Source organism: Chenopodium quinoa, unplaced genomic scaffold, assembly GCF_001683475.1.
Source record: "Chenopodium quinoa cultivar QQ74 unplaced genomic scaffold, ASM168347v1, whole genome shotgun sequence".
Taxonomy (NCBI): Eukaryota; Viridiplantae; Streptophyta; class Magnoliopsida; order Caryophyllales; family Amaranthaceae; genus Chenopodium; species Chenopodium quinoa.
In genome coordinates, this window is record NW_018744878.1 from 2,921,785 (window position 1) to 2,974,687 (window position 52,903).

General features: G+C 34.5%; 5 protein-coding genes and 1 pseudogene across 5 annotated transcripts; 3 read left to right on the plus strand and 3 right to left on the minus strand.

The window, feature by feature from the left end:
• Positions 1-621: 621 nt before the first annotated feature.
• LOC110705535 (amino acid permease 8-like) lies at positions 622-4,515 on the minus strand. The gene is made up of 7 exons (XM_021883425.1): positions 4,169-4,515; positions 3,523-3,756; positions 3,332-3,425; positions 2,994-3,211; positions 2,771-2,910; positions 2,432-2,659; positions 622-2,109 (listed from the first exon to the last, which is right to left on the minus strand). Exons 1-7 carry the CDS (start codon positions 4,257-4,259, stop codon positions 1,684-1,686), a joined length of 1,431 nt encoding a protein of 476 aa, XP_021739117.1. The 5' UTR covers positions 4,260-4,515; the 3' UTR covers positions 622-1,683.
• Positions 4,516-7,007: 2,492 nt separating this feature from the next.
• On the minus strand, positions 7,008-11,825 carry LOC110705536 (phosphatidylinositol N-acetylglucosaminyltransferase subunit A-like). Its single transcript, XM_021883426.1, has 9 exons — positions 11,450-11,825; positions 10,850-10,977; positions 9,901-10,473; positions 9,564-9,718; positions 8,501-8,591; positions 8,180-8,296; positions 7,979-8,082; positions 7,450-7,540; positions 7,008-7,369 (listed from the first exon to the last, which is right to left on the minus strand). The coding sequence occupies exons 1-9, from the start codon at positions 11,451-11,453 to the stop codon at positions 7,301-7,303; spliced, it is 1,332 nt and encodes a 443-aa protein (XP_021739118.1). The 5' UTR covers positions 11,454-11,825; the 3' UTR covers positions 7,008-7,300.
• Positions 11,826-13,059: 1,234 nt separating this feature from the next.
• On the minus strand, positions 13,060-15,243 carry LOC110705537 (annotated as a pseudogene).
• A 10,175-nt stretch (positions 15,244-25,418) lies between these two features.
• LOC110705539 lies at positions 25,419-34,503 on the plus strand. The gene is made up of 10 exons (XM_021883429.1): positions 25,419-25,744; positions 29,272-29,327; positions 29,410-29,487; positions 29,646-29,758; positions 29,845-29,910; positions 31,334-31,435; positions 31,536-32,097; positions 32,999-33,204; positions 33,555-33,718; positions 33,873-34,503. Exons 1-10 carry the CDS (start codon positions 25,617-25,619, stop codon positions 34,006-34,008), a joined length of 1,611 nt encoding a protein of 536 aa, XP_021739121.1. The 5' UTR covers positions 25,419-25,616; the 3' UTR covers positions 34,009-34,503.
• Positions 34,504-36,056: 1,553 nt separating this feature from the next.
• On the plus strand, positions 36,057-42,046 carry LOC110705538 (NADP-dependent malic enzyme). Its single transcript, XM_021883428.1, has 19 exons — positions 36,057-36,241; positions 36,542-36,735; positions 37,418-37,538; positions 37,630-37,704; positions 38,104-38,255; positions 38,374-38,479; positions 38,602-38,667; positions 38,824-38,991; positions 39,081-39,164; positions 39,248-39,346; positions 39,660-39,707; positions 39,828-39,881; positions 40,001-40,099; positions 40,198-40,287; positions 40,581-40,658; positions 40,771-40,845; positions 40,927-41,017; positions 41,485-41,613; positions 41,700-42,046. The coding sequence occupies exons 1-19, from the start codon at positions 36,206-36,208 to the stop codon at positions 41,786-41,788; spliced, it is 1,854 nt and encodes a 617-aa protein (XP_021739120.1). The 5' UTR covers positions 36,057-36,205; the 3' UTR covers positions 41,789-42,046.
• A 2,503-nt stretch (positions 42,047-44,549) lies between these two features.
• Positions 44,550-50,209, plus strand: LOC110705540 (receptor protein kinase TMK1-like). Its single transcript, XM_021883430.1, has 3 exons — positions 44,550-44,918; positions 45,413-47,737; positions 49,183-50,209. The coding sequence occupies exons 2-3, from the start codon at positions 45,433-45,435 to the stop codon at positions 49,707-49,709; spliced, it is 2,832 nt and encodes a 943-aa protein (XP_021739122.1). The 5' UTR covers positions 44,550-44,918; positions 45,413-45,432; the 3' UTR covers positions 49,710-50,209.
• Positions 50,210-52,903: the final 2,694 nt, after the last annotated feature.

Below are 52,903 nucleotides of genomic sequence, written 5' to 3' on the forward strand. Positions count from 1 at the left end.
CAGCAACAACTAAAGAATTAACTGTGATAAGTTAGGGTATAGTCTTAAGAGAAGACTACGACCTTAACTTCTTGTTAACCTTTCTTTCAAAATAAATATTAAAATTAAAAATTAAGGGTTTGTTTGACACCGTTTTTTATTTTCAGTAATTTTTTAAAAAAAAAAAACAAAAAACAAAAAACAAAAAAAAGTAAACAAGAAAAAGTATTGTCAGCTTTCAAAATTATCTTGATTTTAATAAGTTTGGGTTATTTTGACTTTTACCACCTGCAAAAAAAACGAAAAATTTGCTTTACCACCTCCATAAAAAAAGGTTTTATATTACCATCACATAAAAAAAAAAAAAATTGGTTTTTACCATCAATTACCGCCAACTAACGGAATCCATCCATAAATCTGTTAGTGGAGCCTACCATGTCCACGTGTCACCAAACCCAATATTATGGTGATACATGGACATAATAGACCCCACTAACAGATTTTTGGACGGAATTCGTCAGTTGGCGGTGATTGATGGTAAAAGTCAACTTTTTTTTTTATGTGGTGGTAAAATAAAACTTTTTTTTATAGAGGTAGTAAAAGAAAATAAGTGGTTTTTTGGATATGGTAAAAATCAAATTTTTTATAAATTTGACTAATTTTTTATTCATTATATGATATATATCGTATGATTTTAAAAACCAAAGCGATACCAAACGAATCCTAAAGTTATTTTTTTTTTTAAAAAAAAAAACCTAAAGAATTGATTCAACTATAAACTGTGTTGCAAAATAAGAAAGTATTACTATCCAGAATTTCAAAATTTTATTACTCCCTCCGTCCCTAAATTACATTCCTGTTTCTAGCATTTATTCCTCACATAATAGAGCAAAACATGAATGTAATTTAGGGACGGAGGGAGTACGTAAATAACAATTAGATAACTATAGGGAAAGCTCATTTCTTTTTAAGTAGCATTATCTCATTTACAAACCCTCATCTTTAGTCAACACCTAAAAAGAAATACCAAAAAAAAAAAAAATAATAAAATAAAATAAAAAAAGGACTCCTACATTTTGAACTAATAAATCTAACTTTTAATAGTTCTAAAGATTAACTAAACACGTTTTATTAATCTTAATCCATTTGTGTCAAAAAAATCTTAATCCATCACTCTATCCTTAACGGGCCTGGGAGTGTGAGGTGGACTTGGATGAAGCCCAATGAGCATAGCATAGAGGGCCAACAGTCCTGGACTATGATAATAACTGCATGACAACAATCTGAGCCCAAACAAATAGGTTGTTGCATCATAGAATAACTTGAACTGTTGAACACCTCCCCTAAGCAAAATTAGAATTTGTTATATATACCTAGCTTACACCCAACTAACTTAAGGTTAGTTTTTGTTCTTCATTTGATGATAAAATAACAAACAATCATCAAATTGAAAACAAATACTCATGGGTGTATGGTACACTCGGATGTATATAACAACCTCTCGAGTAAAATTGGTTACGTCATATTAGATTTTTTTTTATTATTATTTTAAGTAAGAAATAAAATATTAGGAAGCCCGGATAATTTCATATTGTCATGTTGTTAGGTTTGATTTAGTACCAATAATTAGATGGTAGAGGCGTATATATTAGATACAAGACTTGTTATAACTTCGAAAAAAACCAAGTTTTATTACTTGGTATTTTATACTTTATATTGAAAAGGCTTGGACGTACGAAGACCTTGGCTAACCCCCTGGATAGACCCAGCAGCAGCAGCCAAGGAAACAAGCAAGCAGAGAAAATTAAGAAGTTGTAGCATACACCACTTCATTGACCGTCTTTTGATCTTTCTTTGAGCAATGTGCATCTCCACTGGGAAATATACAGTCAGTGGCCAAAATCCGATTGACCCGAGCAGCGAGAGGAAGTCGTTGAAGAAGGGAATTGCCATTGCTAATGTGGTTGCTAACACCACAAACATGGTCCTTGCAGTTAGCCTAAGTAAGTTTAGGCTTAACACTGTTTTGTTGCCAATTTTGATGGGGTACTCTGAGTTGACAAATATTGAGTTGGGCCATTTCTTCTGGGCCGATGACTCGATCAATAAGAATACAGGCTGAGTAAATATCTGGCCCATCATAGAAAATTTCAAGTTAAATACATATGTACCCATAAATTTTAATTCATAAATAAAACTCAAACTAGGTTGACATGTTAGAGGTTCCGGTTCGATAAGACTTTTCTCCTTACCTTTAAATAAAATAAAACCTAACGACTAAAGTTCTACTTCATAATGCAATTGCACCACATATATGGTGCACCCGAGAATATCAATTCCCAATTAAATACACATATTAGGAGAGTACCTAAAATACTATATGCAACTATGCAAGTGAGTTATATATCACTTATAACCGTGATTAATTGTTCAAAAAATTGTTGTTTTATACCTGATATGCGCCAGCTAAATGAATAACGATGAAGATGTTGGCCAAGTCTACTAGCCAAAAAGGCTCGTAAAACCCGAATCCAGTTAACATGTTACCAGGTGCATCATTCCCAAATGCAGCATAGCCTAAGGTACCACACAACATGTAAAATGTTGTGGTTGTGAACACTGATATTGCATTGGCCTTCTTCATCACCTTATTCTCTGGTGGTTCCGATTTGAGCGTATCCTAAGGTCATGTCACAGACTTTAGTAACTCATTGTTATATATTTTTGTACATAATCAGAAAAATGGACATAAGTTTTCATTGAAACATAGGTTAGATGCACAAAAAATCACCTGTATTTCAACAAGGACTGCAGAGAAACTGTATGTAAACGCGATATCTCCAAGGGCTCTACATGTCCTCCATACTTTATCAGCAACTGTTACATCTATTCCTACCTCCACTCCAGTTAAAGTTGTCCTCCCTCCTTTGCCTACCCAATCAAATTAATGTAATCAGTCACTGAATTTTCAATTAGCTATTAGCTTATCGCGCTATTACAGGTAGATTAATTACCTGAGATGATCCTGGCAAGAGCAAGTCCAATGCCTATTGAGGAATACCCAAAAGACATAATCGCGGCAACAGTTGACAAATATGTGAGCTTATGAAAGTTAGGAATTTGTGACAAAAATATCTCAAATGTTCCCAAACCAATCATATAAGGATTATTGCTGAACTTGCAAGAAGCAGAATGGCCTTTGCTGTGGAAACAGTTAGACTTGTGCACTGCCCTGTAAATTAAAATTTTCGACAATGAACATAAATTAGCTAGCTTGATGCAACTACATACACTTTTAACGTGCATTCAATTGATTCAAAAACTAAGATTGAACTCGAATAGATGGACTTACACCATGCTTATTGATGCAGTAATTGTGTAACCAATTACCATTCCACTTAAATTGGCATACTGCACTATCCCACAAGCAATGCAGTTTACTCTGCCTAAAATTGATCAAAAACTTAAGGTCATTCAGGGAAAAAAAAATCAGATGAACTAAGGTCATACGCGCTATATATAACCCATGTAGATTCATGGTACCTAAATTGGCGCGAACCTCTTCCATATATGAATGATTTCTTTTTCCAGTGACAGAATCAGGGAATCTGTAACAATCTGCTAGGAGATTTGAAGTATAGTACGTGATAAACGAAAACGTTACTAGTGTTACGAGTCCCCCTGCCCATCCAAGCTGTGCCGTGCCCCATGCTAGTGAAAGAACTCCAGATCCTATGATTGCTGTTATAATGTGTGCACTTGCTGTCCATATAGTCCCTGCAAAATTATCAAATAGCTATATCAAAATGTTGGTTTTTATTAACCTAGGTCGCCCTAAGTAATTACTAGGAAACGAACACATTTTACATGAGTAAGACTTTGTTTTAGGAAATTTTACTTCTAAAGTTCAACCAAACGATTAACTATTAGAACATGTGACTGACTATTTTATTCCATATTTTTTACAAAGTACTTCATTTAAAATTTCCACGGAATTACAATTAATTGGTCGTGTATCAGTTGCCTATATAAAATATGTAATTTTTTTTTCTTTCTTTTTCAAGTTTTTGATCACTCCCAAACCCATTACAACAACGACGACGATAACAATGACGACAATGCCTGATACAAGAAGGGCCTAAATTCCCAATCAAATAATAAATAGGGAAAAGAAAAAAAAAAGTATTACCAGTTCTTTTGGGATTGCCATCATCATCAAATAGTTGATCTTCATCACCATCAGAAAACTTGTAATCAACAACATCTTCTGTACCTCTCATTTTATATTTCTTCCCTAAACTCTTAAAACAATATAATTAGGTAAGTCCAATTATATATTTGGTGCTACATACAAGTATATAGTTCAATAAAATCGTATTTAAGAATATATAAGTATTGTGGATGTTATGCATTGATGATTGAACTATCATGTACTATGCCTGTTTCGCCCGTGGGGTGGGACCATATATAGCTCTTGCACTCATGCTTAAGTAAATACCAAGTAACTTGGTAAGGTACGATTTCTCAATTAGTCATGATGTAGTCTACAAATTAGGATAATAACGATTGACTATATATGCCCCGAGTTGTTGCTGTGATCAATGTATGTGGCGTGTTACAAACTTACAACATTGTTACGATCGTTTTTTATAAGTAGTTTCAATTTGACGTGGAAATATATATATACTCGTATTTATACAAGGTTAAAAGAGGAATTGTCGTTACTTTATATATTAAGTACGTATTGGGGCTTAAAAATCGTATAAAGTTTCTATGTGTTGCATGTTAATTTGGGTTTATACATTAATACATATTACAATCGATATAAATTAAATTCAATATTATTACATAACTATATAGAATTGGAAAATCAAGCAAGTAAAGTTGTTAAAAAACTTAAAATGGTGAGAAACTTAACATGCATGTAATTTTAAGACTACAAGTTTGGGTCATGCTATGAGACATTATAAATCTAAGAAAATTTAATTTATGCATTTTGTAAAACAATAAGATCATATTAATCAATCATTGTATACATCAATTTTGTAGAGGCAAGTGTGAAATGACTACCTAGTACAGGACCTACCCCTTCCAAATCGTTGTCTTTAAGATAACCAAAAACAGTTAATTTTCATAATTTAAGCACAAATTTGGTGGTAGACTAGTAGTCTTGTCTTGTTCAAGAGATTAATTATTTCAAACTTTGAAGGGTCTGTTCAATGTCCCCTTTTCTTTCCTTCTCTTTTCAATCACTTTATCTTTTGCTTTTAGATTTGTTTTCGCTAATAATTTGAATGACTTTAATCCCACTTTTGTAAATTAAGCATTCACATTACTTTTGATTGTCTCATCTCTTTCCTATTACAGAAAAGTGAACAATTTTTTCTACTCGTGTTTAGGGCTGGCAATTCCTAACCCGATCCGAACCCGACCTGAAGTTACTGAGAGAAACCCGAACCCGACCTGACCCGAACCCGAACAACCCGAATTCGACCCGATTTGACCAAAATGTCATATATCTTTATAATATTAAGTTTTAAACTATTTTTGATAATTTTAAGCACAACCCGAAATTGACCTGAAATCTGACCGAACCCGACCCGCTGACCCGAATTGCCACCCCTACTCGTGTGTTCAAGAAGTTGCAAAAGACAATGATACATATGTATGATATACGATATTAAATTTTAATTACAAAGTCCCCTCAAAAAGACTTAATTCGTATTATTCAGGGTAACTTGAACATAATCCGCACAAGAGAACATTTTTTTTATCAAGCATGAAATAATAATATGAATTAAATAATACTCAAGTAAAAATAAAACACAAAAACTAAAGAGATTGACTAAAACTTTCAAATAGTGAAGATCAAAATTTTATTATGCAAATAACAAAGATCATTTCTTTGTAAGTAGCCTTACCAAACATACCCTCATCCTTAGTCAATACCTAAAAAAGAAACACCAAGAAAAACCTTACTCAAAAAGGATTCAGACTTTTTAAACCAAATACAAACTAATTATCAAAGATTAATAACTAAACATGATTAGTTAATCTTAATCCATCACTCCATCCTTAACGGGCCCGGGAGCGTGAGGTGGGCTTGGAGGTTTTGGGCTTGGATTGTTCTCTTCAGCATCACAATAGCCCTTAAGAATATCACCCTCCTCAGCAGTGAAGCCCAATGAGCCTAGCATAGTAGGCCAACAATCTTGGACTATGATAATGATTGCATGACAACAACCAAATATGTTTTTCCATCATAGAAAAACTGGAACACCTCCCCTGAGCAAGACTGGAGCTTGAACAAGGACTCCCAACAGCTCGTCGAATGGCCTGCCAAGCTTAGTCGAGCCACTAACGTGCTCGACTCAGTAGGACTAAGATCAACAAGCATAGGACGTGCTTTAGTCCTTGTTCAAGAGCATATTGTTAGCACTACCACTATTGTGGTGAGGATTCTTAGAGACTGTGCCATGGTATGTGTTTGTACACGCGCGCTTGTGTGTGTGTGTGTGTGTGTGTGTGTGTGAGTTAAGATAGAGAGAGGTGTGAAGAATTATGGAGTGCAAGGGGTTGGTATTTATAGGGTGTTTTAAGGTAGCTTAGTCAGTTAAGAATTACAGTTACGTTAACATGGAAGAGGAAGTGAAAGGGTGTTGATTAATTTGCAATGAAGTCATATTTGCATATAAATGTATGTAGTTAACCATTAGTAGATGGAATTATTTTTGTGAAATGAAACGTTTAGTTTGATTAAATGCAACTGAACTCTCTTAAACCAGAGTAATTGCATGTCAATAACTCAATATTGTACTACCTTGGCTAATTTGATTTGATACAAATATGTAATTTGTTTAAACTTTAAAAATCAAGTTTATACTTCCTAGATTATAGCTAAAGATTTTTTTATCAAATACATATACTAGGAAAAAAAAAAGTACAACAATATAAACACCTGAAGAATTATAAATCTTTAGCTATAATCTACGAAGTATAAATCCTTGTAACTTGACAAAATGAAACACTGGTTTTTGGTAAAATCGTCAGTTAAATTAGTTACATTGAGCCTAAGGACATACAAAGTATAGAGTATTAGCCACAAAACTGTTACAGAAAGTAAAAGAAAAATTAGGATGTCCAGTACTAGTAGAAAGTTAGAAACTACCAAGTACAAACGCCTACAGGTGGACTTCTTTGCATTGTGCTGTATTTGACATTTGCTGCAGATTGACAGAGGTGAGCTTTCAGCGATGAGCTAGTGATGAATTATGTACAGATTACACATCTAATGTCATTCCATGTTTCTATTCTGAGTAGATTATTCTGATATATCTTCCAGCTGATGAGATAATTGAACATCTGGAGCCTCCTCAATCTCCTCGTCAGGCTAAGCAAAGTGTAGTGATATTAAAAGACTGATGTCAAAACAACCAAAATTCAAACACGACATTGGAGGTGAGTAACTACCTGCCATAGTTTCAACAGACACCAAAACAGATAATTGATAATCATAACCAAGCAGAAAAGCTTGCCTGCCCATGCACCACAAGCCAGGTACCTGTTTAATTTTAAATCAATCAGAAGAAAAAGAAACAATTTTCTTTGACTTTATCTTGCAATCTGGCAAAAGGACTATAAAGATAGCAGACTGAAATGATCCAAAATAAAAAAGAGAGATACATCGTAACATCAACATCAATTGGGCTCAGGATAATGCATTTGCAACATCTGATCATTTCTTTAGTCAAGCATAGAGGACTATGGCAATATTACAGATGCAATCACAACAGACTTTGATCTCCAAATTAAGAAGATGCAGCACTCTTTCATCTAGGTTCCCACCATGCAAATGATGATTTTCTGCTCTCTTTTGTTTAAAATAGACTGAATTAACAGCACAGAATTCAAACATGAAAAAGATACTGAGCAAACCAGTCATTAATGTCTTTCAATGGTTTAGTTTACATGCTACCTTTGAAGCATGCGTAAGCATTACCTTGAAAGCCGTTCAAGAAGATTCTGATCAGCACACTTCAGAGCCCGCTCATAGACTCTCTCTGTTCTCTTGGCAACATCATGCCAGCTATATAGCCCTTTCATCTAGCAGCAGCAGGAAATAATTACATCAGCCGAGAGAAAAGAAGGAACCGGGGGAGGAGGGGGGAACTTATATAATTGTATAAATTATTATACTCACTCGAAGGTGCATAACTTGCGGATCAATGTTAGGGAGCATGGTTATCGCCTTTCCAACAGCTTGCACCATAACTCTAGGGTCTGGTTCTGCAAGTACGATCATGTCATCTGGCAAAACCTAATAAGTAAAATGTGGAAATTTGCACGGGTAATGAAACATTAATCATACATCCATACCAAGTATTTAGACCACACATATATATCTCTTCAAAGTAAAAATAAATAAATAAATTGATTTACAGACAAAGGCTGGTTAAAAGGGGGGGATGATAAACATGAGGGGAGATGCAGACTGATGCATAAAAAAACTCATAAAACTTGCCTCAGGGACACCTCCTACACGTGTGCTGACTGTTAATAATCCACAACTAGCTGCTTCCAATATAGCTATGCAAAATGCTTCGGTTAATGAGCTGTCCAGAAATTCAAAGCAGAGAAATAAGATGGTGGAAAACACTAAAACAACCATGGATGTTAGAACATCAATAAGATCAAAACAACTGCAGAAGAGTAAAGAAAACAGGAAGCTTCAAAACTTAAGCATTAGTTCTCACTTGCTTCATTTACATATATGGGAACTAAAAGATACTAAATCTATTAAGTTCTATGATAAAGGGCTTCAAGATTTTTCATAAGGCTCTAGCCTTCACTATGGGTAAGCCTTAACTTTACCAGCACAAAAAGGGTCAGCACAAACCACATTACTGCAAACAAATCAAATGAAATAAACAAGGTTCCTTGATTGACTTTTACTCTGGTAAATCAGTAAAACGCATTACTTAGAAACAAGGTGTTGGCTAAAAAGGGAATTTTCAACCAATCTTGCAAAATTAATCAAATACTTAAAGTTATTAGGGACATCTAAGTCCAACCACTTCTGAAATTCTCCAATCGAATTAGAAGAATAACTCAAATTTTAAGCACTTAACTATTTACTTCCACAATATGTAGATTACCAAATAAAATACTTGTTTGAGCCTCAGAAACCCATGAAGAGTAAGCGGATTATTTCCTCAGCAAACAACTCATCAAGTGTAGCTAAGGTAGACGAGTTTAATCAACTATAGTCCAAAGCTTGATCTGTTGGAAGAAAGACAACTGCCATCTATCTACTCATGATTCTCATATTAAACTCAAATGTAAATTTTTAACCCATTTGAACGCCAGTCTCCATTTGTTAAATGAAATCAAGCAACAATTGAAATGTTTGATTAACCCAAATATAAGAAAACCAGCTGTTAGGAAAAATCCTGAAAATAAGAGGCCATCAAGAAATTTAACACTTCCTCGAATTCTAAGTAGAGTCTAGAGTACAAAAGCAAGTAAATCCTCCAAATAAAGTGGAATTTTTCTCACCCTCTTATTCTAAAGGAGACAAAAGTTACCTGTTTAAGAAAATATGTCCAGAGATTAACACAGATCGAACTTGAGAATGTGGAACGGCACCCAACATTTCAACCCTATCCTGAAGAGAATGTTTTTCTCGCATCTCTTCTAGCCGTACTCTTTTTGGGCCATCACCTCCAACAATGAAACGAACCTGACATGATCAGTTCATAACAATTGTTAATAGTAAAAATCAAAGATGTAAACCAAATGAATTATGTAACTAATATCTATGCATGAAATTATTCCAAACAAAGTGATTGAGATAAGTTCTGACCTAGGAGGACAAACACTAATACTAATTCCAAACATATAAAAAAATTTCATATTACTAACATTGGGATGTAGACGACAAACTTCAGGAATGACTTCAACAAGCAAATCTGCACCTTTTCGGTATACCAATCTACTTATCACAACAATGACAATTTGGTCTCTTGAAAGTCGTTCGGGTGCAGGCTTAAACATAGCAGTGTCAACAGCATTTGGTACCACATATACCTTTTCAGCAGGAATACCTGACCTTAGCACTGTATTTTCCTTGCTTGTATGGGAGACACAAATTGCTTTAGTTGCATCTGCCAAGGTAAATTGTAGGACTTTGTTCATGTGTATACTACCGACATCAGCAAATCCATACAAGGAGTGATCAGTAAAAACAACTTTGTATCCCATAGTGCGTGCATGCATTAGAGCTTCATGGCAGAAAGTTGAAAAGGCTTGATGTCCATGGACCAGTGAAATCTTCTCTCGGACAAAAATAGTTCTCATAATAGGAAGTGTACCAGAGAACGTGGGCAATACACTCTGCATGAATAAAGGCTTCCATGGAACATAATAAACCTTCAAACCATTCGTCATATATCTCACCCCAGAGCGATTTCCATATGAATGAGTCAAAACTACAACCTACACATTTTCCAAAATCCAATAAAAATGTTTAGTCACACGCTAAAGAAATCCCATTACAATCCTATCAACCAACTAAGCCAACTTGAACCTTCAATAGTTTCCCATCCAAAAGAAATATCAAATCAAGAGTTCCACCATTTTGCATAAAACTTGGGCCAACATGTAAGAAAACATCCACCAATCAGGAGAAAAACACAGTAAAAATTTGATAATCTCTACTCTATAGTTACTACCGATACTGCCTACTAACAATCCTGTATAAAGTAAGCAAAACGAAGTAACTAACACGATATCCAAGAATTTCACTACTTTCATATGACTACTCTACCAGCATAACTGATAAGAAAACCACAAACAATAATGTTTCGCTTACCTTGTGACCAAGCTTAAGCAAACACTGAGATAGATAATAAATGTGACTTTCAACTCCCCCAAAATTTGGGTAGAAAAAATCAGACACCATCAATATCCTATGCTTACTTTTTTCCTCCATTGAACAATCTGCAATGCAAGCAAACAAGATATGAAATAATACACAACTTTCTTGAGTATCAGAGAAAGAGCCCAACTACAGGAATGTGTAAAGCAGTATAATCGACTTCGAAAACCGAAAATTCCAATATAATGAACACTACTCAGATGCTATAAAGTTACAGCAAAAACTAAAATTAGCTAAGAACTGATAATAAGAGTGTGTAAATTGGTAATATATGAAAACCCAGAAATCCATAAGAATGAGATTCTATCAAGCTGCAACAGATACTGCAATTAGCTAAAAACTAAGACTACATCTGATTTTCTCTTCCATCAACATTAAAAATCCACATTCAATTAATCACCCAATTCAAACTAAATGCTGAAAATTGAGCTTTTAGAAAGAAATTTTAATACTTGCTTCAAAATATGTAAAATTCTGATCAAATTTAGAATAAATTTAAGAGCCCTAATTAGAAAACAACTTGATCAAACTTACCCATTTGATGGTGAATCAAATTTAGAATAAATTGAGATTTTTTTTTTTTTTCTAAAGCTAAAAAAATCCTCCTCAATTCTCACACGAAAAATTCCTAATGTAAGAGCCTTAAAATGCTTGGCAAGATCCCTTCCAAAAAAAAAAAAAAAAAAAAAAAAGCTTGGCAAGATTATCGAAACTTGTATTTTTCTCCTTTAATATTACTCATAATAAGTAAAAAAGGAAAAAAAAAAAAAAAAAAAAAAAACTAATGCAAAGGGATTGGAAAAAAAAAATCCACTTTAAGTTTTTAGAGTAAACACAAAACATTAAGCCAATATGAAATATTGGTGCCCTAAAAGTGAACATACTCCTTTTGGTTTTTCTTAATACTCGTACATCAATTTAACCGGTATATGATTTTAGAATGGTGAGTTGAATGGAATAAAATACTACGTATTATGTAAGTGCGGTTTGTTGAAAAATTAAAAATTAACTGGTTGAAAAGAAATTGAGAGAAAATAAGTAAGGGATGTAAGAAGAGAGAAATAATAATTACAAAAATTAAGTGTGTGATACCATATAATGAGAGGTTATAATAAAATACCGAGCTGGGATGAGAATGTCTAACTAGGTGGTATATAACCTCCCTTTTTTTTTTGTTCTTGAAGAATTTGAGGGTGTAAGATTAAGTAAGAAAAAGTATGTAAAAGGCGAGTTTGTAAGGAAAAAGTGAAAAAAGTAATACATGGAGTATGGAAAGGTGTAGTTATATGGGGTTAAATGGATAAGATGGTAAAAGAAATATGTCACAAATAGAATAAAACAAAGTGAGCAGAATATTAGAGAACGACCTACAATAGATAGTGGTAGAAGTCGTAGAACAAAAAAGAACAAGGGATTAAATTAATACAAGCATGCAAATGCTAATCTTTTTTTTTTTTTTTTTTTTTTTTTTTTTTTTTTTGACATTGCAAATGCTAATCTTAATATATGCAAGAAGAACAATAAGAATACTTAATGAAACAATTTTAACTAGTGATTAAAATTGGGCAATGTCTTGGATAGTGGACACTTTTTAAAAAATTTAACTACTCATATTGATTATCGCGGGCAATGCCTTAAATTCTTATATTCGAAGTATACAAATACATATTGGCACCATATCATAATAAATGATAATTGCATGATATTTAAGATAAAATTTTCTAAAAAAAACATAGGAAAAATACCTATAATCTCGATTTTGATTTTTTTTTTTTTTTTGGTTAATTTAATATTTATAACAATTCATATCATTAAATTCAAAAATTCCCAAAAGGAACACACACTACTAGTACTAAGGTATGTAAATATCAAACAACGCAACAAACTATAATTTTGGATTTAGGGTTGAGATCCATGATCAATGGTATGGAGGTTTATTATTTTCCATATACTTGTTCATGTAGAGTAGATTATATTCGTTCTCCAGGACCATCCTTCTTATGAGAACTATTTTCGCCCGGGAGAAGATTTCATCAGTCTATGCAATAGACATCATCAACTCTCTGCTATGAAGGCGATGAAGCTCTAATGCATGAGCATAATATGGGATACAAAGTATACTTTCTCAAAGTGGCAAATATCTATTTCCCAACAAAAGTGAACAAGTCTTCAACAAAATACACAAAAGTGCAAATTTTCAACACTGCTATGCACATTCCGTGCTACATGCAGCATAAGATGAGTAGCAAGAGACGTGCTAACCGCATTACAAACTATCACTCAAAGTACATTCGATCACATACATGCACTTTGAACGTTCACACTATACTTATAAGTTCTAACAAAGGAATGAATGACCCCTTATGTAACACTCAATCAGCTGAAAACAAATCTGCATTCATCTTCTGCTGTATTGGTGTATATATAATTGCGCTGCTAAGTCATAGGAGACAACAAACATATCATGTATATACAACTTCTACAACTATATTTAGCACAACATTATTACTGAATACTATGTATGTAATAACATGTGTATCTCAACAACAGATGCGAGGTGCGTGCGTTCCTAAGTCCCTCCAGCTGAGCTCAACAGCTGAAAATAAGTCTCAAGTTTCTTTCTCAACATCACATGTTCTTGCTTTATCATCTGAAAAGTCTTGACACACCTACAAACGCATTGAATCCATTAAATCATTGCAGTTGAGATTAACTCAACTTTACAGGAAAAGAATTAGTAAATGTAGTGTGATTGGGATTTTATTGTACCCTTCTGCTATTCCTGCTGCACAATATTTCCTGAACTGTGAGCATTCGAGTACTACTTTCTTAGCTCCAATACTGCAAAATTTGCAAATATGAATTATATTCACTTTTTCGTTTATTGATTTCTCCTAACAAGTACATCAGTCAATAAGCAGGAAAATACTTGGAAAATAAAATATGGCTCAGCTAAACGCCTAAACATGATCTTCAATTCTGCTATGTATATTTCAATACAGACCTCCATTTCATATATAAAATAAGTCAATTCTAAGCTGAGTCATAAGTTCAACTAAACAATTCATACCTTGAGCTACTGCCCTTAAACTGGTGCATGTAGTTGTCCAGCTTCTCAAAATCAAATGGATATTTCGCACTGTATGAATTTATCAATCAATATGCTGTACAAAGACTGAAGCCAGTATTAGATCGTTGGTCAGGTAAGAGTATACTCACAGTGCTTGGTCGATATTTTGGATCAGTCTAACTGAATCAATGTAATATGAGGTTACAATCTCCTCAACAAAATCAGGGTTGGCATCATCCTGTAATTCCTCTAGTTGAATAAATTACTCATCAAGATATCCCTGCAACATTTGCATCAAACTTTCAAACTACTAATCAAGAATTCATGACTGGTAGTGGCAAAGCTGCATGCATCTGGCCGCCTCAGACGATATGACCCTACCAAGTCCCAACAATGTGACCAACAAAGGAAGTGAAATTTAAACTGCAGATCAAACCAAAATATTTCTAATAGATTTTGAACAACTTTCGAGTTTGAGGTGTCTCACCCACAAATTATCTACACACTACCCTAGCTTCCTCTTAAAGTAGTCAATCATTCACATGTCAAGTGCATTCATCTTAAATTTCGTTAATAAATTAACTTTCATACACTTGCACAATGAAGAAATTCCTTGAGAAATATAAACTCAAGTTATTACTTAAATACAGCTTGTCTCCATAGTGTGTATAAACTCTGCCATCTTTCTAATTAATGAGTTTCAATGATTTAACATTACCCTCAAGTTCAGATATTACACTATAATTTCCAATTTTTCAAAAAATCAGAATGCAGAAACAGCGATGACTCCATAGTGATCCAAGCAATGATGTCCAGCCCTTCAAGTAGGGGATCTCTTGATCCATCATTTCTTTTAAAAGACAGATGTTTGTGAAAAGAACCAATAGCTATAAGTATCAGATGCATATAAGAATAGAATTATAGAAACACTAAACCTGCTCAAATAGAGACCGCCTAAATTGCACAATTTGCTCTTGCAAAGACCGAGTATCCATTCTAGATATATATAGTTGAACACAGGTCTCAACGGACATGCCTTATAAGCTAATTGATACTAGGCACGGATTGTCTAAACACATCAAAGAGCTAAGAGTATTTATAATAGTTATGATTCTTCAGCATGCAGTCAGAGATGCAAGATTTTGCTTTCTGGCTGAGAATATGAATAGACAGCAGTCAATATCCTTATCCTAATGAACAACCAAGCAGATTCTTTTGTACCCACGTTACAATAGCCTTGAAATTGGAATCTTCTTTTGCACTTCTATCATTTCCTTACACCTATAGATGGATAAGTACATTCAAGTAGAGGAGAAATAAAAAAAAAGAGGAATTAAAAGCAAGATTTGAAAGACTTGGGTGAATGTTAGGACAATTCTTTCACATTAAAAGAAGAGGGAACTTATCAAACGTGGATACAGGGCTGCCTTATTCTCTCATGAGATATTTTTCAGTAAAAATCATCTTAGGAAGGGTTTAGACACCATCATTATGCTATAAAATCTATTGGACACAATTAGGCATTTCCTTTTCTATGTCACAACTGAGAAATGTGATGTAAGCAGAGTAAAGACTTCAAGTGATTTCCGTCCAACAGCCTAACAGGCGGTTAGAGCTAGACTAGAGAAGCACAGCAAATGACAACTCCAAAACTGAAAAATTAAAGTGATCATACAAATTAGAGGAACAAAAATGAGAAAACCAGTTAGTGTTTAATCATAGAAGGGCTGGCTCAAGTTTGATCCTTTGTGTCTAACCTATGTGGCTATGTATAGAAGTCCATAATACTTAGAAACTAAAACAGCCTTACTTTAACATTCTCATTAAACATAACAAATCTCTGTCGTTTCATTGATGGGGTTTCATAAACTTGAGACTGAATACATATGTACAGTAAAATCATTATGCACACCATATTAAACCCAGGAGAATCCAAGCAGACAATGAATGTTAATACAAAGACAAATGAAAAGGTGGAAGAACCAATAAAAAAAAAGTGCAACATTATACTAAGTTTATAAAGGGATAGTGAACAAGAACAGCCAATTTTAACAATCCAAAGGGGAAATGGGGAATGGATGATAGTCATTGTAAAGCAAAGTAATATTAGAAAGTAAAATCATTATAATGTTCTGAGGATGCTTCTGTATTCTGCTTTGTATTTTACGAAATGCTTATTTACATTAATTCTAAAAAATTCTAAGATTGAAGTATATGGTTACAAATTAGAAGTTCTTATCTTATTCCACTAGGAACCAGGAAAAGAAAATGCACCCAACTCCGACTGAAATGTTACTATCAAAGAATAAGATCCAATACAAACAGTGGCTTGCCATTTTGATGTTGGTAATGGTAAGTAGTATCACAGCTTTTGATCATATCTAAAGGCCATCCCCTCTGTTCAGCAGGACCTAAAAGGCTAAAATACCTCCACATGGATTCCAAATGTTCTAAGATAAGTTTCATTAAGCTCATTTATAAAGTGCCCACAAATAGAAATCATGGAAAACTAACCAACGTGCTAAGGCTGGTCTTTCTAACTCATGACATGATTGTAGTTGTTCATTTAACTACATGTATTCATTGTAATCCAAGCTCACAACATGAGTGTACAGTTCAGATATATAATTATACGTGCTTCAATACCATCATCTCCAATAGAATGTCTAACTGGTTATTGGCCCGGATGATGTCCCGGGTTCTTATAATATAACATTACAATCGTCAATAAGTATTTGATTTAAATGGATTGGAAATATAGTAATTTGATACTACTACTACTACTACTACTACTACAACAACAACAACATTGCATGAACCAAACTCTAAAGAAATTTCTGCTCGCATATGGTTAATTAAAAAATAAACTATAAAAAATAACATGAAATACATGCAAGTAACATAAAATAAAGTGTTAGTGGGTATAAGTTAATTATCGCTAATTAATAAAGTGTTTATTATTTGGGTGATTGAAGAGACACGGTAATAATATACAGAGTAGCTTAGAAGGTATTTTATTTATGTACTTGTTTTAAATGAAAGGTTTTACAAACACATTGTCAACACTCATGTGGCGCCTAGTCATGATGAGGGAGGGATGACACGTGGCAATACCATGTTATCCCTTTGAGTTTTAATAATAATATAGATTTCCTGATATTTGATGAAATTGGACTGCCAAGAGAAAGGGAAAAAAACCCTAATGTTATGAATCTTTTAGTAGCATAGGTTTTTGTTTTTGTTTTTTTTATTACTTTTTTTTTACAAAAGAATTCCACTACATTAAGAAAATGATGAAATGACATAATGAGTCTCTTCTCTAAGTAAACAATAATTGCCCTATTTGGCAACGAGAATTTTGCTCTTAGCTATTTGTATGAGTTTTTTTTTTTATTAGTTGCTTACTTGCTTGTACTAGTTGTTTGTGTAAAAGTTTTGGTAAATAGCTGTTAGATGATAGATTTTTAGTGTGTAAATTTTATTTTATTTTTTGACAAAATTGTGTAAAATTACAAATAAGGATAATTTTAGCTTGAATTCTCGAGCAAACTATGCAGTAAAATAAATCAAATTTATGAAAGAAGAGTCATTTCCCCTCAACTACCACAAACCTCTCTCATAAAAAATCATTAGCGTAATCAAAATTAGCTTTTTGGACCCAAAACTCTCTTAACCAAACACTCATATTAGAGACTTGAGTTGGTCAAACCTTACTTTAGCCTCAAACCTCTCTTTTTTCCCCAAACCTCTCCGAACAAAACAACCCTGATATTAAGCATTCTATGCCTTAAATTTATTCCTAAAGCACATATCAAACATGATGATCATTGATCATAGCATTAAGGTAAAAGTGCAGTTTAAAAATTAAAATCATATAAACAGTGATTAAAAAACCATAGCATCATCCAACAAACCCAGGTAACACCATATTTATCTCTTTAATTCTCCAAATATTATATAAGTAAATACTTTATTCAAAATTATTCTTCCTTCCCTTTTTCCCTTCTAATGCCTCCTTAGCCAGAAAGCGATGTAGAAATAAAAAAAGGACATCCAGTTTATACTGCCATATTCCTCCCTGCTTTTGTTGAGAAGTTTCTCAAGCAACTTCCTCATTAATCATTGCACTAAAGATTAATCTCCATTAGAAATTACATGAGAGATTTTCTCCCATTCTAAAATAAAGGAGACTAAGAAAACTGAAAAAAAATCATGATCTTTTTGGTGGGATTATGCAAATTATATAAGCCTTATATATCCCGAAATAGATTGGAAAAAGATTAGTCATTGCTACAATCAAACTTTTGCTAGAATCAAACTTTCAGAATTTTTTTATAACTTTCACCTAGCACAGAGTTCACAACATTATTCATACTCATCAATCATAATTGATAGATATACACAAAATGTAGACATCATAATAGACATCCACATCATTTTCAAATGGCTCATCACCACACAAGTGTTATTCATTAGAAAAAAAAATTGCTAACTTGTCATCAAAATACGTATGGTACTAAAACATAGATTGAAAAGGAACCAAAATATCAGAGACAATTTTTTTACAAAGCTAATGAAAACCTAAATAAATCTTCAGCAATGATTAGAGCATACCTTAAATGAGCATGCTGGTCCATCATAAATCATTCTCTGGTAAGCTCACTGAGTATCTCAAATAAGACTCGTGTCGAGCGAAGAAGTCTCCATCTCACTTCATTTTTTATAAAAGGAAACTATTTGTTCCTTCATTGCTGTGATATCTGCAAATGGGTGTGGACCAGATCAATAAACAAAAGCAATTGGTTGGCGACCTGAATCTACTAATCATTTATTCTTAACTTTCTTTTTCCACCATTTCCAATTTCTGAGACATGCCACACAAGATATTCTAGCTTTCTTTCATAGTCTCTGGACTTTGATGTTGATAAGAATTCTATCTCAAGACACGATAAAATCGTACAATGAGGTCCATCCCTAAAAATGCCGTGGAGAAGATGTTGCAATACAGCCAACTTGACAGTTTTCATGAAAAAGGAATGCATTCTACTTGACATAAAAAAAGATTACTCGACTTATGACTGAATTCAGATTCAGAAAGAGGAAATACTCTATTTTGTAAGCACAATGATTTGAGATAAGCACACAGATGAAATTTGTATGTTTTAGACTAGCATCATTACAATGCATTCTACTTGAGATAAAAAGATTACTCAACTTATGACTAAACGCTGATTAAGAAAGAGGAAATACTCTATTTTGTAAGCACAATGATGAAATTTGTGTGTTTTAGAATAGCATCATTACAGTTTTCGACATCCAATTTGTTTCATAAAATTCTTACTAGAAATTTTATGTAACAGCATCCATCGTTCAATAATATTATTCATGCAGAGAATTTGCCAAAAAAGCAAAAAAGCCACTGTGAAAGAGCCAATTACGATGAAGCACTATATAACTATATAGCTAAACCCGAGCTAACTATCTTTGCAACTGTAAAAACTAAAAAGTAGCTGTTGCTTTAACATCTCTAATTCCCTAGATTCTTCTTTATAACCAAAATTTTTAAATTACAAGTCTTTTTTCCATAGGATTTATAATGATTCATTTTGAGAAGTTTGTTACCGAGCTAAAGAGGCATAGCAATTACAGTTAATGATATTTAAATACTGTGAAAATACTAAAGAGGCTAAACCAATGATTAAGCATACATGACTAGGTAAAGAGCATAAACAATCTAAATCTAAGTCCAGAATGATTTGTGCCTGACATAATGCATTAACTTTAGTTCAAAAAGGGGGGGAATATAGAAAATGGAAACCCAAATAGCAACCCAGAGAATGAAAGAGAAAGAAAAAGAGACATAGCAAGAAATGGCTAGTACTGAACATAATTCCTTGAACAAAGGAGCGCACACGTGTCTAAAAGGGAGAGGTTAATATAAGCATTTGCTACGCCTTGTTGATAACTTCCCCACCTCATGAATATGCTCTTGTAGCTACAATACAAAATCTTGTGGGCGACGAGGAATCGATCAAAGGCTAGATATAAAGTTGCTTTTTACTCCAACTTGCAAATGTCTCTCACAGCATCAAGCTAGTGACTCAGTAGTCATCATATCTATATCAGACACAAAACTTAGTCTGATTGCTTCATCACACAACATGGAGATAAAGCAATAGCCAAAGCAAATACCTGATTCACAGGACAGTATGGCATTTAGCTAGCTAATTGTAGGTGACATTAACAATTAGCAGTTTGATAAAAAAAAAATAATAATAATTTAATTTGCAAATGACAGTACTTAATTTGCTCTCAACATGATAGAATGTAGTCATGATACGTATTAACAACTGTATGCAAAAGATGCTTTAAGTAGACCAAAACTCTAATTAAGAACATTATTTACTAAGCAAGAATAGAGCATCATAACTGAGTCAAATCTCAAACTGATTAAAGTTCACCAAGATAGTAAATGCTAGGCAAAATTAGTAAACAAGGACTATATATATGTGTGACAACATGATATGCAATCAAAAAAACATATTCCGATGCCATATTTTCCTACCAGCAGATTCCAATAATTAACAAAATAAGTGAAAAGAACAATCACTGCAGAACAATCTAGAAATATCTTTCAGTAGCCATTGAAAGACCTCCACAACTATAGCACAGAATATAGAATCTAAAAGATATAATGCATACCACAGTATGCTTAATTGCACCAAAACGACAACTAAAGGTAAATTAATTACAGTCTGTCAAATGGAAAAGGAAAGAAAACTTTGTTTTGCAAAGACTAGTCTTAACATTAAAACCATGATACTGAATGAAAAGTTAACTTCTGGTATCATTACAAGAAAGTTTTTGAATTATACCCCTCATCAACCTTTGTGCCCCAAAATTCTTCTTTCGTAGGCACTTTTAAAGGATGATAAATGCATGTTAACCAATCAATTAAATACATAATAAAATTACAAATTTATGTACGTAAACGTAACTCCATATGTCTTTGTCTACTCTTATCTAATATGTGACCACTATGGACCAGGAAACCTATGCGAATGAGGAGTTAATGGAGATGAACTTATGTAGACTTAAGGGGATTATATACATTAACTTAATAAATACTATGTATTACTTTCTCGACTTGTTAGCTTCTTCTGAGTACACAGAAGAGTAGATAACTCGGTAAGCTAGTACCATAGAATGGAATTAAAAAAACATAGCCAAGCAAACTTCAACTCTCATCCTCATATTGATTTCAAGACTGAACAGAATTTCCACCTAACCTATATGTTACACAGTCTGCTAATTCTTCCCCCGACCCACCCTGGAACTACGATTCCAAAAGTAGTATTTGGTACAGTGAGCAGTTTTGGACTATTTTGGTAACACAAAATAATATTATCTAACCTCTCCAGGAAAAAATTCTAAATGGCAAAACGATAGATATCTGAGATCTAAGACTATAACATTTTTACCCTCACTTAATAAAGCATCAAAATGAAACAGTTAACCCAATTCAACCAGATAGCATTGTGTTGTCCTGATTTCTTTACCCTCCTTTTCTCTTTTCTCTATCCTTAAATTGTCCAGCAGACACCATATAAACCTCAGTTCACTAAAGAACTACCCTTGGTAAAAGGAACAAAATCCAGATTGAAAGTGGTATGATTGAGCAAGAAATGGAACAGCCAAATTTCCATGCAAGAACCTCCTTCGATCACAAACAGTCATCCAAAGTCTATAAATTCCATGAAATAAAAATTTACTAAAATCTGAGCTAAAGTCCGCTCCTCCCACCAAGAAGTAACCCAAGTACTTGCTAGAGGCATAACAAAAGAAGGATAAAGTGAAATACATGCTTAATACAAGATTTCTGACACCAAGTTCATGCTGTTTATCCCCTTACATGTTCTTCACTTTATTACAAACTTGCCAAACATATAATTTAAGGAATGAAAACAGTGTAGCAGCTCTCAGGTAACTGCTACCATTGGTGTCTGCTCATCTAAACTGGTAATAAGTCAGCAGCAGAAGTGTTCTGCACTTGATAAAGGATTACTCCTAATTTAAGGGTAACTACTAAAGAATATCCTGGCAACTTCACTTTTTCAAATAAAAAGGGGGAAAAAAAAATCTAAAAAACATGCATTCTCCCAATTGCTTGTAACAGCTGGTTCTCAATTGTTCTAGCCAAAATTGTTGTATTTAACTGAAAAGTCGATTTCTACTAACGAGTTCAAGCCTCAAACTCTATATACATTCATGATCCTTAAACAATGGTGAGTAATTAAAGTTGCAAGCTTGCAATACATTGATCAATATATCTCCCGAAATAAAAGTAGTGTCCTATCAACCAATTATCATCTAATATGAGTCCTTATGTTTTGTTATATCCACTATTAATCCCAAAGTCTATAAGTAAAGATTAATTTATCATATTATCATTTACACAGCATCGTCCTATTCACAGTACGAAAAACATATAGGGGCTAGAACAAATTTTTACATGTACTATATTAGACTTTTCCTTCCAATTATTCCCTTCTTCATTAATCACTTGGTCATCCAAGAAACATTCATTCACCTCTCCCTTTACTTCCCTACATTACTTCATTCTACTCTATACATAGACACATACTATAAAGGACAATTTGATTAATTAGAAGCCGAATGATTTTGATCGTACATCTTTCCTACAATGTGCAGTACCATGGTCCCCTAAGATCCTCTTTATATACCGTAATACTACTCCCTTCGTCGCACTAAGGGTGCCCCATTATTCTTTATTGTTGCTTCATTGAGTTTGCCCCATCTAATCTTGGTATGTTTACTCCACAATCCACATTTCATATCCATACACAGCTAGGAAATGAACAGCACAAGAACCCTTCACACCAAACTTCAACCAAGCCTTGAAAATAAAACTCTCCCATGCAGGCTATGTTACCTACACCCTTTCATTTTACCTCAAATACCCATGTCAAATGTCACCCTACTCGGACATGGGAGTGACACTTGAACACTCCACTTTTAGTTCAAAATCATGAAATTATCAATTATTTCACAAAATAATCGAATAGTCGAGTCGGACATTTGGACACGTACCCGTGTCTATGTAACTAGCCTGTAGGATAATCCTAGTGGACGGAGTGAGTAAAAAAAAAAAAAACAATAGATAACTCTACATTGTAAATCCTTCACCATAACTTCAAATCCCACATAGATTTATTAGGATAGAAGGAGATAAATTCTTGGTTCATGCAGCCGACCTTATCTTTAGATTAATGCTTTGATTATTGTTAATTTTTTAAGGTTGAATCCACGTCTTGTACAACCCCTTTAAACATATAAACCTAAATCAAAGTCCGTGACTCACGACATTGGGTGTCAAATAGTATTTTACGAGTACTAATTAAGTTAGCCGACATCCAAAAATATACCAGTATAATGTGTCACAAATTTGTAACAAAATTACAAAATCAAATTAAGAAAATTCACAGCAAAATATATGTTCACTATAAAGCGCATCAATTAAAAAACCAATATTGCACCCATCATCAACAAAATTAATCAGAAAATGAAAACCAGTAATTCAAGAAGTTTTCTGCATCATTTTATAACAATCTATTAATAAAATTATTAAGTGAGTTTGAAAAAATAAATGAAAATACCTTATGGGGTTGTTGATTTCTGAACAATTTGATGAAGAAAGAGCAAAACTTGACCAGAATCTCTGGGTAATTGGTGGTGTGATGGGGTTTTATAGAGTGCCCTTGTTCTAAATACTATGGTATCTTCATCATTCGATCGTACCAATTTTTGGGTGTAACCAATTACACTTCCATTATATGAGGATCGTACAAATTTGATAACAATGCACGAATTTCAGAGGTGGCAAATGTCCATGACTCATGATGACGGAAAGTACATGGAAGTATAAGCCATCAGCATACCACCTGTCCCACTTACTTGGAGAGTGTTGAGTTAGACCCGATAAAATTGACTTAATTTACACCAGATGTAAAATGGTTTCACATAAAGTTGCAAAGACAAGCGTTACGACTTGTCCCAATTACTCGTATAGGGAGGGTATTGAATTAGAACCGATAAAATTGACTTGATTTACACCATAGTAAAATGATTTTGTCGGATGATAAAGTTGGATATACAAGCATGATGACTTCTCCCAGTTACTCGTATTAGTCGTATAGGGAGGGTATTGAGTTAGACTCGATAAAATTGACTTAATTTACATGAAAAGTTAAATGCTATTGTCTTGTTTATAGGTTTTGAATAATAAGCACAGGACATATAGACTTAAATTTGGGTAAAAGGTCATAAACTCACCTTATTTTTCCGTTTTCACTTATCTAACAAAATCTCAATTCATTTTAGTTGTTAATTAAATTTGTATAATCATTATTATAATATATATATATGTATTGTATGTTATCTGAATTTATTTCACTCAAAATAAGAAGTGAGCCAAACATGACCTAAAGTTCTAAACTTTTTTTTACTGTATTTTTAATTTTCTTACAAAGCCACCATAAGGTCCACAACTACTCTATATGTCCTCATCAAATCTTCTAATACTCCAATGGTAAGTCTTGAAACATTAGTAAACCCTCAAAAGCACAAGAGAATACTTCATAGAATTTAAATAAAGTCGGGAAAACATCTAAGTTTTTAGATAAATAAATCAATTTGTTTTGAGCAAATTATGTTCTTTATTAATAAATTATATGAACTCGAGAAAAAAAAATAAAAAATTAGATGAGTAGATAGTGCAAATACAGGACTTGAATTTCTCTAAATTAAAGCTTAATTTTTTATTTTTTTTTTTTTTTTTTTTTTTTTTGTCATTCAATATATCTTGATCTTTTTAAAATAAAACAAGAAATGTGATATGATTTTAGTGGTAAGACATTTAGTGTGGAATGAAGACTACAATTATATGTGCTCTTATGGAGTTAAGGTAGCATGCTCCACATTGTGAATTCATCACCCATGGTGCAGAAAAATTCACAACATAGATTAAACTCTATGTAGAATGGATCTCTTGAAAAAGTAAAACAATGTGAATCTCAACCATCTCTAGATTTGTTCTCCTATTTATCTAATAAAATCCTTAAATCAAATCAAGTCTAGCACAAAAAGGAAAAAAAATTTCTCAAAGATGGGTTAATACACCCAACTCGGTAACTTACGGAGGTTCATACAACCTAGCTCCCTCGGCATATATCTCTCGTATTATACACTATCTTTTGACGCACAAAGCTTAATATATGAAGACAAATGCACTTATGCACATCATAAACAGTGCTCACCCGAGTACATAGTGAACCCGCCACTAGTGCCCCACCTCAAGTATTTAGTTGTTACACCAAAAGTAGCAAAAGGAGGGAGAGGTATTGAACCCTTATTAGATCAAATAAATTACCGAGTACATTTGTCGAAAGCAAAATAAAGGTGAACGACGTATCTGGAAAATTACAAAATCTGGGTTTCTTCAGGATTTTATCATTTCTTCAATAAATAAATAAAGAAATACTCTTACAACATAAATAACTCTTCCTCACTCCCAAATTAATCACAAATTCAAGCTCTAAAACCCTAATTTCAATGGACGAAAACAGCATTTTGGAGAGAGAAAGGTACCAAATTGAGCAAATCCGGGAGCTCGATGATGAAGAATTGCAGATTGAAGAAGTCGAAGGTTTACCCGAGGACTCCGATGATGATCATGCTATGTAATTTTTCGATTTTCAATTTGATAAATTTTTTCGCTGCTACTCAATTTGATTTCTTTATTTGTTTTGTTTTAATGTTTAAATTGGTGTTTTGCCCTTGATTTTGATCATTTCACCTTTGTTTAATTGCTGATTTTTGTGGCTTTTAGGGTTTCTATATGGTTTTTGTGCTCAATTAGTTTAGTTGTCGAATGTCTGGAAAACTAGCTAAACTTATAGGGATTTATGAATGCCAGTTAGCTGAATAATCCACATTTCAATAGGACATGACAATGCTGAGCAGTATATGTTTGTCGAGTTATTGGTGAAACCTGTTTGCGTAATAATGTTAAAACTCTTAACAGATTAATGAAAGTAGTTACTAGTTAGTATGCAACTTAAGGAGAATGAAACTGGGTTTTTAGTTTTCAATGAGTGTGGACATGGAACTGATGAATGATGTAATATGGTATATTGTGTTTAGTTGTATCGTGAAACTCGCCTAAAATATTCTAGTTAAGAGAATATATGTTATAAAGGAGAGTAGTGAATTTAATAAGCTAGAGAAGTAGAGAGTGAGGATTTGGGGGATGAGGAGCTTAATTAGGGAGTGGGTCAAACTTAAGAGCAAATTGGTGGAATTGATGAATAATAACGGTTAAGTTTGAGAGAATATTTTGTTTAGTGGGATGAGGATGTGACATTGTTTATGAGTTCCTCTTTAAAATAATCTATGGTAGAAAGCTGTGAAATGATATCAATTTGTAAGTGAGGATGATAAGGTCGCTAAAGATAATCATGTTTTTTTCTGATGTGATTCCCACTTTCAATAAGACCTTTTCTTATAGAGGATATTTGATTCTCTTATGTTCAAAGGTTTGGGATGACACCCTATCTTTTAAAAACAAATATACAATTTAATGAAGATGATCAGGACTGGATTTGGAAACACGTTGGTTAAGAAGGTGGTGTTTTCTTTTGTAGCCACTAGCTATGAAATATTTGGTGACAATTACAAACTATTCTCTTATATTGGTTTCCTAGAATATATGAGAAATAGATGGTTATTACGATTAGATATGCATTTCAGAACCCATTTTTTGTAAGGTAGGTCACTCTTGAGGTAAAGCCGTTAATGAATCAGTCCGTTTAATTTCTTTGCCGCACTATTAGGAAAGTTCCCCCTCAATACTATTCCCTTTGTAGTGAAGCTCTATTTTCCTAATTTTTTAGTGTGGCAGAGGCCAGAGGATGCTAAGGGATGAGGTAGAATAGTGCCCATTTTATTTTAGATCTCAATAAAGTCTAAGCTAGTAAATTGGAAACATTTAAACAAGATTTTGAAGACATTAGGGATTGGGCTCAAGTTTCTCTATTTTGCAGTGGGAAACCTAGAAGTAGTTTGCTATGAAAAGGTGATCCTCTGTGTTTTACTATTTTACCTTGGTTGTGGTTTGCTTGATACAATCATCTCCGTTGTGGAGGAGCATTGTAGCATCGTGGTAATAGATAGACTATGAGGAGCTCAAGGTTATTCATTTAGACAAGCGCTTACTTCTTAGGCAACTGTCATGAACAAATGATAATTATCTTTGAGATTGTTTATTGTCTATGATTTGTTAAACACAATGGTCTACACCCAAGCTAGTGATCACACTATGTAATGGAGCCTATGCTGTAAAATGGCAGGTCACATATAAGGATAGGGACTAGGATCATTGCTTGGTTTGAGAAGATCAAAGTGACTGATGCTGAAAGGTTAATGTCAAAGTGAAAGCGTTAGCAAGCAATCCAAGCATAGCTGCATCCCAACAAAGACCACCCTTTGACAAATTGGATCTTAGTTGAAATATGATTGTTTCTTACATCCTTGCTTGTTTTGTTCCATACTCTATTGAGTAAGTAAACTACCTTTAGGTCTAGTAAATAGAGGCATCAGTCGATCTTGAACCACCCATGAGATAGGCATGCCTGTGCCTAAAGGTGAAAAAGAAAGATAAGTTTTTGATTTATCAGGAAATTGATGGTTCTCTTGCCAATGAAGAGTTCCTCAGAATTGGAGTCTCCAGTGTCTCTCAAATGTTGAGATTTTTTACTCGACTAGTACGGAAGGGAAAGGATGATGCAAGTGACTGCACCTATAAATTTTCCCCATAATTAACTCAGAATCCTAAAGCTTCTGAATGTGTTTTAACCTACTAATATACCTTATAAAGATCCAGACTATATAATCAGCTAGCCTAGTATCAAGAAAAAAAAAAAAAAAAAAAAAGACTAGCACTTTGTAGGTCAACGTTTACATCACACTTTCATATTCGGTAGTTTCCCTTACCTATTTGGTTTTCTGATTTTACATCTTCTTATTATGTACTTAGGGAACCCATTAGGTGCAAATATGTTTTGAAATTTTCAAAATTTGATGTTTAAAAAGTGAAATCACCATTACTTACTGCCACCACTAGTGGGTGGGAGTATAGGCGGATCTAGTGAGAGGTTTGGGTGACACTCTCCCCACCGTTTTTAATAATTTGTTACTTATAAAAAAAATAATAGAAGATAAAATGAGGCATTCATTAAATTGGGAATTAGTTAGTGCCCCACCAATTTAATGATCCTAGATCCCCCTCATAATGATCCTAGATCCGCCTCATGTAAGATCATCTAAAATGTGGGCCATTTGCAACCTTCTATACTTTAAAAATCCAACTCAACTCCTGGGTTTATTTGACTCGCGAGCTGGCCTTAAGTATTCCAATTGATTCTGGTCTAAGTCAATTCCCAAATTGCGTGAGAGGCACCCTAAGCAAGCGTTATCTCCATATCTTTGGTTCAAGTGGCAAAATCCTAGATCTTTCAACTCAAAGAGAAATATGCTAAATTAAGAACCTTATAATTGAGCCTTTGTTTGGTTGGGATTTGCAAACTGAGTGGAGTGCTTTTTTGCTGTCAAATATGGTGAGTTTCTCCTTCACCCACCTTTTCTTTTATGCTGCAGTTTTGATGTGGCTTGATGGTTGTTTATACAGTCTTCCGAAAGCCCTGTTCTTTCTTATATCCTTCCCTTCCTTCTCTTTCTTTCCCTTGGGGCAGATGTGGTATGCTGGCCTTGCTTTGTGAGGGAGTTGAAAAAATATCAAGCAGTTGCACTTACAAAGAGTGACCGTTGATATCTATTACTGTTTGATGCAATTTATTTTCCCATACTTCTATGCAGACTGAAATCTTTATTCTTCTACACCTGAGGTTGCGTGAAAATAACAGTACTTGCAAATTCATATACTAGTATTTTATTATTTGGCCTTGATGTGTGTTGGTATGCTGGCCTTGCTGCGTGAGAGGGAATTATTGATGGCTGAAAGTCAGAAATGATGACTATCATAGTCCATCCAGTATGAAAAATCAGAAAAGGATTCAATATGTTCTGTACTTGCGTAGCTTATAAAGCTACGAAATATGACTTCTTTTATTTTTAATTCTTAGCCTCTTAAGTCTCTAACTCCTTGTTTTGAATGTTCTTTCTCTTACTCCAGTGTTTATGCTCATGGCAGGTTGGGTGAATTTACATTTGACACTTGTCTGGCGTCATTGCATACCTATTTGGGCGGTAGGCATAAGTAGCATTTACACCCTTATATAAGTTCTTGTTTATGTGAAATAAAATTGTCTGATTGTGCATACTGTTGCAGAGGTGGAAGACACTCATCACAGGACAGCTTTTGTTGATACTGGCGCCATTTTGACTCTCCCTCTTTTTTATCTTGAAGGTTTTTGTATCAATTATTCTTTAATTAAGTCCCAATTTGGCAATATATCTCAATTGAAGTCTTGCTTAATCTTTCTAAATCTCTTAATGTTTTATTTTGATTTTTGATACAAGGTGAATTGATTTCCCCCCCCCCCCTCTTAAACATATGTTGTCCAGGTGTAGTACTGTTCCCAGAGGCAACTCTTCCTTTAAGAATCATACAGCCGAATTTTATAGTAGCTGTAGAAAGAGCAATGGGTCAGATTGACTCCCCTTATACCATAGGTGTGGTACGTAAACTACTTGCCATGCATCTTTGTCAGGAATTTTATCCTTAATTTAAGATTTTTTGAGCAATTTATGCTATATTGCTCAGGTTCGTGTTTTTAGAGACCTTGATTTTGGAAGGTTAAGGTTTTCAGCTGTTGGGACTACTGCAGAGGTATTATTTCTAATTTTACAGAGCTGCTTATATCATGAATATTGTCATGACTGAATAGCTGAATAAGATATTAGTCTTTAATTTACATATGAAACTGACTACAATTATGCTCACTGATTTTTTAACGAATGTGCAGATTTACGTTTTTAGCACTTCATTTATTAGTTTAAGCTTCTTCTTCTTCATTGCGAAATAGATGCGTTACTACTTATTCAAAGGTTTCAAACTAGTGCTCCCCTTCCTTTATTCTTGGCTTTACTACCCCATGTGTTTACACATAACAAACTTTGTGAAAATGCTTCTTCTTGTTTTGCTCCTAAATAATGGGGCACTTTTGATTTCAGATTATTTTGAAGATATATACTTAAAAATACTATCTTTTGCCATTTAAATTTATTGCATCTTCACCAAATCACCATTCCATGGTTGTATTTTTATTGAAGTTCTTATACATGTATAAATGTAATATTAAAGGTAATATGGGAAATTGAGAATGTTCAAAATTTAATTCACGCAATCTTGAAGCGGCCTTTAATATTGAAATGAACTAAATTGAAATTGTGGCCTTTATTATCCTTGTTTTATAAAGGATTTTTCTCCTTCTACCCTCTTTTACCCCACTTGTTTGACTCATTAAATCCATACTCACTTGCAATCACATATTCTCCTTGTTTCCTTGGCAAGTGTTGCTATAGGAAGTGGGAAAATTATGAAACGGAGGGAGTAATTGGCTAGTTAAATCCTCTAAGATAACTTAAATTGTGTGCTGGTGTCTGATCAGTGATGAGAAAACTTATAATAATATGGATGTGGATTGTTTCATATTTAGTTTGGGAAATTTCATATTGAATCATTTTAGTGTTAAAAATAACTAAATTTGTGTTGGAATTAAACACTTTTCCTTTAGTATGTTATATATTGACATTCACTTCAAGTTAGCCAAGGAGAAAGTTGTCATATGGTTCATAATATTTCAACAATAATCAGAACAAAAAGTTTGTAAGCCTGAACCTGAATGCAGTTATTTGCTGTTAAACTTTTCCCAAATTGTGATAAACTTGAGCTGATCTGTATGTGGGTGATAGTTTCTTTATCTATTTAGCTCAAGTTCTTACAACTAGTATCTATTTCTTATTTTACTATGTCAAAAGATTATATGTGTGAGTAGACTGTTATTTTTTGAGTTTATTCTCACTTGCAAAATATACCTACATGCTATAACCCTTGTGGCTCCATTACACTCCTATGAGAGGTTTTGGCCAGACATGTGATATGGCTAGATATGTGACAGTGGTCATCAGTTGGAGAAGCCATGCTCAGTATAAAAATAAATAAAAATAAAATAGGGTACATCTAGTACCCTATGTGTAGCCTACATTGATCATAAATTACTTAATTCTAAATCCTGTTACCACTGATTCAGATTCGACAATATCGTCGTTTGGAGGATGGATCCGTCAACGTAGTTACTCGTGGAAAGCAGCGTTTCCATGTTAGACGCCATTGGATCGATACTGATGGAGCTGTAAGAACAAATCTAATGTTGTATTACTATAATGCCACTACTGTCATGCTATTAAACTCGCTTTGAGGGGTTAATTTGACAAATAAATTTGTGTCTTTAGCCTTGTGGAGAGATTGAGGTCATTGAAGAAGACTTGCCTTTGAGGACCCCACGTGATGCATTTGGAACCTTACCGCCATTGAGGAACCTTAGTAGCCCGAGCTTTTCTGATGCTACAAAATCTCATAATCAGGCTAAGAGACATAGAGATGCAGTTGAAAGCAATTGCTCTGATGCAGAGTCGGAGGAAAGTTATCTGAATGAGCTTTCAATTTCAGAGATGAGATTGCATCAAAATGCTGTTGAGTCGTGTTGTGCATATGATACGATTGACGAGTCAACAAGCAGTGATGATGATAAATATGTTTGTGAATCAGAGCTTCACTCTGGACAATCTAAATCAAGTGATGGTTCATCACAATCAAAGTGTCGAAGGAGAATAGATGCTACCTCAGGAGTTTCAAACAAAGGTGAAATTAACCAATCACCTCAGAAAGGAGTTGCATGGGGGAAGAGAGGAATGTCTGCCAATTTGAATCAGTTCCGTGCAGTTCCCAGAGCATTTTTGCCATACTGGGTTTACCAGATGTACGACTCTTTCACTCTTGCTCAAAAGGCAGCAGGTACTCTCTCTCTCTCTCTCTCAAAAACCTGATGCCTGTAAAGGCTGTAATCTGCAAAAAGTTCCTGTAAATTACTGTCTTTGTCCATATATTTGGTGGCACTCCCTCTCCTTCAATTAAAATCTCAAAAATCCTGATATCTGTAATCTACAAAAAGTTTCTGCACATTTCTGTCCTAGATCAGATATTTGGTGAATGAATAGCCTTGGCTGTGCGTTGATATTGTTTCATAGTGAAAGATGGTTATGTAATGCATTTTACTGTAGTTCTTCAGTGTATCTCTTGTTGACACTGTGAGGGCTGTCATGCTCTGCAGGTATAGCAAAGTATATACGAAAATTTGTTTTTCTAGCTGTTGTAATTTGTGAAAGCTTTTTTACAACTGCAAGTCTTATTATAAGATTGTGGGTGATGAATTTTGTGTATTGAGCTTCAATTTCTATAACTATAAGGTGGTATTGGAATGTGTGGAAATTTAGGGAGAACTAGTACCCAATATAAATAAAGCTTAAAGTAGCAAGGGAATGAATTTCCATTCCCAATTTTATTTTCCTGAAGGTCTGATCCTTGTGCTGGCATTCTCAATATGATTACCCAATGTCAAATGGTTCCTCACTCATGTGAAATATTTTCTATGATACTGTGGCAGACTTTTAGGCTGAGTCAACTACAAGTTTCATTCCCACTAAAGTAAAAGGTTCATAAATGCATCCTTGTGTAATAGTGCTAGCTTCTATGACTTAACACTGCTCTTATGGAAGTATAATGAGGGCCATTCGTTCTGAAATTTTAGTTTTGACTTTTGAGACTTAGCGTTTTGATGTGAAGGTGAGGAAATCTAGTAGGTTATGTTGAAGGTGCATTGCAGTTTCTTACAAGGGTGCTTCCGTTTGTTTTGCAGATATGTGGAAGCAGGTTGTTGGAGCGCCTAGTATGGATGGGTTTGTTAGAAAGCCTGATATCTTGTCATTTTACATTGCCAGTAAAATTCCTATATCCGAGTCTACAAGACAGGAGCTGCTAGAAATTAATGGAGTCTCCTATAGATTACGTCGAGAAATTGAACTTCTTGAAGGTTTTGATCGTGTAAGGTGTAAAAACTGTCAGGTATTATTGAATTACTAAAATTTCCAGCCTTTTTTTTTCTTGTCAACCTTTTTCGTCTTTTAGTTGAAGGAAAAAGGAAGGACTGAGGGTAGGGAGCTGTGTCCTTAGGCCTTAGCTAATAGTTTGTTATGAGACTGGCACTGGGTACCTAAAGTTCTTGATTCAGATAATAAGAACCTCCACCGTCATTATCGATTTTACCCATTACTACAGAAACTAAAATGCAGCTATACCATGCACGTTGCTTTTGATGTTTCTTACTTATTGTGCTAAAAGATGTATTTGTCATGATGAGTAAATTGCGTAATATCTTGACTAATATGATTCTGGCTCTTCTTGCCTTGTTACAGACTGTAATTGCCAGGCGAAGTGATATGCTGGTGATGTCTAATGAAGGCCCTCTTGGTGCATATGTTAACCCGAATGGCTTTGTGCATGAGATAATGACTCTTTACAAAGCCAATGGTTTGGCGCTGATTGGCCGACCAAGAGAAGAATACAGCTGGTTTCCAGGGTATGCTATTCATTGTTAGTACTTCTGCCAAATTATATGTTTCGGTTTGTATGCTATTATGCTTGAGAGGTACCATAGGAGTGAAGTGGAAGTAATATCCTTTAGCATTAATTATACTACGTATATAAGCTCTTTGTTCATGTATGTTTTACAGATATAAATGGACCATTGCCAACTGTGCTACATGTGAGAGTCACATGGGTTGGCTCTTTACTGCCACAAACAAGAAGTTGAAGCCAAAAACTTTCTGGGGAGTTCGGAGTTCTCAGGTTGCAGATGACATGCGATAAGAGTGTAATTGCTTCTTGAATCTGTTATATGTACTTGTACTTGTATTTGCTCCCATGCCATAGTCTTGTTTGGGAGAATAGGTGTCTATTCGAACAAATGAGACTAAGCTATCGATAGATTTTCCTGTGTAGGACAGGCATCTAGAAGTACATATGAGATTGTATAGACTACAGTCTATAGAGTAGCTCTTTCTTGTAGCTTTGTTTGCTGTGTATGTTGCTTGTAAGAACTCAAACGATATATCATGTGCACAAGTTGGTTTCATTAATGCTGAATGAACTACAGCAAAGAAACCTTGGAGGACGGTGTGATGACTTTTGGAGAAGCTGTCCTAGAATCAGAGATTATTAGGGATTGCTGAAGTGTTTTTTTTCGCCTGTATGGATGGTCATAAAGATGAGTAAAACCGGATCTTTATATAGCTTTCGTATAACCAGAAATATTTACTGGGTAATTGAATAAAATTCAATACCAGAATTCTTTTTGCAGATTAAGAGTACTTGAATAGTTGCAATCTTTTTGTAAGTTTGTCTTCGCTTTCTTTCAATCATTTATGGCTTTAAATATTTAAGTTGCTATTTTGAAAAGATATGCTGAGACACATTGTATGATCTTGAAAGCTCGAAGGAAGTACTTGTATAACTTTAGTCTGACTCTTTTTTGTGCGAATGATGGGATGCAAGTAATTGGCAATGTGGCTAATCAACTCCTCGACTTTCGATCGTACTGTAATTGTTTAACAGGCTGCTGCAGCGTGCAAGAGAAATCAAGGGCAGTAATAGCGGAAAACAAGCATCGTCCTTGGCTCCTTGCTGCCTTGCTGGTAGTACGGTGCGATCCACGGGCGGCTCGAGGGAATTGAGTTCCTCGTGCCTTTCGTATTCAATATCTTTTCATGTCCTCGTTTTCATTCACAAGATTAGTTTATTACTCGTAATGTATTTTGATGTAATAAAAAAATATTCCATCATTCAGATTTTTTTTTTCATTATACTTTTGGAAATTTTGCTTCAAAATTACCCTTAATTATGATGTCTAGACTCTAGCCCATCATGTTGCTAGATGGGATACTAGAGGTTTTAATAAATTTGTTTCCCTTGGTCCTTTTCCCCAAAGCTTGATTACTGTAGTCTGTAGCGGAAATTAACCTCCTTTAATAATTTTCGCAGTTTGGTTTCTAAAAAAAAAATAATAAATAAAATAGTACTCCATAGTACAATTTTTGTTAACAAAACTTCTTAATGTCTCGATTAGTACTCCCTACTCCATATTTAATTAACTCTATTAATTGTCTAAAATGTTGATAAACATCTATTCATTAAATTCCTTCAATATCGATTAGTACTCCCTACTCGTATTTAATTTGTTTATTTATTTATTTTTAAGAACACTCCGTATTTAATTAACTATATTAATTGTCTAAAATGTTGATCAACCCCTAGGGTTTTAACCCCAACCTCACCCGTTAACAACACCTTGCATTAATTTACACTAATCAATGTAATAGGAAGTTTTTTTTTTTTTTTACGGAAATCGTTAGGAAGTATTTGCAAGAAAATGGAATGACATCAGGATATAATTTAATAGTATATAGACGAGTAAATGTATTAGTCATGTATTATATCCAAATGCAAGGTTGTTATATTCCCATATCTTTTAAAATTATTGACATATATTTATGATAGTCAGATTGAATATACAAAAGTATAGTCGCAAACATAAGATAAACTCATTTCATAAAAATTATATCACATCAATCTAACAAATGCATATCATCAAAGTGGGTCAAATGAATTGGTAAATCTAGATTTAATTAACTAGTAAAGTCCAATTCAACATACAAAATTAATTTAAGTAACATTAGCGCTATGATTCTAACATTTATATTGTAATTTGATTCTTTTCTCATTTGAGTAATATTTTTACAAATATAGCATCTAAATTTAGACATAATGTATGAACATATTTGAATTCCACAAATTCTACATTTGTAGACTTCTAGTATGAGCATACCATTTTATAATTAAAAGTGCAGTCCAGTCATGGTTCACCAACAACATACGCGTATTTCTCACAAAAACTTTTCTCTCTCTTTTGACCTTCCAATAAAAGAAAGTTGACTTTACTCAGTAAACACCTTCCTCTTGCATCACCCAAATCAAATTCCTCTACTAATTACCCAAAAATACTGTAATAATGATGTCACTCAATAGAAACAGACCACATTTCTTGGTAATTCTCATTTACTTTTACAATTATTTAATCAAATTTATTAAGCCACGTTTTAGCTTTATCTTTATTCCAAATCTTAGTCCTAAGACAAATCAAACCCTTTTTTTTTTTTTTTTTTTTTTTTTTTTTTTTTTTTTTTGTAAAATAAAAAATTCTAATTCTACCCTTGTTCACATTTCTAAATTTGCTTATAAAAATAACCCACGTTTTCTGCAGCAAAAGGAACCATTTGTATCTTTCTGGGTTTCATTGATTTTCTGGGTTTGTTAGTTTTTGTGCCATTTTTTGTTTTTGTTGCAGAGATTATTGGTCAATTTGAAGGTCAAAGGAGAGAGAGAGAAAAAGGTTATTAGAGGAATTATGAGTACTGGTAATGCACTGGATGAGATGACTCAAGGATCCAACGGTGTTGGTGGGGGTGTTAAGGATGTGTATGGTGAGGATTCTGCCACCGAGGCTCAACATATCACTCCTTGGACAGTATCTGTTGCCAGGTGATTGTTACATTTATGTTATGTTACATAGACGGGTTTTGATCTCGGGTCTTGAGTACTGTTGATTTTATTGTTTCTAGTAATTTTGTCATGGTACTATGGTAGTAAATGTTGCTAGGTGATTGTTACATTTATTGTCCTTTCTTGTTTGTTTTATTGTATGTTATGTAGATGGGTTTTGATCTCGGGTTTTGAGTATTGTTGATGTTTTTGTTTCTAGCTATGTAGTCATGGTTGTATTTTGATCTTTTACGTATTGGTTTAAATGCATCATAATATGGGTTTTCTTTCTTGTAAAATGGTTAAACTCGAAGTAACTACTGAAAAAAAATATGTGTACTAGTATATGAAATGGGTTTTTTGCATTGTTGTGTTCATGTTATGTCTGATTGTAAGATCAAAAAAGGAAATTATGGATTAGTCATAATATATTATGAAGAATTTTCTTGATTATAAAGAAATAGAGGTTGAGGAATTATTTCCTGAATTTAAAGATTTATGGATTAACTAGTTCTTGGAGGTTCTTTAAGTCAAGACTTCTGCATTATACCTGTATTAGATTGAATAATGTAATAGGAATTTTCCTAAGGCATGTGTTGGAACTCTTTGGATGTTTTCGATTGCGAAAAAGCCGAAAAGATTAGTCATGATCATATATATTAATCAAGTACTGTTATTGCAGTGGGTATACATTGCTGAGGGATCCCCACCACAACAAAGGGCTTGCTTTTACAGAGAAAGAAAGAGATGCTCACTACTTGCGTGGTTTATTACCACCTGCATGCCTGTCTCAGGAGCTTCAGGTTAAATCACTGAACCTTGTTTGGATGTCAAATTTGTTTAAGCTTTTTTTCGCTTTAGAGTAGTTCTTAATCGCGCTTTTTTGAACATCAGGCGAAGAAGTTTTTGGCAACCCTTAGACAGTATGAAGCTCCTTTGCAGAAATACATTGCTATGATGGATCTTCAGGTATATCTATGTTTGACAATTACAAAATTTGTTACTGTTTGCCGCTATTTTGTCAGTTCAGGTTATTTTTACACGTACTGCTTCTACTTAAGATTAGTATAAGCCAATAATCTGATGTGAATTTGAGAATTATATGTGTACTTTCTGGAGCTGGGGAGCTACAATTGTAATGATCATGGCTTACAGGACAGTATATGTTGTACCATTTGGAGTTTTGAACTACTGACAGACCTCACAGCCACTAATTTCATAAATCATAAGTGATTAAATTTGATGAAAATCATATAATATACTATAATAATTTCAAAAGTTATATTGAATAGGCATCAGTTGGCAAAATGCTATAGTGAGATGTACGTGTTGCATGATACTGATCTGCAGATGCTGTATTTTTTACAGGAGAGGAATGAGAAATTGTTTTATAAGCTTCTTATTGACCATGTTGAAGAATTGTTACCACTTGTGTACACTCCAACTGTTGGCGAGGCTTGCCAAAAGTATGGAAGTATCTTTAGACGCCCTCAAGGTCTTTTCATCAGTTTGAAGGATAAGTATGTTTTCTGGAACATTCTCGTCAATTTCCTTTATTGCTTTTTTGGATAGAAAATGAATGCTCGGTTTGTATCCATGTTTTCAGAAGTTGGAATTTGATGTCCTTTTGTGTTTCAGGGGAAAAATTCTTGAGATTTTGAAGAACTGGCCTGAAAAGAATATTCAAGTTCTCGTGGTTACAGATGGTGAGCGTATCCTTGGACTAGGAGACCTTGGTTGCCAGGTATGGAGCATGTTTAGTCTGCTTCCTTGTTAAGTCTCTGACATTCCTTTTTAACTTCCCTCCACTCTACCTTGATTTCTCTGTTAGACTCATGATTGATAAGACAAACTTTCTTTGTTTAGGGAATGGGCATACCTGTTGGAAAACTTTCCTTGTACACAGCACTTGGTGGAGTTCGCCCTTCAGCAGTAAGCAATTGAAAAGTTCTTGTATTGTAATCACTTTATGTTTTCTTAATGTGAAGCATGTAATCTGCATTGACTATTAGTTCATCTGGATACATAAAGGCATACTATTATGTCCAAGATCTAACTATATGTTTTTGTTATCTTCTTCCTTTGCAGTGCTTGCCTATAACCCTTGATGTTGGCACAAATAATGAGAAGCTATTGAACGACGAATTTTACATTGGTCTGAAGCAAAATAGGGCTACAGGGAAGGAATATGCTGAGTTTGTTCAGGAATTTATGTCTGCAGTTAAGCAGAACTATGGCGAGAAAATCCTCGTACAGGTCAGTCACAAGTTGTGAGCCTCAAAGTACAATAAACATTTTTTTCCCAAGAAAACTAAACCTCTATTGTTATTATGACATTCATGCAGTTTGAAGATTTTGCCAACCATAATGCCTTTGAACTGCTGGAGAAATACCGCAAAACTCACCTTGTCTTCAATGACGACATACAGGTGATGAAAGTTCTTGTGCCTTAACATCGTGTAATATCTTTTAGAAGTTTCAACTAATGTAAAACCCCTTGTTTTGGGTGCAGGGTACTGCCTCTGTGGTTCTCGCTGGGCTCATTGCCTCTTTGAAGCCACTGGGAGGAAACTTGGCTGACCATACATTCTTATTTTTGGGCGCTGGAGAAGTGAGCATTTAACAATCTTACTATGAGTAATTTATTATGTGTAGTAATATTTGTTTTCTTAAAAGTGCTTCCCTGCAAAAAAAACAGAATAAAAGCTTGATTCAATATCAGTATACTTTCCTGTATTATGTCACTTCTACAAATTACTTCCAATTATGCTGGTTGTGCTACTGCTGCTCTCTTGGCTTTTACACCCTCCCCTCCACCCCTTGGGTCAACTGGATTCATGTTCATCCCCTTCTGATTTGGGATAGTTCCTTAACTTATTATGTCTGTTCTGCTATCTAACACGTGAAACTTTTGTTATCTGAAGGCTGGAACAGGTATTGCTGAGCTTATAGCTCGTGAGATGTCAAACAAGGTATCAAACTGGTCCTAGTTTGTTCATTGTTTTTTCTGGAAATTCATTACAACTATGCTCTCTTCTTTACTCCCCTTCTTATATTACGTCTTACTATTTTTCTCCGTTGTCTTTGCACAGACAAATGCTCCTGTTGAAGAAATGAGAAAGAAGATATGGCTTGTAGACTCCAAGGTATTATCCACTGATCCTGATGCTTATTAAAATTTTACATAGAAGGCCGTTTCCTTATCATTCTTGCTTGACTTTTATTATCTCTTACTTACAATATTTATATATTATTTTGATGACAGGGACTTGTTGTTAGCTCTAGGAAGGAGTCGCTTCAATCTTTCAAACTGCCTTGGGCACATGAGGCTAAACCTGTTACAACTCTTTTAGAAGCAGTACAGGTGAACGAGAATGGGCTACTAATAAGGCAGTACATTATTAAGAGATTTTCTTCTGACTAAAGTTATATACTTACTTCTGTATCCTTTTTTTTTCTCAGGTAATCAAGCCCACTGTGTTGATAGGTACTTCTGGAAAGGGAAAGACATTTACTAAGGAGGTGGTTGAAGCCATGTCATCTATCAATTCGGTACAATCTCTTACTTTCATTTATGTTCCTGTTTCTTTTTTGTAGAGGTGACAAGCAACTTTAGACATTTTTGGTTTGGGGCCATATTTGTCCAATCATTCACTTAGTTTGGCTTTGGGTCAGATCATTTTCGGGTTTATAGTGGCATGAATTTTTGAGTCGGGTCAGGTTGAGACGGGTAAATTTCAGTCAGATCAAATTTGGGTCATGTAATTTCAAGTAATCTGGGACGGCGTGGTTTTGCTAGGACTAGTTGTAAGCTTAACATGGTGTGTTCATGTGGTTGTCTGCAGAAACCTCTCATCCTTGCTCTATCAAATCCTACATCACAATCAGAATGTACTGCTGAGGAGGCCTACACATGGAGCAAGGTAAATTACCGTTTTTGTTTGCCTATATAATTCTCAGTTCTCACCTTTAATTCTTTCTTTTCTACAAGACGAAACTGACATAAATTTGGCTTTGTTCTTTAAAATGATATAGGGCCAAGCAATATTTGCCAGTGGAAGCCCATTTGATCCAGTCGAATATGAAGGACATACTTTTGTTCCTGGCCAGGTCTAACCTGCATCCACTGCCCTTTTTTTAGGGACCCTCTCTATCTAGATTGATAGTTAACCTTTAATTGTCATGTTGCAGGCAAATAATGCTTACATATTCCCTGGTTTTGGTTTGGGTCTGATAATGTGCGGTGCAATTCGTGTTCATGATGACATGCTTTTGGCTGCCTGTAAGTGCCCCACTGACACTGTAAAAGTTTAAACTACAAATTTTTATTTCTTAATTTGTGATTGAGCCAAAGTCATATAGCCTCTGCAATTCTTCTTACAACTATTCTTCTAGAGCTGATCATGGACTGTTCCATGGTCCAAAAAATCAGGCCGGGCTGCATTTTGGCCAGGAAAGTACTGCTGAAAATTGATAAAATTGGGTAGGTTGGGCTGAAGTAGGTAACATACTCCCCAAGAAAAGTCCAATCAATTGGGCCAGCAGACATTTCCAGGAAGGAAAATTCTGTGAACACTGACTGAGTCGGACAGGGCCAGTTTTGATCTTCTTCCTATTTTGGAAGATATTTTCACTAGGCCTTTCAGAAATGTTTGTAAATAGCATATTGAAACCATTTTATCCTATGATTTTTGTTATCTTTCTCGACGAAGAATAAGTAAAAGTAACTCTTTATCAATCTGTATACAGCTGAGGCATTGGCTGCACAAGTTACAAAAGAGCACTTAGCAAAGGGACTTATCTATCCGCCATACAAAGACATTAGAAATATATCTGCTAATATTGCTGCCAAAGTAGCAGAGAAGGCTTATGAACTCGGTGAGCCATTACTTTTACTGTCTGATATATGAATAAATACTTGGATCTTCTTGCAATCCGCTGACTATCCATCTTATTTTGTGTAGGTTTGGCTAGTCGGCTTCCACAGCCAGAAAACCTGGTAAAATATGCTGAGAGCTGCATGTACAGTCCTAATTACAGAAATTACCGTTGAAGAATGAGAATTATGAATTTCCCTGCAGTTTTGGATCTTCCGTGACTTGGGCTTCTTAGTGTTATACTTTTGTAATCTTTACTTTCTACTTCAGCTTATTTTCTGCATACATTTCTTTCTTGAATGTCTGCAGATAACATATAGTGCTATGCATTGTTATACGAGTATTGTATCTACCGGATCTGCTATTAGTTTTTAATAAATCTAGCCAGTATAGTGAACTTGGAATTATCAATTAAATCATTATTTTGCTCAAAACTGTTTCCTGCTGCTGATTTTTTGCTTTTATCAATTTAGACTTTTTATCAAACCTCTTCGAATGCAAATCGTGAGAATCTGTTACCTTGGGTGTAAAAAGAATAAGATGGGGCAAGGGTGTATAATAATCATGCTCGTAAATTATACATAGAGACGGAATTAATTCTTGTTATATAAGGTGTATATCAGCCCCATAAAGCACACATAACAGCTAATATCCATATGTTTATTACTCATAATTTATTAGTAGAACTTTGTAATTTTTACGTGTATGAGCATCCGGTGAGTTCAGACCCTGGGCCAGTTTGCTGCATCAATGCAACAACTGAAACAGAGGTTGTAGCTCCCTTGTTATAGGCCATGGAGACAAGTGGGATAATGTGGGGGCACGACTCGATCAATCAGGTTGGACGGATACAGTTGAGAAGCCAAGGAATGCCTGGCATTTTGTCTCTCTCTATAGCCAGCCTGACAGCCTTGATGTCTTTCTAATCATTTGAGGAGCAAATCATATGCATTATAGACTCTAAATCTGCATAACACATGCAGTGTAGTTCTATCCCTTAACTTTATTTCTGAAAATTGAAATCAATCTCCACTAAAAGATCAATCGCGTCCAAAGTTGATTAATCCACCTGAAAATCACGACGAATCAAATGTCATGCTTGAAAAATCTTCTTCAACTTTGGTATGATGTAATATAAGGAATGGGGTATCACAAATTCGCTATCATCCAATGTTTTTCCCATGTGGTTTATGTGTAATGTCACTTGTGTTTTGGACTTGTACACTAGTCTAGAATTATGGATGGGCAGCGCGGTACATGAGCAGACACCCCCTCCCCCATATGACCATATCTAAACCCACTATGGTGGATATGTATTTAACATTCATACGTGTTCATACGTGTGGTGGCCTGGTGACTGGCATGGTGGAGATATGTACGTATTTCATTCACATTTGGGTCATTCTACTTCTAAAATACTAGAAACATAAATATATATTTTCGTAAATCTCAGGGGCCAAATACATTGGTTAACTTCATTTATTTATTTAGGCTAGATATGTTACAACTCCTACGCTTGTTAATTGTGAGCAAATTGAAGCTATCCCAAAGAACTTAATCTTGTCTCTAACGATCACTAGAGTTCATAGTACATCATTTCGAAGTAGAGAAAAAGTAATGAATTATATTATGTACTATTTACTTAAGTTTAAATTATTTTTATTGAAATTAGATTGATTTTGCCGAATTTTGTTAATTAAACTTATTAACTTTAGCTTTTTACTTACATATAAAGTTAGTTCATTGAACATACTACTTAATGTTTTCTCAAAAAAGAAAAAAAAAAAAAAAAGAATACTACTTAATTATTTTTACTATACATAGAGCTATTAATATAATGGCAAGATTGACAACTAAGTAATGTTTTGAGGTGGCAAATTGACCTCATAGCTAAAGAAACTCTTTTTATTACAGCTAAAATATAAAATCTACAAGACAACAAGGAAACAAAGTTGCATATAATTACAAGGAATAAAATACGAATAATAGTTCTATATGTTTCCTAATAATAATGATTGGAGGAAATGGGTTGAACATGCAAGTCCAAAAACTTCCCACGAAAGACGTTTCCTAATTGAATAGCTTAAGTACAAATTGCTTAAAATAACATCACTAACATCAAACTATCCATAATTTAATTCCTAAATTAAACTAACCAATCAAGTGATAATATATATTAATTTCTTTGGTAATTTAATCTCTTTGATTAGGATGTTTGGACGTTTAGTCATGGGTGATGGAACAAACAATCTTAGGTGTCCAAAAGATAAGTTTGTTTTTAATTATATAAATAAAACTTAATCTTCTATATTTAATCTCTTCAACTTATATCAAAATGACATTAAATGGAGTATTTATTTATGTAAGAATCAGATCAAATTAGACCGGACGTACGGACATATTTTTTTTTTTAAAGAAAGTGCGGACATAATATTGTCATACCATAACTTTTAATTATGGTCCTTTATTACTATATACTCCTTATTTTTTTATTGCATAAATTAATGTAAATCTTAAAACTTGCATATTTGAAATTTTTTTCTTTAAACAAATATAACATCCCATATTTATCTTAAACATTTTTCTTACAAACATATTAATCTTAGACATTAATTTAGAAATACAACTAAATTAAAATCAAAAAATTAAATTTGATCACATATTAAATAAAATTAGACCAAAACACCTTATTTTATACAAGCGAGACACATTTTTTATATTGCACAACTCATAATATAATTATCAAAATAAAAATTAAATATATAATGAAAAAAAATAGCTAAAATATAATAAAAAGTTATTACACATATTCATAGAGAATTAAATAAAACTAGGAACACATTTTCTTTATTAATCATTTATATATTTTTTTTATTTTTTATTTTTTTTGTAAAAAAGAAACATTCATAAATGTAACGCAGAAAAAATATACTCTAAAAGTTGACTTTATTACACGATTTTATGTTATGAAAGTACTACACAATGCCAGTTACCCCGCCATTTCTCTCTCTTCGTGTCTTCCATTATCACCTTCATCGAATTAATCCATAATCAATGGAGATTGATTTCGAATCTCGTAATAAAGAATCTCTCAACCAATTTTCTTTCTTCTTTCTTTTCTTCCAAATCTTTACTTTCTTACCATCTTTCTCTTTCTCATTTATTCTTACCAACTCAAAAAAACCCTTCAGCCAAACACGCCGCAGGATACTGAATTCTTACAGTAACGTTTCTCTTTCTCTCTCTTCTGTAGCTTTGACACTGTTTCTCTCTCCTCATTTCTACACTTGTCCTGCTGATCTCCAGGTTAGCTTTTCTGGGTTTGTTTTCTATTTTTGGATTTTCTGAATTTTGATTTTTTCTGGGATTATTTTGAGTTTTTGAGTGAATTTTATGGTTGGTGGTTGTTTTTGTTTTTTTTTTTTTTTTTTAAGTATTTTTGTGTATTGGGTTTTGTGGGTATTTTGTGGGGTTGTGATTTCTGGGTTTAAGATTGTTTTTGGAATTGTTGATTTTACACTGAATTTTTGTAGTTTGAGATGTGTAGTTTAGGGTTTTTGTTTGAGTTGGGAATTTCTGAGTCAAATTGGAGTTGTTCGGAGTGATTCTTGTTTAGAGATGCATGTTTGATTGAGGTTTCTAATTTATTTTGTCAAAGCTGAAGATTTTGGAATGTATGGTTGCAGTTTCTTAGTAAACTGAACTGAAATGAAACCATTAGAACTCAAACTTTGAGATAATTTATTGTTTGGTTTACTCTTAGGTTGGTTGTATGATTTGTAAACTGATAATTTATGTAGGTGGGGTAATTGTCTCGAAGATGTCGATCGAGCATCCGAGGGTTTCAACCCTATGGATGGTTGCTCTGCAGATGACTGTTTTTGTAGTGTCTCTGCTTGTAGTGCCCACTACTCCACAGTCCACCTCGTTGGATTCTGCTTCAATGCAGTCCTTGAAACAGAGCCTAAAGCCCCCTGCAAATGTTGATTGGTCTGCACCGGACTCGTGCAAGTGGCAGGGTGTGGCTTGTGACTCGAGCAATCGGGTCACACGCATACAGTTGAAAGATTCAGGGTTGACTGGCACTTTATCCCCTGCAGTAGGCAACCTCACAAGCCTTGAAGTCCTTGAGCTGATGAACAACAATGTAACAGGCCCATTACCGAGTTTTAAGGGGCTGAGCTCGCTGCAGAGGCTATTCCTCCATGACAACAAGTTTACTTCTATCCCCGATGACTTCTTTGACGGATTGACTTCACTCCAGGAAGTATATCTGGACAGAAACCCATTAAGTGCTTGGTCTATACCTCAGGGGCTCAAGGATGCTTCTTCTTTGAAGAATTTTTCTGCTATGTCAGCCAATGTTGTTGGTAATATACCTGACATTTTCAACCCTGATAATTTCCCTGGTATAATCCATTTGCGCTTGTCCAGCAATAATCTGACTGGTGGTTTACCCTCGAGCTTTTCGGGTCTTGGGCTTCAGTCCCTGTGGTTAAATGGGCAATTGGATTCCCATGGTAGTCGAAGTCTTAATGGGACACTTGATGTTTTGCAGAATATGACCCAGTTGGTACAGATATGGTTGAATATGAATGCACTCACTGGTCCTATTCCAGATTTGTCAAAATTGGCTGGTTTAGAGGATCTGAATTTGAGGGACAATAGCCTTACAGGTCCAGTTCCTGTTTCTTTGACAAGAATGTCATCCCTTAAGGTGGTTAACTTGACAAACAATGCTCTTCAAGGGCCGACCCCTAAATTTCCTGATTCAGTAGCTGCAGACATCTTACCCAACCAGAACAGCTTTTGTTTGCCCGATCCTGGCGTGAACTGTGATAGCCGTGTGAATACATTGATATCAGTTATGGAACCATTTGGATACCCTTTTCAACTTGCCAAAGATTGGGTAGGCAATAATCCTTGTATTGGTTGGGTGGGGATAGCTTGCTCTCAAGATAACATTACAATAATAAATTTACAGAGTAGGAATCTAAGTGGAACTCTTTCGCCGAAATTTGCTGCTCTTACATCGGTTAAGACTTTGATAGTTTCGCATAATAATATCACGGGTACCATACCTGATGAACTTACGAAAATGCCTAACCTCAGGACACTTGATGTGTCTTTTAATAATCTCTATGGTAATATTCCAGCTTTTGCCCACACTGATGTTAATGCTCGTGGGAATGCTGATATTGGCAAAGATCATCCTAGTTCATCGACTGGAGGTGGCTCTTCTGGTGGACCTGGAGAAACTTCTAGAAAAAGTTCCAAAGTTGGAGTAGTTGTTGGATCAGTTGTTGGTGGTGTAGTCCTTGTTTCTTTTGCTAGTTTAATGCTATTTTGTTTCTTGAGAAGGAAAAAGCTCTATGGGAGGGTACAACAGTCTAATACTGTGGTGATCCATCCAAATCATTCAGGGTCCGATGATGCTGTCAAAATCACAGTCACTGGGTCTGGAGTGAATGGCAAGGCGGTGAGTGAGGACCAAAGTCAGGGGAGCAGTGGCACTGGTGACGTCCATGTAATAGAGACTAATAACATGGTCATTTCTATTCAAGTGTTGAGGAATGTGACCAACAACTTTAGTGATGACAATGTTCTGGGAAGAGGGGGCTTTGGAACCGTGTATAAAGGGGAGCTGCCTGATGGAACCCAGATTGCAGTGAAGAGGATGAATTCTGGAGTTTTAGGAGACAAAGGATTGGCAGAATTTAAGTCTGAGATTGCTGTTCTTACTAAAGTTCGCCATCGACATTTGGTTGCCCTCCTTGGATTCTGTTTGGATGGAAATGAGAAGCTTCTTGTCTATGAGTATTTGCCACAGGGTGATTTGAGTAGATACCTATTTCATTGGAAGGATGAAGAATTGGAACCTCTTAAATGGAATCAAAGGTTAACTATTGCATTAGATGTGGCTAGAGGCGTTGAGTATTTACACAGTTTAGCACATCAAAGTTTCATTCATAGGGATCTTAAACCTTCTAATATTCTTTTGGGAGATGATATGCGTGCAAAAGTTGCAGATTTTGGACTTGTTCGTCTTGCACCTGATGGTGGGAAAACCTCAATAGAAACCAGGCTGGCAGGCACGTTTGGTTACCTAGCTCCTGAATATGCAGGTAAAGTTATATCCTTATGTATTGAGATATTCTTCTTTATATGTCTTCCCCTAACCCTAAGTGATGAGCATAGTTTATATTTTGGTCATCACTATATGATATGTCACTTTCTAGATTCAGTAAGTTAAGATTTTAACTTTATCGTACCACCATTAATGATAATACATTAATACCTTTGATTAAGATTTTCAAAGAAATACAATATTGATATGGTAAAGATATAACTCTATAATTGGTGAAGGCTAATAAAGAAATTTTAACTCAATGCTATTCAAAATAACCTCCAATCAAATGTGGCCTATTATTCAAAGACAAAGGGGACAATTTATTTAACTAAACTGCTATCCGATCCATAATGCTTTACTTGTCAAGACTGCACTATGTCCTTAACAATGTTTCCTGATTTACTAGTATGAGATTTGGTACGGGTTGGCTACCTAATTGGTTATAATGGGCCGAAAATACCTATTTGCTAGTAAAATTCGCTATTTTAGTTTGCAGGGGTAGGGTCGAATCAGGCAACTCTGGTCTTAAATATTAACAAAACAGGAACTCTGCTTCCTAAAAAATTTAATTATTACATGGTGTTTTGCTTATTGCTTATTCTTTTCCTGGCTAAATAATTGAATCAAATAGAAGATCTGTTAACAGATATGCTTTGTCAAGTGATGAAATAATAATTTAGCTTGGAGGAGCATGTTTGTCTTTGTGTGTGTGCTTGTGCAAGTTTGTTGGGGGTGAATTTTGACAGTTGATAAGGCCTTCTAGAGTTAAGGCTTCCTGATAACAACTAAGCACCCACTGGCTCGACATATTTAATTCTAGGATGTGCTTTAATTAACCTTCTAAATAATCTAATGAGAAGCGAGCTTCCTTTATTGGTCATTTGCTGATAATATATGTTATTATAATTAACCAGCATCACCCACCAATAAGAGTTCCTTGAGAAGTCAACACTTCCCAATTTCCCCAGTTTTGTGTTATAAAATGAAACTAAAAGCAGAATAACCCTTGCACACGCTGTTAGTGGGATGTTTCACTATTTACCTAGTAAGCATGGTTTGCAATTTCTGGGTATGACTACACGCAGACAAAGATTTTTTTTTTTTTTTTTTTTTTTTGGGGGGGAGGGGGGGGGTTCAGAGTTAGTACCATCTGTCATCTGTGTTATTTAAAAGTTTCAACTACGAGTACTTGATATTTATTATCTAATTTCCTTTTATATATAGTTACTACCTATAACATAAAATTTAGTAATATTCTCATCCATAAGTAAGGGTCTCTCTCCTTGTCTCTTGCCATGAACATAAAGGTGTTATTATACTGATGTAACTGTGTTAGATAACTTGTTAGCTGCATATGCAAAAAGGTTAAATGATACTCTGCTAGTTATCTGATATGTTGGTCTAATTCCTCTAACTGGATTTGTGTTTTTTTAATGTCAGTAATGGGCCGCATAACTACAAAAGTTGATGTATTCAGTTTCGGAGTGATATTAATGGAGATAATTACGGGGCGGAGGGCACTTGACGAAACCCAACCGGAGGACAGTGTTCACCTGGTGACTTGGTTCCGGAGGATGTACATTAACAAGGACTCTTTCCAAAAAGCCATCGATCCCACCCTTGAACTCAACGAGGAGACTGTTGCTAGTATCAATACTGTTGCTGAGCTGGCTGGCCACTGTTGTGCTAGGGAGCCATACCAGAGACCTGAAATGGGTCATGTAGTAAATGTCCTCTCTTCTCTCATTGATGTGTGGAAGCCTTCAGAAGAGAACTCCGAGGACATTTATGGAATTGATCTCGACATGACCTTACCACAAGCCCTGAAGAAGTGGCAGGCCTATGGAGATAGCAACCTCGACGATTCTTCATCATCCTTCCTTGCAAGTAGAGACAATACCCAAACAAGCATACCTACAAGGCCATCAGGGTTCGCTGAATCATTTACCTCATCCGATGGAAGGTGATGTGGAGGAAAACTGGTTTCCTATATGGTCGAGGCATGAGCAGCTTGCGGATTGATCTTGAAGATATGTCACCAATTACCCCCCTTCCTCCCCTTCTCCCCGTCTATTGATTTTTATTAGCTACATGTTTCTGTCCCGACATGCTTCCTGCTTTTCTTTAATGTGTGGTGTTAGTTGGGGGCGCTTATTGATGATGATTTAGGATCATTAGATTGTTTGTTTTCTAGAAACAGGATGTTTTGGGGAACTAATCCGAGCAATTTATGTTTGTAGATGCCTCGGCGGTAGACCCCTTTGTGAGAGCATTGTTTGCATTGTGCGTCTCACGAGAGGAATAGCAGATAAAAACTTCGAGTGGTAAAACTTAGTTCCCAAAATTAGAATCAACTGAGTGTGTATTGTATAGAATTAATATTGGTATGTTTATGCATAGTCATTAAAAAAAATTCTAGATATTGTTATCTTTAATTATGTGTTGGAGTATGTTTTTTGGTTGTTTATGTCTGTCTATATTGATGGTGATTGCAGCTGATGATGATGGTATTTAGATTAAATAAATCAATGAACACGTTTTTTTGCTATTTTGTGGATGGCTTTGTCAAGAAATCTGTATTTATTAATTAATCCTATGATAAATAAATACAACAACATTCTTTGTTTATTTGACGTTAACACATGAAAACAAGTCAACTAACGTAGACATTCCTAGAAAAGTTATACTGGCAGCTGGTATGGATAAACATTACGGAGTTTGATTAGTTATATACTTCATTAGACTATCATGATATTCTAGTCTTGTTCTCTTCGCCATATTCTTATTCCATATTATTTTATTACTCATTATTCGTATTAGAATTTGATTGATTCTAACAAGACTAGAAAATTTCATACCATACTGTGTTTGTTTATTGTTAAAAGTAATGAAAAAAACAGGTATGAAGTATTATTTAGAGATAACACTAACAAAGGAACTAGATCTCAGTTGATAGAATTTTCTTCATGTATGTCAACGTTCAATCAAATTAGATATGAAAAAAAAAAAAAGTTCAATCAAATTAGGATAACAAATCATATCATATCAATTTCCCCTTTCAAAAAAGAAAAAAAAAAATCATATCTTATCGATTTAGATAAGGAAGATTCAATGGATATTAGATCATTCTTATCGTAATACAATATTTCAAGTGAAGTAAACAAAATCTTAAACTCAACTTAAATCAAATCAAAATAACCTTAAGTCTTATATTATTAATCCTTTGCGGTAATCATGATCAAATTACTATTTTAAGAGATGAAATTGCAATCCTTTGCATTAATCAGGTTGCTCATGTAGCAAGATTTGAAAGATGCTAGTGTTGTTTTCTTGCATTGACCATGATAATACAATCCCTGATATGGAACACTGATACCGTGAAACTAAGGAAACCAATTTTTCCCTAAATGATTTATTTTATCCAAGAGTCATCATTTAAATATTTTTTTTAATTTTTATTCAACCTAATAAGTTTTATTCAAGTATCTCATGACCTATTTATTTAAACTCCAAATTTTAAGCAATTCCACCTTTTTTTTTTTTTTTTTTTTTTAAGTTATTCCACTTAAGGTCTGTTCACTTCAGCTTAATTTCAGTTCAATTCAATTTAGCTCCAATCAGTTCATTTCAGCTTCTAATTTCCTTCTCTCATAAAATATTCATTTCAGCCGTAAGTGAGAAGATGAAAAGGAAATTATATTGCAACAAAAATGTTTATGTTGCATGTTCATGCTCTTTATAAGATATTGTACTAGTTAGATTACCAAATACGGTCAAATTTGATTAGATAGATATTACGGAGTACTTTTGTAAATGAAAAGATTAGAAAAAAATAATAATTAATTACTAGTTTATTAGTGGTAATTGTGATTAGATCAACATTAGCATAAATAAATGTGGCTCATTTCGAGCCATGGGGTTGGGTTGGACTTGACCACTAAGACTACATAGTTATGTCAAACCCTTCATAAGTCATATTAGACATTGACCTAAAGATGTATGTACATATAAGGGTCAAGGGAGTCCACGTTGTCAAAATTGTATTTCCTTCATTCCAAATAGTTGACACATTTCCTTTATCATGTTTGTCAATGCATATATTTAATTGAAAATATCTTAATTAATACTATTGTAAAAATATAAATAAAAAAAATGAAATTTAATTTTAATTAAGTACACATTAAAATTAATCTAACAAGATTTCAAATAGGAAAAATGGAATCTAAAAATCCAACCTTTGGCCGATCTGAGAATAAAAATCCAACCTTCCATTAATCTCAAAAAAAATCCAACCTTTGCACCCCACCTTCTTTGACAGGTCCATTTGACCTTTAACTTGTTAAACCGGTTAAAATTTTTTATTTTTTTTTTAATTTCCTTCTCACTCCTCTTCTTTCTCTCTCCTCTCTACACCACCACCACTTCTGCCACCACCTTAGCACCACGAAACCACCCAACACCACCACCACCTATCACCACGAAACCACCCAACACCACCATCTAGCACCACAAAACCACCAAACACCACCACCTAGTACCACGACACCACCCACCACTACAACCCACAACCCCAACTCAAATTAAACCCGGAACCCCCAAAACCCACAACCCCGAACTCAAACCCAGAACCCCAAAATCGAACCCACAACCCCAAAAATAGGTCAGGGGTATTAGAAAACCGGGGTCAGGTTTAGGGTGGGGAGGGGAGGGGAGGGGAGGGGTGGAAACGGGTCAGGAGTTGTCGGTAAGTGGTCGGCGTGCGGGTGGGGAGGTTCGGGGAGGGGTCGGGCGGTTTGGGAGGTCGAATAGGGTGTTTGGTGTGGTGGTTAGGGTTTAGATCGTAGGGGGTTTTGGTGGTTGGGGAGGTTGTGGCAAGGGGTGGGGGGAGATCGCCGAAATCCGGCGACCCCGATGGTGGGGCTGGTTGGGGTGGGGGGGAATTGCAGGGGAGTGGGGGAGGTGACTGGGGTGGTGCGAGGGCTGGGGGAGGTGGCTGATGGTTTTTTTTTTTTTAATGATTAAAAAAAAATTATTGACCAATTAACGACTGGCACGTGGCACATAACTTACAAAAAACGGTCATCAACAGGTAATGGATCTGTTGGAGAAGGTGGGGGGCAAAGGTTGGATTTTTCTGAGATTACTTAAAGGTTGGATTTTT

What these genes read in the sequence shown, in the direction of transcription:
- LOC110705536 (XM_021883426.1), bottom strand. An exon ending in CGCAAGTTATGCACCTTCGA is followed by an intron (nt 8,083 to 8,179) that starts GTGAGTATAATA and finishes TGCTGCTGCTAG; the next exon opens with ATGAAAGGGCTATATAGCTG. An exon ending in CTTCTTGAACGGCTTTCAAG is followed by an intron (nt 7,541 to 7,978) that starts GTAATGCTTACG and finishes AAAATTAAACAG; the next exon opens with GTACCTGGCTTGTGGTGCAT.
- LOC110705538 (XM_021883428.1), top strand. Translation starts at nt 36,206, where the DNA reads ATGATGTCACTCAATAGAAACAGACCACATTTCTTG. An exon ending in CTCGTGAGATGTCAAACAAG is followed by an intron (nt 39,708 to 39,827) that starts GTATCAAACTGG and finishes GTCTTTGCACAG; the next exon opens with ACAAATGCTCCTGTTGAAGA. An exon ending in TATGGCTTGTAGACTCCAAG is followed by an intron (nt 39,882 to 40,000) that starts GTATTATCCACT and finishes TTTTGATGACAG; the next exon opens with GGACTTGTTGTTAGCTCTAG.
- LOC110705535 (XM_021883425.1), bottom strand. Translation starts at nt 4,259, where the DNA reads ATGAGAGGTACAGAAGATGTTGTTGATTACAAGTTTTCTGATGGTGAT. An exon ending in AGAGGTTCGCGCCAATTTAG is followed by an intron (nt 3,426 to 3,522) that starts GTACCATGAATC and finishes GATCAATTTTAG; the next exon opens with GCAGAGTAAACTGCATTGCT. An exon ending in ACTGCATCAATAAGCATGGT is followed by an intron (nt 3,212 to 3,331) that starts GTAAGTCCATCT and finishes TTTAATTTACAG; the next exon opens with GGCAGTGCACAAGTCTAACT.
- LOC110705540 (XM_021883430.1), top strand. Translation starts at nt 45,433, where the DNA reads ATGTCGATCGAGCATCCGAGGGTTTCAACCCTATGGATGGTTGCTCTG. An exon ending in CCTAGCTCCTGAATATGCAG is followed by an intron (nt 47,738 to 49,182) that starts GTAAAGTTATAT and finishes TTTTAATGTCAG; the next exon opens with TAATGGGCCGCATAACTACA.
- LOC110705539 (XM_021883429.1), top strand. Translation starts at nt 25,617, where the DNA reads ATGGACGAAAACAGCATTTTGGAGAGAGAAAGGTACCAAATTGAGCAA. An exon ending in GGATCGATACTGATGGAGCT is followed by an intron (nt 31,436 to 31,535) that starts GTAAGAACAAAT and finishes TTGTGTCTTTAG; the next exon opens with CCTTGTGGAGAGATTGAGGT. An exon ending in TAAGGTGTAAAAACTGTCAG is followed by an intron (nt 33,205 to 33,554) that starts GTATTATTGAAT and finishes GCCTTGTTACAG; the next exon opens with ACTGTAATTGCCAGGCGAAG.